At 38.5% G+C, this 72,089-nt stretch overlaps 1 protein-coding gene and 1 non-coding gene across 2 annotated transcripts; one reads left to right on the top strand and one right to left on the bottom strand.

Moving 5' to 3' along the window:
- The first annotated feature begins 32,201 nt into the window (after positions 1-32,201).
- LOC130942808 (small nucleolar RNA R71) lies at positions 32,202-32,309 on the top strand. The gene has a single exon (XR_009071358.1). It is a non-coding gene; the product is annotated as a small nucleolar RNA R71 (small nucleolar RNA).
- Positions 32,310-64,788: 32,479 nt separating this feature from the next.
- On the bottom strand, positions 64,789-67,925 carry LOC130940510 (uncharacterized). Its single transcript, XM_057868663.1, has 2 exons — positions 67,750-67,925; positions 64,789-66,025 (listed from the first exon to the last, which is right to left on the bottom strand). Exon 2 carries the CDS (start codon positions 66,008-66,010, stop codon positions 65,291-65,293), a length of 720 nt encoding a protein of 239 aa, XP_057724646.1. The 5' UTR covers positions 66,011-66,025; positions 67,750-67,925; the 3' UTR covers positions 64,789-65,290.
- Between the last annotated feature and the right edge of the window lie 4,164 nt (positions 67,926-72,089).

Raw genomic sequence — 72,089 nt, forward strand, 5'->3', positions numbered from 1 at the left:
GTGGTGGAAAGAACTTTGCCAAGAAGGCATTGACTAGCTTTTCCCAAGAGTCCAGGCTTTCTTTAGGTTGAGAATCCAACCATATTCTAGCTCTGTCTCTTACAGCAAAAGGGAATAGCATCAGTCTGTAGACCTCAGGGTCTACCCCATTAGTCTTGACTGTGTCACAGATTTGCAAGAATTCAGCTAAGAACTGATGAGGATCTTCCATTGGAAGTCCATGGAACTTGCAATTCTGTTGCATTAGAGAAACTAATTGAGGCTTAAGCTCAAAGTTGTTTGCTCCAATGGCAGGGATAGAGATGCTTCTCCCATAGAAATCAGGAGTAGGTGCAGTAAAGTCACCCAGCACCTTCCTTGCATTGTTGGTATTGTTGTTGTTTTCGGCTGCCATGGGTTCTTCTTCCTTGAAGAATTCGGTCAAGTCCTCAACAGAGAGTTGAGTCTTAGCTTCTCTTAGCTTTCGCTTCAAGGTCCTTTCAGGTTCAGGGTCAGCTTCAACAAGAATGCCTTTGTCTTTGTTCCTGCTCATATGAAAGAGAAGAGAACAAGAAAATATGGAATCCTCTATGTCACAGTATAGAGATTCCTTGAAGTGTCAGAGGAAAAGAAAAATAGAAGAAGAGAAGGTAGAAGAATTCGAACTTGATTAGATAGAGTTCGAATTGTGCATTAAGAAGGAGTAGTACTCCATAAATAGAAGGATGTGGGAAGGAGGGAAGAGAAATTTTGAAAATTCAATTAAAAAGATGTTAATAATTTTCGAAAATTGAAAGTGGAAAAGAATTAAAGTGATTTTTGAAAAGGATTTTGAAATTAGAATTTAAAAAGATTTGATTGAAAACTATTTTGAAAAAGATGTGGTTGAGAAGATATGATTGGGTAAAAAAAAATGTGATTGAGAAGATATGATTTGAAAACAATTTGAAAAGATATGATTTAAAAAAAAATTTTGATGACTTGCCTAACAAGAAAAGATATGATTCAAACATAAAACCTTTCTTAATAGAAAAGGCAAAAAATGTTCAATCAAATCATTAATTGTTAGTAAGTATCTTTGAAAAAGGAAAGAAATTGATTTTGAAAACATTTGATTGAAAAGATATGATTTGAAAAAGATTTGGTTTTGAAAAACTTTGAAAACTTGAAAAAAATTGATTTTGAAAACAAAATCTTCCTCCTAGCACCATCCTGGCGTTAAACGCCCAGAATGGTATACATTCTGGCGTTTAACGCCCAAAATGCTACCTCTTTGGGCGTTAAACGCCCAACCAGGTGCCCTGGCTGGCGTTTAAACGCCAGTCTGTCTTCTTCACTGGGCATTTTTGAATGCTCAGCTTTTTCTGTATAATTCCTCTGCAGTATGTTCTGAATCTTCAATTCTTTGTATCATTGACTTGAAAAGACACAAATTAAAAATATTTTTGGATTTTTAATAATCAAAATGCAACAAGAATCAAATAACAATGCATGCAAGACACCAAACTAAGCAGTTTGTGTACTACTGACACTATATGAGACACAGAAACACTCAAGCCAAAAGAATTCAAAGATCAAAACAAAGAAATACATGCATGGATTCGAAAAATATAACAAAAACATGCATTTGACACCAAACTTAAGATGAGACACTAGACTTAAGCAAGAAACATCAAATATTTTTGGTTTTTTTGTGATTTTGTAATTTTTTTGTGTTTTTCAAAAATTAAGTGGAAAAAGATATCAAAGTTCTTAATGAGAATTCCAGGAATCAGTGCAATGCTAGTCTAAGACTCCGGTCCAGGAATTAGACATGGCTTCTCAGCCAGCCAGATTTCAACAAATCATCATGAAACTCTAGAATTCATCTTCAAGAATTTCGAAAAAAATAAATACCTAATCTAAGCAACAAGATGAACCGTCAGTTGTCCAAACTAGAACAATCCCAGGCATTGTTACCAAAAGCTTGCTCAAAACTTGAACAATCCCCGGCAACGGCGCCAAAAACTTGGTGCGCGAAATTGTGAACAATACTTTTCACAACTCTCATAATCCCTGGTCATGAACTCCAAAAACTTGGTGGTTCAATTCCATGGCATTACACAACTTCGCACAACTAACCAGCAAGTGCACTGGGTCGTCCAAGTAATACCTTACGTGAGTAAGGGTCGATCCCACGGAGATTGTTAGCATTGAAGCAAGCTATGGTCATCTTGTAAATCTTAGTCAGGTAAACTCAAATGTATATGATGATGAATGAAAATAATATAAAGATAAAGATAGTGACACTTATGTATATCATTGGTGTAAGAGCTTCAGACAAGTGTATGAAGATGCCTTCCCTTCCGTCTTTCTGCTTTCCTACTGCCTTCATCCAATCCTTCTTACTCCTTTCCATGGCAAGCTCGTGTAGGGTTTCACTGTTGTCAGCAGCTACCTCCCATCCTCGCAGTGAAAGCTAATGCACGCACTCTGTCACAGTACTGCCAATCACCGGTTTGGTTCCCTCCCCTACCGGAATAGAATTCCTCTTTTGCGTCTGTCACTAACGCCCAGTAGGTTACAGGTTTGAAGCACGTCACAGTCATTCAGTCATTGAATCCTACTCAGAATACCACAGACAAGGTTAGACCTTCCGGATTCTCTTGAATGCTGCCATCAGTTCTTGCCTATACCACGAAGACTCTGATCTCACGGAATGGTTGGCTCGTTTGTCAGGCGAGCACTCGGTTGTCAGGCGATCAACCATGCATCGTGCAATCGGGAATCCAAGAGATATTCACTAAGCCTCAGATGCTTGTAAAACAAGAATGGTTGTCAGTCACCTTGTTCATGAGTGAGAATGGTGATGGGCGTCAATCATCACCTTCATCATGTTGAAGAACAAGTGATATCTTGGACAAAGAACAAGCGGAATTGAATGGAAGAACAATAGTAATTGCATTAATACTCGAGGTACAGCAGAGCTCCACACCTTAATCTATGGTGTGTAAAAACTCCACCGTTGAAAATACATAAGAACAAGGTCTAGGCATGGCCGAATGGCCAGCCTCCCAAAGAGGGTTCAATCATCAAAACATGATCAAAAGATCTCCCCCCTTTTACAATAGTAAAAGGTCCTACTTATAGATAACTAGTAGCCTAAGGTGTACAAAGATGAGTAAATGACATAAAAATCCACTTCGGGGCCCACTTGGTGTGTGCTTGGGCTGAGCAATGAAGAATTTTCGTGTAGAGACTCTCCTTGGAGTTAAACGCCAGCTTTAGTGCCAGTTTGGGCGTTTAACTCCCAATTAGGTGCCAGTTCCGGCGTTTAACGCTGGAATTTCTTGAGGTGACTTTGAACGCCGGTTTGGGCCATCAAATCTTGGGCAAAGTATGGACTATTATATATTGCTGGAAAGCCCAGGATGTCTACTTTCCAACGCCGTTGAGAGCGCGCCAATTGGGCTTCTGTAGCTCCAGAAAATACACTTCGAGTGCAGGGAGGTCAGAATCCAACAGCATCTGCAGTCCTTTTGAGTCTCTGGATCAGATTTTTGCTCAGATCCCTCAATTTCAGCCAGAAAATACCTGAAATCACAGAAAAACACACAAACTCATAGTAAAGTCCAGAAAAGTGAATTTTAACTAAAAACTAATAAAAATATACTAAAAACTAACTAAATCATACTAAAAACATACTAAAAACAATGCCAAAAAGCATACAAATTATCCGCTCATCAATTGTCAAGGTTGGGCCATTTGCCTTTCCCACTGACTTTGTAGTGCTGGAAATGGAGGAGCACAAGAGTGTCACTCTCATTGACGTCCAAAAAGGGGAGGTGACCCTGAGAGTCAATGAGGATGAGTTTAAGTTGAATGTTGTCAAACCTATGCAGCATCCAGACACATCTAAAGCCTGCATGAGCGTTGATATTTTTGACTCCCTGGTGGAAGAATTCAATATGACTAAGAGTCTCGAATCAGAGCTAGAGGACATTTTTAATGATGTTCAGCCTGATCTGGAGGAACCAGAGAAAATAGAAAAACCTCTGAAAACTCCTCCAGAAGAGGAGAAGCCTCCTAAACACGAGCTCAAACCACTACCACCATCCCTGAAATATGCATTTATGGGAGAAGATGACACTTTTCCAAAAATCATAAGCTCTGGCTTAGAGCCACAGGAAGAGAAAGCACTAATTCAGATGCTAAAGACACACAACAAAGCTCTTGGGTGGTCCCTAAGTGATCTTAAGGGCATTAGCCTAGTCAGATGCATGCATAACATCCTATTAGAGGATGATGCTAGGCTAATGGTTCAAGCACAAAGGCGGCTGAATCCAGCCATGAAAGAGGTGGTGCAGAAAGGGGTCACTAAGTTACTAGAGGCTGGGATTATTTATCCTATTTCCGATAGCCCGTGGGTGAGCCATGTCCAAGTTGTCCCCAAGAAGGGAGGGATGACAGTGGTTCATAATAAAAAAATGAACTGGTTCCTACAAGAACCGTTACAGGGTGGCGTATGTGTATTGACTACAGAAGGCTCAATACAGCCACCAGAAAGGATCATTTTCCTTTACCATTCATAGACCAGATGCTAGAGAGACTAGCAGGTCATGAATACTACTACTTTTTGGATGGCTATTCAGGTTACAACCAAATTGCAGTAGATCCTCAGGACCAAGAGAAAATAGCATTCACATGTCCATCTGGAATATTTGCTTACAGAAGGATGCCATTTGGTCTGTGCAATGCACCTGCAACCTTTCAGAGATGCATGCTCTCTATCTTCTCTGATATGATAGAGAAATTTCTGGAATTCTTCATGGATGATTTCTCAGTATTTGGAGACTCATTCAGCTCCTGTCTTGACCATCAAACACTTGTTTTGAAAAGGTGCCAAGAGACTAACCTGGTTTTAAATTGGGAGAAATGTCACTTTATGGTGACTGAAGGAATTGTCCTTGGGCACAGAATTTTGAACAAGGAAATAGGGGTGAATCAAGCTAAGGTATAAGTAATTAAAAAATTACCACCACCTGCCAATGTTAAGGCAATCAGAAGCTTTCTGGGGCATGCAGGATTCTATAGGAGATTTATAAAGGATTTTTCAAAAATTACAAAACCTCTGAGCAATCTGCTACCCGCTAATACACCATTTGTCTTTGACACAGAGTGTCTGCAGGCCTTTAAGGCTCTGAAAACTAAGCTGGTCACAGCACCAGTCATTTCTGCACCAAACTGGACATTACTATTCGAACTAATGTGTGATGCCAGTGACCATGCCATTGGTGCAGTATTGGGACATAGGCATGACAAACTTTTGCATGTTATTTATTATGCTAGCCGTGTTTTAAATAACGCCCAGAAGAATTACACAACCACAGAAAAAGAGTTGCTTGCAGTGCTTTATGCCATTAACAAGTTCAAATCTTATTTAGTAGGATCAAAAGTGATTGTGTACACTGACCATGCTGCCCTAAAATATCTCCTCACAAAGAAGGATTCAAAACCCAGACTCAAAAGATAGGTGTTGCTTCTGCAAGAGTTTGATATAGAAATAAGAGACAGAAAAGGGACAGAAAACCAAGTGGCTGATCACCTGTCCCGGATAGAACCAGTAGAAAGAGCGTCCCTCCCTCCTACTGAGATCTCTGAAACCTTTTCGGATGAGCAACACTTTGCCATTCAGGAAGTACCGTGGTTTACAGACATTGCAAACTATAAGGCTGTGAGATTCATACCCAAAGAGTACAGTAGGCAGCAAATGAAAAAATTAGTTTCTGATGCAAAGTACTACTTGTGGGATGAACCATATCTCTTTAAGAGATGTGCAGATGGAATAATCCGTAGATGTGTACCTGGAGAAGAAGCAAAGAAGATCCTATGGCATTGCCATGGATTACAATATGGAGGACATTTCGGAGGTGAGCGAACAGCCACAAAGGTTTTCCAATGTGGCTTCTACTGGCCTACTCTTTAAGTGGGTAATCTGTCTCACGGTTATGCCATGCCTCAGCAAGGGATATTAGAGATTAAGTTATTTGATGTACGGGGTATTGACTTCATGGGGTCGTTCCCACCATCATATTCAAACAGTTATATCCTAGTAGCAGTAGACTATGTATCTAAGTGGGTAGAGCCAATTGCAACACCCACTAATGATACTAAGTTAGTGATGAAGTTCCTCCAGAAGTATATCTTCAGCCGGTTCGGTGTCCCTAGGGTACTGATCAGTGATGGAAGCACTCATTTTTGTAATAAATAGCTTGACTCCGCTCTGATCTGATATGGAATTAACTACATAGTAGCAACTCCATATCATCCACAGACAAATGGGCAGGTTGAAGTCTCAAATAGAGAACTAAAACGAATCTTGGAGCGGACTGTAAGTACCCGTAGAAGGGATTGGGCAAGAAGTCTGGATGATGCTCTGTGGGCATACAGAACTGCATTCAAAACTACTATAAGAACCTCTCCATACCAGCTTGTGTATGGAAAAGCCTGTCATTTGCCAGTGGAACTGGAACACAAGGCCTACTGGGCAACCAGGTTCCTAAACCTTGATGCTAAGGTTGCTGGAGAAAAAAGATTACTCCAGTTGAATGAGCTAGAGGAGTTCAGACTCAATGCTTTCGAAAATGCTAAAATTTACAAGGAAAAAGCAAAAAGGTGGCATGACAGAAAGCTATCATCTAGAGTTTTTGAGCCAGGACAGAAGGTTTTGCTGTTTAACTCTAGGCTCAGATTGTTCCCTGGGAAATTGAAATCCCAGTGGATGGGACCATATGTGATTACAAGTGTGTCACCATATGGATATGTAGAGCTTCAGATATTGACTCTGACAAAAAGTTCATTGTTAATGGACAGAGAGTCAAGCATTATCTTGAAGGCAATGTTGAGAAAGAATGCTCAAGACTGAGACTAGATTAAAGCTCAGTAAAGTCCAGCCAAAGACAATAAAGAAGCGCTTGCTGGGAGGCAACCCAGCCATTAGCAAAAATTAGATGTTTATAACAATTATATGAGTTTATTTAATTTTGTTATTCATGTTTGTTTATACATTTCAGTAAATAATTCAGAGAAATGAAGGTTCAAAATATAAAGCGGAAGAATCACAGAGAAACAGACCTCACTGGCGTTAAAATGCCAGTAAAGAGGCATTTTGGACGTTAAACGCCAGTAAAAGTATCATTCTGGTTGTTAAACGCCAGAATGGGCAGCATTTTGGGCATTTAATGCCAGAAACAGCAGCATCCTGGGCATTCAGAAAAATGCCCAGTAACAAAGGATTTATGGCGTTTAATGCCAGAATGGCTATCATTTTGGGCATTTAACGCCAGAACAGCAAGGGGGAGGGAATTTCATTTCCAATTCAATTTTTTCGAATTTTCTTGTTTTAATTCATAATTTTCTACATAAAAATGTTACAAATCTTCATCTTTCAATCTCCATTTCCGAAAATTAATAATCTTATAAATTCTTTTTCAAAACGTTTTTAAAACTCATTTATCTTCCCAATTTCTTTCCAAATCTTTTTAATTCATCCATATTATCTTTTATTTCTTAGATGCATTAACAAATATTCAGATTTAACTCCCTCATATCTTTTTCATCTCTTTTAAATTTTAAAATCTTATCTTTTTCATATCATATTTATCTTTTATCAATCATAACTTTCTATCTTATCTTTTTCTAAAAATTTGAAACCCAATCACCTTTCCCTTTTAAATTTACATTCGGCCAACATCCTTGCCCCATTATTCAAATCCTTCTCTCCCTCTATTTCTCTTCTTTCTTTTCTTTTGCTTAAGGACAAGCAAACCTCTAAGTTTGGTGTGATTTTCCGCAATCACTGAGCTAAAACAGACTGAGATCATGATCCCTAAAGGAAAACAAACCACTTCAAGAGGCAAGAAAAAAGACAATCCAAAACTACCTCGGATACATGAGAGGTTCTGCACCAAAGAACATGCAGACCATTACTTCAAAATTGTCTGCAGAAGATCAGTGATCCCGGAAGTTAAGTTCAATCTGAAAGAAGACGAATACCCGGAGATCCAAGAACAGATTCAAAAGAGGGGCTGGGAAGTCCTGGCTAATCCTGAGATACAAGTTGGAAGAAACATGATCCAAGAATTCTATGCAAATCTGTGGATGACGGATAAGCAAAGAATGGAGGGAACTGCTTTCTACTCCTTTCAGACTATAGTTAGAGGGAAGGTTATTGACTTCCACCTTGACAAAGTAAGAGAAGTCCTCAAACTTCCTCAAATACAAGATGATCCAGAATCCTTTAATAGGAAAATGGCTAAGGATAAAAAGCTGGATCAAGTTCTAGGGAACATATGCCTCTCTGGAACCAAGTGGATAACCAATTCAAAAGGTGTTCCAAACCAACTGAAGAGAGGAGATCTCAAAATAGTTGCTAGGGGCTGGCTGGATTTCATTGGGCGTTCTATAGTTCCCACCAGTAACCGCTCTGAAGTCACTATCAAAAGGGCAGTAATGATTCACTGTATTATGCTGGGAAAAGAAGTGGAGGTTCATCAACTGATTCCTTGTGAAATTTATATATTTGCAAACAAGGAATCCACTGAGGCCAAACTGGCTTACCCAAGCTTGATTAGTCTGTTATGTAAAGATGTAGGGGTACAGATAGGTGTGGATGAGTACATCCCAGTTGAATGCCCAATCACAAAAAAAGTAATGGATGGACCTCAAGTTCAAGACAACCCCATCAAGAGGAGGGCGCATGAGCTCCTCCCAGAAATTCCTTAATTTGACTATTGGGCCCGCTTAGAAGCATCTGTCACCAAGCTGCAAGAAGCTATGGATCAACTCAAAGAAGAGCAGCAGAATCAAAACAGCATGCTCTGTAAACTGCTCAAAGAACAAGAGAAGCAAGGGCATGAGATACAGGAGCTAAAGCGCCAGAAGCTGTCTCTTGAAGAGCCAGACATCCCACAGATTGAAGGAGCACCTCTCTCTCAAAATAAAGGTTGTTGAGTCCTAACTCTGTGATAACTTTTGATATTAGAGACTTATTTTAAGAGTTACATGAGCATTAGTAGTAAATTCGTTTTTTTTATTATTCCATAAGTATTAGTAGCATTTAAATTTCCATTTTAGTTTTCTGTTATTTTAATAAAATTCGAATTGCATTAGTACTTTATTTTTATTTTTGGCTATAATTTACTCTTCGGATCATCATCAAACATGAATAAAATAGTAGAATTTTTTAGAAGAGTAAGGGTGCAAACATTTCGAGTATATAATAAGAAAAATTCAAATTAATTATATGTGGTGGCATCACTTTAGCTCGCTGAATGAATGCATAAACAGTGCATAAATTTTTATATACTAAAATTTAAGTAATGTTTGGCTCTTGAAAGAATGAGGTAAACAGAAAGATGTTATTGATAATCTGAAATATCATAAAATTGATTCTTGAAGCAAGAAAAAGCAGTATTCAAAAAAAAGAGAGAAAGAAAAAGAAAGAGCAAGTAGAAAAAGCCAGTAACCCTTTAAACTAAAAGGGAAGAGTGAAATGGATCCAAGGCTTTGAGTATCAATGGATAAGAGGGCCCAAGGGAATAAAATCATGGCCTAAGCGGCTAAATCAAGCTATCCCTAACCATGTGCTTGTGTCATGAAGGTCCAAGTGAAAAGCTTGGGACTGAGTGGTTAAAGTCGTGATCCAAAGCAAAAGAGTGTGCTTAAAAACTCTGGGCACCTCTAACTAGGGACTCTAGCAAAGCTGAGTCACAATTTGAAAAGGTTCACCTAGTCATGTGTCCGTGGCATTTATATATCTGGTGGTAATACTGAAAGAGAAAATGCTAAGGGTCACAGCCAAGACTCAAAGAAGCTGTGTTCAAGAAATCCAACAACATATAGGTTGCCATAGAAGGAACCATGCGTGTTTGGAGAAGAAGACAGTAGAAAAGCAGAAATTCAGAAGACAGAGCATCTCTGAACCTCAACATATTCTCCATTACTGAACAACAAGTATCATTCATTTCATGCTCTTTTACTTTTTACAAACGAAATCATTTTTACCACTAATCTCCTGAGTAAGAGTTACAGGATAACCATATCTTGCTTCAAGCCGGTAATCTGCGTGGGATCGACCCTTACTCACGTAAGGAATTATTACTTGGACGACCCAGTGCACTTGCTGGTTAGTTGTGCGGAGTTGCAGGCGGTGTGATTGTAATTTCGTGCACCAATAAGCATCCATGAAAGACAGATACCGATAGCCTGAGGTCGAGTCGACTAGAACATCGATGCTAGGGAGAGGATGTGGATCCTTGGGACAAGCTTTATTGAGGCCGGTGTAATCAATGCACATTCTTCATTTTCCATTTTGTTTTTTCACCAGGATGACATTAGCTAGCCACAATGGATACTTCACGTCCCTTATAAACCCTGCTTCCAGCAAGGCTTGCACTTGTTCTTCCACGACCTGTGTCCTTTCTAGCCCAAGCTTTCGACACTTTTGTTGGACAGGTCGGGAACTCGGATATACTGCAAGCTTATGGGACATCAGGTGGAGATCTATGCTAAGTATGTCGGAGGCTTTGCAAGCGAAGAGGTTAAGATTCTTTCTTAGTAGGTTAATGAGCTGTTCTTTCAGGTCTTCCTCCAAGGTTGCCCCTATGCTTGTTGTTTTCTCCAAACGATCTCTGATTTGTATTTTCTCTACTTTGCCTTCAAGTTGGGGGCGCAGTTCTTTTCGGGTTCGGAGACCGCCTAGTTCGATAGTGTTAACCTCTTTTCCCCCAGAACTGCCTTTTAAATTAAGGCTTTCATTATAGCACTTACGTGCTAGTTTCTAGTCTCCATTAATGGTGGCAATTCCTTCCATTGTGGGAAATTTCTTGCATAGATGGGTGTGGAGACAGCAGCTGCATGTTGGTTCAAAGTGGTCAGACCTATTAAAGCATTGTATGTCGAGGTTACATCGACCACAATGTAATCAACACTCAATGTCTTCGACTTTGCACCCTTTCCAAAGGTAGTGTATAGGGAGATGTACCTAAGAGGTCGGATTGGCGTATCCCCCAGTCCGAAGAGATTATTTGGGTATGTCTTCAGATCCTTTTTCTCCAAACCGAGTTTATTAAAAGTAGGTTTAAATAGGATGTCGACCAAGCTACCTTGATCTATTAAGGTTCTATGAAGGTATACGTTAGCGAGGATTATGGTTATCACCACAGGGTCATCGTGTCCAAGTGTTATCCCTTGAGCATCTTCTTTGGTGAACGAGATAGTGGGCAAGTCGAGGAGTCTGCTGTCTTCTCCAACTTGGTATACCTCTTTTATATGACTTTTTCGTGATGATTTTAATATTCCTCCTCCCGTGAATCCTCCATTAATCATATGTATATGTCGCTAGGGGGGGTTGAGGTGGACGTTCTTGTCGTCCTCTTTCCTCATCCTTCTTTCTCTTCCTTGGGTCATCCGACTTGTCCTTCAAGTATCTCTCTAGTTGGCCTTGTGTGGTAAACTTTTCTATGACACTTTTTAAATCATAAGAGTCGTTGGTAAAGTGCCTGTACAGTTTGTGATATTTGCAATATTTTGTTTGAATTCCTGCCTTCTTGTGCTTAATTGGAAGCGGAGGTGAAAGCTTTTCAGTATGGCGTATCTCTTTATACACATCCACTAGAGAGACCCGGAGGGGAGTATAATTGTGGTATCTTCGAGGCTTCTCCAGGTTATAATCTTTCTTTTTCTTGGGTTCTTTCTCTTTTTTCTTAGGTGGATAGGGCAAGTTGGTCCTCAAGAGTGGTTCTCTTAGTCGGGAGTTTTTCTCTATGTTGATGTATTTCTCTACCCGCTCTTGTACTTCGTTCAGGGAAGTCGAGTGTCGCTTGGATATGGATTGAGAGAATGGCTCTTCTTTGAGGCCATTAACTAACCCCATGATTACAACTTTTGTAGGTAGATTTTGTATCTCTAAGCATGCTTTATTGAATCGCTCCATATAGTCTCAAAGTGTTTCCCCTGTTTCCTATTAGCAACCATCTCAACTAAATCAAGAGCTTCCTCAGGAGTCTTTTTCATGTGGAGAGATGATGAGCAGATACTTTATACCCTTTTTTGCATTGTTTTTAGGTAGTTTTTAGTATGTTTTAGTTACTTTTTAGTATATTTTTATTAGTTTTTATGCAAAAATCAAATTTCTAGCCTTTACTATGAGTTTGTGTGTATATTTGTGATTTCAGGTATTCTCTAGCTGAAATTGAGGGACCTAAGCAAAAATCTGATTCAGACGCTGAGAAAGGACTGCAGATGTTGTTGGATTTTGACCCTCTTGCACTCGAAGTGGATTTTCTGGAGCTACAGAAGCCCAATTGGCGCGCTCTCATTTGGGTTGGAAAGTAAAAAATCTTGGGCTTTCCAGCAATGTATAATAGTCCATACTTTTACCAAGATATAATGGCCCAAACTGGCGTTAAACGCCAGCCAGAGACCCTTTTCTGGCGTAAAATGCCAGAACTGGCACCAAAATTGGAGTTAAACGCCCAAACTGGCACCAAGCTGGCGTTTAACTCCAAGAATGGTCTATGCACGTGAAAGCTTCAAAGCTCAGCCCAAACACTCACCAAGTGGACCCCAGAAGTGGATTTCTGCACTATCTGCACTTAGTTACTCATTTTCTATAAACCTATGTTACTAGTTTAGTATAAAAACTACTTTTAGAGATTCATTTTGGAACATATGACATTTTACATCTCATATTATATCTTCTACGACATGAGTCTCTAAACCCATAGGTGGGGTGAGGAGCTCTGCTGTGTCTCAATGGATTAATGCAATTACTATTGTTTTCTATTCAATCACGCTTGATTCTATTCTAAGATACTCACTCGTACTTCAAAATAGAGAATATGATGATCCGTGACACTCATCATTATCCTCAACTTTATGAACGCGTGCCTAGTAACCACTCCCATTCTATCTGAGCTCAACGTAGTCATTGGGCGACAACTTGAATGCGTATCTCTTGGGTCTCTGATCCACGGACCGAGTCCGTGAGATTAGAACCTTCGTGGTAGAGGCTAGAACCAATTGGCAGCATTCCTGAGATCCAAAAAGTCTAAACCTTATCTGTGGTATTCTGAGTAGGATCTGGAAGGGGATGATTGTAACGAGCTTCAAACTCACAAATGTTGGGCACAGTGACAGTGTACAAAAGGATAGAGAGATCCTATTCCGACACAAGTGAGAACCGACAGATGATTAGCCGTGTGGTAGCTGTGCCTGGTATTTTTCATCTGAGACGAGAAATCCGACAGTTGATTAGCCGTGCAGAAACTGTACTTGGACCATTTTCACTAAGAGGATCATACAGCCTGCCATGGAAGGAAGCCATGCATGTTTGGAGAAGAAGACAGTAGGAAAGTAGAGATTCAGATGACAGAGCATCTTCGGAACCTCAACCTGTTCCTCATTACTGAATCACAAGTATCATTTATTTCATGTTATTTACTTTTCATAAACAAAAACATTTACAAGATTTACAAGATAACCATAGCTTGCTTCAAGCCGACAATCTCCGTGGGATCGACCCTTACTCACGTAAGGTATTACTTGGACAACCCAGTGCACTTGCTGGTTAGTTGTGCGGAGTTGTGAAAAGTGTGATCACAATTTTGTGCACCAAGTTTTTGGCGCCGTTGCCGGGGATTGGTCGAGTTTAGACAACTGAAGGTTTATCTTGTTGCTTAGATTAGGTAATATTCTTCTTGTTTCAACCTTTATTTTCTTTTCAAAAAAAAAATTTGTGTTTCTTGCATTGTTTGAGTCTTGTGTCAAATTTTAAGTTTGGTGTCAATTTCATGTTTTAATTTTTCTTAAATTTTCAAAACTATATGCATTGTGTTCTTTCTTGATCTTCAAGTTGTTCTTGTTTATTTTCCTTGTTTGATCTTTAGTTTTTTTTTTTTTTGTTTGGTGTCTTTCCTTGTTTTTCTTGTGCATTTTCGAATTATTAGAGTCCAAAGTATAAAAATTTTTAAGTTTGGTGTTTTTTGTGTCCTTATTTCCTTAAAAATTTTCAAAACTTGTTCTTGGTGTTCATCTTGATCTTCGAAGTGTTCTTGGTGTTCACCTTGACATTCAAAGTTTTCTTGTTTGTTTTTCTTGTTTTGATCTAAAAATTTTAAGTTTTGTGTCATTTTAGTGTTTTTCTCTTTCTTCAATAAATTAAAAAATATCTTTTCCTTTATTTACTCATCATTTTCGAATTCCTTAGGTTGACTTAGTCAAAATTTTTGAAATTTGGTAGTTTCTTGTTAGCCAAGTCAAAAAATTTCAATTTTAAAAATTTGTCTTTTTAAATCTTTTTCAAAACAAATTCTTTTTCAATTTTCATTTTATTTTTTTCGAAAATCTTTTATAAAATTTTTCAAAATCTTTTTCTTTATATATATATATATATATATATATATATATATAATTTTCGAACTACTTGTCTTAGTTTTTTATTTTGATTGAAAAATTTTAAGTTTGGTCTTTTCTTGTTAAGAAAGTTTCAATCTTTAAAATTTTAAAATCATATCTTTTTCAAAAAAATTTTTCTTTTTATTTATTTTCTTACAAGTATCTTTAATTTTAAGACACATCTTTTTCAAAACTTTCTAACCACCCTCTCTCTTTCTTCATTTTTCGAAAATCAACACAAAAAAATTTTCAAATCTTTTTAATTAATTACTTAAATTAGTTTTCTAATTTTTTTAATTTATTTCTTTTTCTTTTCTTAATTTTCGAAACTTGCATCATTTTTTTATTTACTTTCTTTTAATTTCTTTAATTTCAAAAAAAAAGAGAGAAAAAAAATAAATTTTTTTATTTTACAATCCACATCATCTCCCTTTCTCCATCATGGACCTAAGTGGAAATGAACAGTCCAGAAGGACTCTAGGGTTATATGCTAACCCCACTACTGCTTTATATGGGAGTAGTATCTGTATACCCCCCATCAGAGCCAGCAATTTTGAGCTAAACCCTCAGCTCATTATCATGGTGCAGCAAAATTGTCAATATTCCGGTCTTCCACAGGAAGAACCTACTGAGTTTCTGGCACAGTTCTTACAAATTGTTGACACAGTACGTGATAAAGAAGTATATCAGGATGTCTACAGATTATTACTGTTTTCATTTGCTGTAAAAGATCAAGCTAAGATGTGGTTAAATAACCAACCCACAGCAAGCATAAGAATATGGAAATAGTTATCAGACAAATTTCTGAATCAATATTTTCCTCCAAAAAGGATGACACAGCTAAGGCTGGACATCCAAGGCTTTAAACAAGAGGACAATGAATCTCTTTATAATTCCTGGGAGAGGTACAGAGAGATGCTAAGGAAATGCCCCTCTGAAATATTTTCAAAATGGGTGCAGTTAGACATCTTCTACTACGGGCTTACAGAAAAGGCCCATATGTCTCTAGACCACTTAGCTGATGGATCTATACACATGAGAAAGACAATTAAAGAGGCTCAAGAGCTCATTGATACAGTTTCTAGAAATCAGCATCTGTACTTAAGTAGTGAGTCCTCCATGAAAGAAGACGCTAAAGCAGTATCCACTGAACTTAGTCCTCCAGAACAAGTTGCTGAACTCAATCAGCAATTGCTTTTTATAATAAAATAGTTAGCAGAATTCAAAGAAATGCTACAAGACATTAAAAATGCTAACAAGAATATGGAAGCACAATTGGATCAAACAAGACAGCAGTTATCTAAATAGATAACAGAAGAGTGCCAAGCTGTTCATTTAAGGAGTGTGAAGACATTGAATGTCTCAACTCAATGTAGCAGAAAGCCAAGAAAGGAACAACTGACAGAGGATGACCAAGCCACTGCCCAAAATCCCTCTGAGGACAGTAAGAGCCCAGAGAGGAATGATTATGGCGTTCAAACGCCAGAAAAGGGTGAAAAGTTAGCGTTAAACGCCCAGTGGATGGCCAATTCTGGCGTCCAAATGCCAGAAAAGGGTGACAATCTGGCGTTAAACGCCCATACAGCACCCAATTCTGGCGTTCAAATGCCAATGAGTGATCAGACACCTGCAAGTGCTGATAACAACCCCCTTAGGCGGGATTCTCCAACCACTTTTGTAGGAAGTAAACCTGCAGCAACTAAGGTTGAAGAATATAAAGCCAAGATGCCTTATCCTCAGAAACTCCAAGCAGAACATGATAAACAATTTTCCCGCTTTGCAGACAATCTCATGACTCTTGAAATAAAGATTCTGTTTGCAGAGGCACTTGAGCAAATACCCTCTTATGCTAAGTTCATGAAAGAGATCTTAAGTCATAAGAAGGATTAGAGAGAAACTAAAAAAGTTTTCCTCACTGAAGAATGCAGTGCAGTCATTCTGAAAAGCTTACCAGAGAAGTTTAAAGATCCCGGAAGCTTTATGATACCATGCACATTAGAGGATGAAGTACCAAGACAGCTCTATATGATCTTGGGGCAAGTATCAACCTAATACCTGCATCCACTATCAAAAAGCTTGGTTTGACTGATGAAGTTAAACCAACCCGGATATGCCTCCAACTTGCTGATGGCTCCATTAAGATTCCATCAGGCATAATTGAGGACATGATTGTCAAGGTTGGGCCATTTGCCTTTCCCATTGACTTTGTGGTACTGGAAATGGAGGAGCACAAGAATGCAACTCTCATTCTAGGAAGACCTTTCCTAGCGACTAGACGAACTCTCATTGATGTCCAAAAAGGGGAGGTGACCTTGAGAGTTAATGAGGATGAGTTTAAGTTGAATGCTGTCAAAGCTATGCAGCATCCAGACACCTCAAAAGACTGCATGGGCGTTGATATTATTGACTCTTTGGTGGAAGAGGTCAATATAACTGAGAGTCTCGAATCAGAGCTAGAGGACATTTTTAAAGATGTTCAGCCTAATTTGGAGAAACCAAAGAAAGCAAAAGAACCTCTGAAAACTTCTCAGGAAGAGGAGAAGCCTCCTAAACCCGAGCTCAAACCACTACCACCATCCCTAAAATATGCATTTCTGGGAGACAATGACACTTTTCCTGTGATCATAAGCTCTGCTTTAGAGCCACAAGAAGAGAAAGCACTAATTCAGGTGCTAAGGACACACAAGACAGCTCTTAGGTGGTCCATAAGTGATCTTAAGGGCATTAACCCAGCCAGATGCATGCACAAGATCCTATTGGAGGATGATGCTAAGCCAGTAGTTCAACCACAGAGGCGGCTAAATCCAGCCATGAAGGAGGTGGTACAGAAAGAGGTCACTAAGTTACTGGAGGCTGAGATTATTTATCCTATTTCTGATAGCCCCTGGGTGAGCCTTGTGCAAGTTGTCCCTAAGAAGGAAGGAATGACAGTGGTTTATAATGAAAAGAATGAACTGGTTCCTACAAGAATAGTTACAGGGTGGCGTATGTGTATTTACTACAGAAGGCTCAATACAGTAACTAGAAAGGATCATTTTCCTTTACCATTCATAGACCAGATGCTAGAGAGACTAGCAGGTCATGAATACTACTGCTTTTTGGATGGCTATTCAGGTTACAACCAAATTGTAGTAGATCTTCAGGATCAAGAGAAAACAGCATTAAACATGTCCATCTGGAGTATTCGCTTACAGAAGGATGCCATTTGGCATGTGCAATGCACCTGCAACCTTTTAGAGGTGCATGCTCTCCATCTTTTCTGATATGATAGAGAAATTTCTAGAAGTCTTCATGGATGACTTCTCAGTGTTTGGAGACTCATTCAGCTCCTGTCTTGACCATCTAGCACTTGTTCTGAAAAGGTGCCAAGAGACTAACCTGGTTTTAAACTAGGAGAAATCTCACTTCATGGTGACTGAAGGAATTGTCCTTGGGCACAAAATTTCGAACAAGGAAATAGAGATGGATCAAGCTAAGGTAGAAGTAATTGAAAAATTACCACCACCTGCCAATGTTAAGGCAATCAGAAGCTTTCTGGGGAACGCAGGATTCTATAGGAGGTTTATAAAGGATTTTTCAAAAATTGGAAAACCTCTGAGCAATCTGCTAGCTGCTGACACACCATTTGTCTTTGACACAGAATGTCTGCAGGCGTTTGAGACTCTGAAAGCTAAGCTGGTCACAACACCAGTCATTTCTGTACCAGACTGGACATTACCATTTGAACTAATGTGTGATGCCAGTGACCATGCCCTTGGTGCAGTATTGGGATAGAGGCATGACAAGCTTCTGCATGTCATTTATTATGCTAGCCGTGACGCACAAAAAAATTACACAACCACAGAAAAGGAGTTGCTTGCAGTGGTTTATGCCATTGACAAGTTCATATCCTATTCAGTAGGATCAAAAGTGATTGTGTACACTGACCATGTTGCTCTAAAATATCTCCTCACAAAGCAGGATTCAAAACCCAGACTCATAAGATGGGTGTTGCTTCTGCAAGAGTTTGATATAGAAATAAGAGATAGAAAAGGGACAGAGAACCAAGTAGCTGATCACCTGTCCCGAATAGAACCACTAGCAGGAGCGTCCCTCCCTCCTATTGAGATCTCTAAAACCTTTTCGAATGAGCAACTCTTTGCCATTCAGGAAGTACCGTGGTTTGCAGAAATTGCAAACTATAAAGCTGTTAGATTCATACCCAAAGAGTACAGCAAGCAACAAACAAAAAAATTGATTTCTGATGCAAAGTACTACTTGTGGGATGAACCATATCTCTTTAAGAGGTGTGCAGACGGAGTAATCCGTAAACATGTGCCTAGAGAAGAGGCACGGAAGATCCTATGTCATTGCCGTAGATCACAATATGGAGGACATTTCGGAGGTGAGCGAACAGCCACAAAAGTTCTCCAATGTGGCTTCTACTGGTCTACTCTCTATAGAGACTCCCGAGAGTTTGTACGCAACTATGACAGTTGCCAAAGAGCTGGTAATCTGCCTCACGGTTATGCCATGCCTCAGCAAGGGATCTTAGAGATTGAGTTGTTTGATGTATGGGGTATTGACTTCATGGGGCCTTTCGCACCATCATATTCAAACATTTATATTCTGGTGGCAGTAGACTATGTATCTAAATGGGTAGAGGCAATTGCAACACCCACTAATGATACTAAGACAGTGATGAAGTTCCTCCAGAAGCATATCTTTAGCAGGTTCGGTGTCCCTAGGATACTGATCAGTGATGGAGGCACTCATTTCTGTAATAAATAGCTTGACTATACTCTGGTCCGATATGGAATTAACCATAAAGTGGTAACTCCATATCATCCACAGACAAATGGACAGGCTGAAGTCTCAAATAGAGAACTAAAACGAATCCTAGAACGGACTGTAAGTACCCGTAGAAAGGACTGGACAAAAAGTATGGATGATGCTCTGTGGGCTTACAGAACTGCATTCAAGACTCCTATAGGGACCTCTCCATACCAGCTAGCATATGGAAAAGCCTATCATATGCCAGTGGAACTGGAACACAAGGCCTACTGGGCAACCAGATTCCTAAACATTGATGCTAAGGTGGCTGGAGAGAAGAGATTACTCCAGTTGAATGAGTGGTGCACGAAATTGTGATCATCAATGGTGCCATCAACATGGTACGCTCAATTGCAATCTTAACTATTTATCACAACTTCGCACAACTAACCAGCAAGTGTACTGGGTCGTCCAAGTAATAAACCTTACGCGAGTAAAGGTCGATCCCACGGAGATTGTTGGTATGAAGCAAGCTATGGTCATCTTGTAAATCTCAGTCAGGCAAACTCAAATGGTTATGGATGATTTATGAATAAAACATAAAGATAAAGATAGAGATACTTATGTAATTCATTGGTAAGAATTTCAGACAAGCGTATGGAGATGCTTTGTCACTTCCGTCTATCTGCTTTCCTACTGTCTTCATCCAATCCTTCTTACTCCTTTCCATGGCAAGCTGTATGTAGGGTTTCACTGTTGTCAGTGGCTACCTCCCATCCTCTCAGTGAAAATGTTCAACGCACCTTGTCACGGCACGGCTAATCATCTGTCGGTTCTCAATCAGGTTGGAATAAAATCCAATGATTCTTTTGCGTCTGTCACTAACGCCCAGCCTTCAGTAGTTTGAAGCTCGTCACAGTCATTCAATCATTGAATCCTACTCAGAATACCACAGACAAGGTTTAGACCTTCCGGATTCTCTTGAATGCCGCCATCAATTCTAGCTTATACCACGAAGATTCCGATCAAAGGATCCAAGAGATAAACATTCAAGCCTTGTTTGCTTGTAGAACAGAAGTGGTTGTCAGGCACTCGTTCATAAGTGAGAATGATGATGAGTGTCACATAATCATCACATTCATCATGTTCTTGGGTGCAAATGAATATCTTAGAACAAGAATAAGTTGAATTGAATAGAAGAACAATAGTAATTGCATTAATACTCGAGGTACAGCAGAGCTCCACACCGTAATCTATGGTGTGTAGAAACTCCACCGTTAAAAATACATAAGAACAAGGTCTAGGCATGGCCGAATGGCCAGCCTCCCATGATCTAAGAACTAGACGTCCAAAGATGATCAAAGGATCTAAAGTGATCCCAAAGATTAAAATACAATAGCAAAAGGTCCTATTTGTAGAGAACTAGTGGCCTAGGGTTTACAGAGATGAGTAAATGACATAAAAATCCACTTCCGGGTCCACTTGGTGTGTGCTTGGGCTGAGCATTGAAGCATTTTCGTGTAGAGACTTCTCTTGGATTTAAACGCCAGCTTTTGTGCCAGTTTGGGCATTTAACTCCCATTCTTGTGCCAGTTCCGGCGTTTAACGCCGGGCAGTTTTGAGCTAATTTGGGACGCCGGTTTGGGCCATCAAATCTCGGGAAAAGTATGGACTATTATACATTGCTAGAAAGCCCAGGATGTTTACTTTCCAACGCCGATGAGAGCACGCCAATTGGGCTTCTATAGCTCCAAAAAATCTACTTCGAGTGCAGGGAGGTCAGAATCCAACAGCAACTGCAGTCCTTTTCAGCCTCTGAATCAAATTTTTGCTCAAGTCCCTCAATTTCAGCCAGAAAATACCTGAAATCACAGAAAAACACACAAACTCATAGTAAAGTCCAGAAAAGTGAATTTTAACTAAAAACTAATAGAAATATACTAAAAACTAACTAAAACATACTAAAAACATACTAAAAACAATGCCAAAAAGCGTACAAATTATCCGCTCATCACAACACCAAACTTAAATTGTTGCTTGTCCCCAAGCTACTGGAAATCAAATAAGATAAAGAGAAGAGAATATGCAATGAATTCCAAAAACATCTATGAAGATCAGTATTAATAAGATGAGCGGGGCTTTTAGCTTTTTGCCTCTGAATAGTTTTGGCATCTCACTCTATCCTTTGAAATTCAGAATGATTGGCTTCTATAGGAACTCAGAATCCAGATAATGTTATTGATTCTCCTAGTTAAGTATGATGATTCTTGAACACAGCTACTTTATGAATCTTAGCCGTGGCCCAAAGCACTTTGTCTTCCAGTATTACCACCGGATACATACATGCCACAGACACATAATTGGGTGAACCTTTTCAGATTGTGACTCAGCTTTGTTAGAGTCCCCAATTAGAGGTGTCCAGGGTTCTTAAGCACACTCTTTTTGCATTGGATCACACTTTTATTTCTTTCTTTTTCTTTCTTTTTCTCTTTCTCCTTTTTTTTGTATTCACTGCTTTTTCTTGCTTCAAGAATCATTTTTATGATTTTTCAGATCCTCAGTAACATGTCTCCTTTTTCATCATTATTTCAAGAGCCAACCATTCATGAACAACAAATTCAAAATACATATGCACTGTTTAAGCATACATTCAGAAAACAAAAGTATTGCCACCACATCAAAATAATTAATCTGTTATAAAATTTAAAATTCATGCAATTCTTCTCTTTTTCAATTAAGAACATTTTTCATTCAAGAAAGGTGATGGATTCATAGGACATTCATAACTTTAAGACATAGACACTAAGACACTAATGATCATGAGACACAAACAGAGATAAACATAAGCATGAAAATTCGAAAAACAAGAAAATAGAGAACAAGGAAATTAAAGAACGGGTCCACCTTAGTGATGGTGGCTTGTTCTTCCTCTTGAAGATCTTATGGAGTGCTTGAGCTCCTCAATGTCTCTTCCTTGTCTTTGTTGCTCCTCTCTCATGATTCTTTGATCTTCTCTAATTTCATGGAAGAGGATGGAATGTTCTTGGTGCTCCACCCTTAGTTGTCCCATGTTGGAACTCAATTCTCCTAGGAAGGTATTGATTTGCTCCCAATAGTTTTGTGGAGGAAAGTGCATCCCTTGAGGCATCTCAGGGATTTCATGATGAGTGAGATCTCTTGTTTGCTCCATCCTTTTCTTAGTGATGGGCTTGTCCTCATCAATGAGGATGTCTCCCTCTATGTCAACTCCAACTGAATAACAGAGGTGACAAATGAGATGAGAAAAGGCTAACCTTGCCAAGGTAGAGGACTTGTCTGCCACCTTATAAATTTTTTGGGCTATAACCTCATGAACTTCTATTTCTTCTCCAATCATGATGCTATGAATCATGATGGCCCGGTCTAGAGTAACTTCAGACCGGTTGCTAGTGGGAATGATTGAGCGTTGGATAAACTCCAACCATCCCCTAGCTATGGGCTTGAGGTCATGCCTTCTCAATTGAACCGGCTTTCCTCTTGAATCTCTCTTCCATTGGGTGCCCTCTTCACAAATGACTGTGAGGACTTGGTCCAACCTTTGATCAAAGTTGACCCTTCTAGTGTAAGGGTGTTCATCTCCTTGCATCATGGGCAAGTTGAATGCCAACCTTACATTTTTCGGACTAAAATCTAAGTATTTCCCCCGAACCATTGTAAGCCAATTCTTTGGGTCCGGGTTCACACTTTGATCATGGTTCTTGGTGATCCATGCATTGGCATAGAACTCTTGAACCATTAAGATTCTGACTTGTTGAATGGGGTTGGTAAGAACTTCCCAACCTCTTCTTTGAATCTCATGTCGGATCTCCGGATATTCACTCTTTTTGAGTTTGAAAGGGACCTCGGGGATCACCTTCTTCAAGGCCACAACTTCATAGAAGTGGTCTTGATGCACCCTTGAGATGAATCTCTCCATCTTCCATGACTCGGAGGTGAAAGCTTTTGCCTTTCCTTTCCTCTTTCTAGAGGTTTCTCCGGCCTTGGATGCCATAAATGGATATGGAAAAACAAAAAGCAATGCTTTTACCACACCAAACTTAAAAGATTTGCTCGTCCTCGAGCAAAAGAAGAAAGAAGAGAGTAGAAGAAGAAGAAATAGAGGAGACGGAGATGGCTTTGTGGTTCGGCCAAAGGGGGAGAAGTAGTGTTTAGGTTGTGTGAAAATGAAGGAGTGCAGATGGGTTTATATAGGGATGGAGAGAGGGGCAGGGTTCGGTTATGGGAGGGTGGGTTTGGGAGGGAAAGTGGTTTGAATTTGAATGGTGAGGTAGGTGAGGTTTTATGAAGGATGGATGTGAGTGGTGAAGAGAAAGATGGGATTTGATAGGTGAGGGGTTTTTGGGGAAGAGGTGTTGAGGTGATTGGTGAATGGGTGAAGAAGAAGAGAGAGGGTGGTGGGGTAGGTGGAGATCCTGTGGAGTCCACAGATCCTGAGGTGTCAAGGAAAAGTCATCCCTACACCAAGTGGGGAGCAAAAATGCTCTCTGTGCCAATTCTGCCGTTAAACGCCGGGCTGGTGCCCATTTCTGGCGTTTAACGCCAACTTCTTGCCCTTTCCGGGCGTTTAACGCCAGTCTGGTGCCCCTTTCTGGCGTTAAACGCCCAGAATGGTGCCAGACTGGGCGTTAAACGCCCATTTGCTACCCTTACTGGCGTTTAAACGCCAGCAAGGTCTTCCTCCAGGGTGTGCTATTTTTCTTTCTGTTTTTCATTCTGTTTTTGCTTTTTCAACTGATTTTGTGACTTCCCATGATCATCAACTTACAGAAAACATAAAATAACAAAGAAAAATAGATAAAATATAACATTGGTTGCCTCCCAACAAGCGCTTCTTTATGTCAGTAGCTTGACAGTGGGCTCTCATGGAGCCTCAAAGATACTCAGAGCAATGTTGGAACCTCCCAACACCAAACTTAGAGTTTGAATGTGGGGGTTCAACACCAAACTTAGAATTTGGTTGTGGCCTCCCAACACCAAACTTAGAGTTTGACTGTGGGGGCTCTGTTTTGAAAGAAGCTCTTCATGCTTCCTCTCCATGGTGACAGAGGGATATCCTTGAGCCTTAAACACAAAGGATTTTTCATTCACTTGAATGATCAATTCTCCTCTGTCCACATCAATCACAGCCTTTGCTGTGGCTAGGAAGGGTCTGCCAAGGATGATGGATTCATCCATGCACTTCCCAGTCTCTAGGACTATGAAATTAGCAGGGATGTAATGGTCTTCAATCTTTACCAGAACATCCTCTACAAGCCCATAAGCTTGTTTTCTTGAATTGTCTGCCATCTCTAGTGAGATTCTTGCAGCTTGTACCTCAAAGATCCCTAGCTTCTCCATTACAGAGAGAGGCATGAGGTTTATGCTTGACCCTAGGTCACACAAGGCCTTCTTGAAGGTCATGGTGCCTATGACGCAAGGTATTGAGAACTTCCCAGGATCTTGTCTCTTTTGAGGTAATCTCTGCCTAGACAAGTCATCCAGTTCTTTGGTGAGCAAAGGGGGTTCATCCTCCCAAGTCTCGTTACTAAATAACTTGTCATTTAGCTTCATGATTGCTCCAAGGTATTTAGCAACTTGCTCTTCAGTGACATACTCATCCTCTTCAGAGGAAGAATACTCATCAGAGCTCATGAATGGCAGAAGTAAATCCATTGGAATCTCTATGGTCTTAGTGTGAGCCTCAGATTCCCATGGTTCCTCATTGGGAAACTCATTGGAGGCCAGTGAACGTCCATTGAGGCCTTCCTCAGTGGCGCTCAATGCCTCTTCCTCCTCTTCAAATTCGGACATGTAGGTCATGTCAATGGCCTTGCACTCTCCTTTTGGATTCTCTTCTGTATTGCTTGGAAGAGTGCTAGGAGGGAGTTCAGTAATTTTCTTACTCAGCTGACCCACTTGTGCCTCCAAGTTTCTAATGGAGGATCTTGTTTCAGTCATGAAACTTTGAGTGGTTTTTGATTAGATCAGAGACCATGGTTGCTAAGTCAGAGTGGCTCTGCTTAGAATTCTCTGTCTGTTGCTGAGAAGATGATGGAAAAGGCTTGCCATTGCTAAACCTGTTTCTTCCACCATTATTGTTGTTGAAACCATGTTGAGGTCTCTGTTGATCCTTCCATGAGAGATTTGGATGATTTCTCCATGAAGGATTATAGGTGTTTCCATAGGGTTCTCCTATGTAGTTCACCTCTTCCATTGAAGGGTTCTCAGGATCATAAGCTTCTTCTTCAGATGAAGCGTCCTTAGTACTGTCTGGTGCAGCTTGCATTCCAGACAAACTTTGAGAAATGATATTGACTTGCTGAGTCAATATTTTGTTCTGAGCCAATATGGCATTCAGAGTATCAATCTCAAGAACTCCTTTCTTCTGATTTGTCCCATTGTTCATAGGATTCCTTTCAGAAGTGTACATGAATTGGTTATTTGCAACCATTTCAATTAGTTCTTGAGCTTCTGCAGGCGTCTTCTTCAGATGAAAAGATCCTCCAGCAGAGCTATCCAATGACATCTTGGACGGTTCAGACAGACCATCATAGAAAATACCTATGATGCTCCATTCAGAAAGCATGTCAGAGGGACACTTTCTAATTAATTGTTTATATCTTTCCCAAGCTTCATAGAGGGATTCACCTTCCTTCTGTCTGAAGGTTTGGACTTCCACTCTAAGCTTACTCAATTTTTGAGGTGGAAAGAACTTTGCCAAGAAGGCATTGACTAGCTTTTCCCAAGAGTTCAGGCTTTCTTTAGGTTGTGAGTCCAACCATATCCTAGCTCTGTCTCTTACAGCAAAAGGGAATAGCATAAGTCTGTAGACCTCAGGATCAATGGTCGGGCGAAATTGTGAACAATACTTTTTCACAACTCAAATAATCCCCGGTAATGGCTCCAAGAACTTGGTGGCTCAATACCATGGCATTACACAACTTCGCACAACTAACCAGCAAGTGCACTGGGTCGTCCAAGTAATAAACCTTACGTGAGTAAGGGTCGATCCCACGGAGATTGTTAGTATTGAAGCAAGCTATGGTCATCTTGTAAATCTTAGTCAGGCAAACTCAAATGTATATGATGATGATGAACGAAAATAACATAAAAGATAAAGATAGTGATACTTATGTATATCATTGGTGTAAGAGCTTCAGACAAGTGTATGAAGATGCCTTCCCTTCCGTCTCTCTGCTTTCCTACAGCCTTCATCCAATCCTTCTTACTCCTTTCCATGGCAAACTCGTGTAGGGTCTCACTGTTGTCAGCAGCTACCTCCCATCCGCGCAGTGAAAGCTAATGCAAAGCACTCTGTCACAGTGCCGCCAATCACCGTTTGGTTCCCTCCCCTACCGGAATAGATAACTCTTTGCGTCTGTCACTAACGCCCAGTAGGTTACAGGTTTGAAGCACATCACAGTCATTCAATCATTGAATCCTACTCAGAATACCACAGACAAGGTTAGACCTTCCGGATTCTCTTGAATGCTGCCATCAGTTCTTGCCTATACCACGAAGACTCTGATCTCACGGAATGGCTGGCTCGTTTGTCAGGCGAGCACTCGGTTGTCAGGCGATCAACCATGCATCGTGCAATCAGGAATCCAAGAGATATTCACTAAAGCCTCGAATGCTTGTAGAACAAGAATGGTTGTCAGTCACCTTGTTCATAGGTTGAAGAACGAGTGATATCTTAGATAAAGAACAAGCGGAGTTGAATAGAAGAACAATAGTAATTGCATTAATACTCGAGGTACAGCAGAGCTTCACACCCTTAATCTATGGTGTGTAGAAACTCCACCGTTGAAAATACATAAGCATAAGGTCCAGGCATGGCCGAATGGCCAGCCTCCCAAAGATCTAAGATAGCATAAAAGTGAAGATAGCTACCAAAGTCTACTAATACAATAGTAAAAGGTCCTATTAGTAAACTAGTAACCTAAGGTGTACAGAAATGAGGTAAATGACATAAAAATCCACTTCCGGGCCCACTTGGTGTGTGCTTGGGCTGAGCAATCAAGGAAATTCGTGTAGAGACCTTTTCTGGAGTTAAACGCCAGCTCCCATGCAGTTTGGGCGTTGTATGGAAATATGGACTATGGACTATTGCTGGAAAGCCTGGATGTCTACTTTCCAACGCCGTTGAGAGCGCGCCAATTGGGCTTCTGTAGCTCCAGAAAATCCACTTCGAGTGCAGGGAGGTCAGAATCCAACAGCATCTGCAGTCCTTTTTGGTCTCTGAATCAGATTTTGCTCAGGTCCCTCAATTTCAGCCAGAAAATACCTGAAATCACAGAAAAACACACAAACTCATAGTAAAGTCCAGAAAAGTGAATTTTAAATAAAAACTAATAAAAATGTACTAAAATCTAACTAAAGATATCAAAAACATACTAAAAACATGCCAAAAAGTATACAAATTATCCGCTCATCACAACACCAAACTTAAATTGTTGCTTGTCCTCAAGCAATGAAAATCAAATAAGATCAAAAGAAGAGAATATGCAATGAATTCCAAAAACATCTGTGAAGATCAGTATTAATTAGATGAGCGGGGCTTTTAACCTTCTGTCTCTGAACAGTTTTGGCATCTCAATCTATCCCTTGAAATTCAGAATGGTGGCTTCTTTAGGAACTCAGAGTCCAGATAGTGTTAATGATCTCCTAGTAAAGTATGATGATTCTTGAACATAGCTATTTATTGAGTCTTGGCTGTGGCCCAAAGCACTCTGTCTTCCAGTATTACCACCGGATACATACATGCCACAGACACATAATTGGGTGAACCTTTTCAGATTGTGACTCAGCTTTGCTAAAGTCCCCAATTAGAGGTGTCCAGGGTTCTTAAGCACACTCTTATTTGCCTTGGATCACAACTTTATTTCTTTTTTTTCTTTCTTTTTCTTTCTTTTTTTCGATTTTTTTTTTTTTTTTTTTTTTTTTTTTTTTTTTTTTTTGAATAGCTTTTTCTTGCTTCAAGAATCATTTTATTGATTTTTCAGATCCTCAGTAACATGTCTCCTTTTTCATCATTCTTTCAAGAGCCAACATTCATGAACCACAAATCAAGATACATATGCACTGTTTACACATACATTCAGAGAACAAAAATATTGCCACCACATCAAAATAATTAAACTATTATAAAATTCAAAATTCATGCAATTCTTCCTTTTTCAATTAAGCACATTTTTATTCAAGAAAGGTGATGGATTCATAGGACATTCATAACTTTAAGGCATAGACACTAAGACACTAATGACATAAGACACAAACATGGATAACATAAAGCATAAAATTCGAAAAACAAAGGAATAAAGAACAAGGAAATCAAGGAATGGTCCACCTTAGTGATGGCGGCTCTTCCTTGCTTTGAAGGTCCTATGGAGTGCTTGAGCTCCTCAATGTCTCTTCCTTGTCTTTGTTGCTCTCCCTCATGATCTTTGATCTTCTCTAATTTCATGGAGGAGAATGGAGTGTTCTTGATGCTCCACCCTTAGTTGTCCCATGTTGGAACTTAATTCTCCTAGGGAGGTGTTTAGTTGCTCCCAATAGTTTTGTGGAGGAAAGTTCATCCTTGAGGAATCTCAGGGATTTCTTGATGAGAGGGGTCTCTTGTGTATTCCTCCTTTTCTTGGTGATGGCTTGTCCTCATCAATGGGGATATCTCCTTCTATGTCAACTCCAACTGAATAACAGAGGTGACAAATGAGGTGAGGAAAGGCTAACCTTGCCACAGTGGAGGTCTTGTCTGCCACTTTATAGAGTTCTTGAGCTATAACCTCATGAACCTCTATTTCCTCTCCAATCATGATACTAGGATCATGATGGCCCGGTCTATGGTAACTTCGGACCGGTTGCTAGTGGGAATGATTGAGCGTTGTATGAACTCTAACCATCCTCTAGCCACGGGCTTGAGGTCATGCCTTCTCAATTGGACCGGCTTTCCTCTTGAATCTTGCTTCCATTGTGCGCCCTCTTCACATATGACTGTGAGGACTTGGTCCAACCTTTGATCAAAGTTGACCCTTCTAGTGAAAGGATGCTCATCTCCTGCATCATAGGCAAGTTGAACGCCACCCTCACACTCTCCGGACTAAAATCCAAGTATTTCCCCCGAACCATAGTAAGATAATTCTTTGGATTCGGGTTCACACTTGGTCATGGTTCTTTGTGATCCATGCATTGGCATAGAACTCTTGAACCATCAAGATTCCAACTTGTTGAATGGGGTTGGTGAGAACTTCCCAACCTCTTCTTTGGATCTCATGGCGGATCTCCAGATATTCCCCTTTTGAGTAAAAAGGGGACTTCGGGGATCACCTTCTTCAAGGCCACAACTTCATAGAAGTGGTCTTGATGCACCTTTGAGAGGAATCTATCCATCTCCCATGACTCGGAGGTGGAAGCTTTTGCTTTCCCTTTCCTCTTTTTAGAGGTTTCTCCGGCCTTTGGTGCCATAATGGTTATGGAAAAAACGAAAAAGCAACGCTTTTACCACACCAAACTTAAAATGTTTGCTCGTCCTCGAGCAAAGAAGAAAGAAAGGAGTAGAAGAAGAAGAAATGAGGAAGAGGGGGAGGGTAGTGTGTTCGGCCAAAGGGGGAAGAAGTGGTCTTAGGTTGTGTGAAAATGAAGGGTTGAAGAAGGGTATTTATAGGAGAGAGGGGGGTAAAGGTTCGGCCATTTGAGGGTGGGTTTGGGAGGGAAAGTGGTTTGAATTTGAAGGGTGAGGTTGGTGGGGTTTTATGAAGGATGGATGTGAGTGGTGAAGAGAAAGATGGATTTGATAGGTGAGGGGTTTTTGGGGAAGAGGTGTTGAGGTGATTGGTGAATGGGGGAAGAAGAGAGAGAGTGATGGTAGGGTCCTGTGGGGTCCACAGATCCTGTAGTGTCAAGGAAAAGTCATCCTTGCACCAAATGGCATCAAAATCCACGTTTTGACCATTTCTGGCGTTAAACGCCGGGCTGGTGCCCATTCCTGGCGTTTAACGCCAGGTTGTTGCCCTTTACTGGCGTTTAACGCCAGTCTGGTGCCCTTTTCTGGCGTTAAACGCCCAGAAAGGTGCCAGACTGGGCGTTAAACGCCCAACTGCTAGGCTGACTGGCGTTTGAACGCCAGCAGCATCTTCCTCCAGGGTGTGCTGTTTTTCTTCCTGTTTTTCATTTTGTTTTTGCTTTTTTCATTGTTTTTGTGACTTCTTATGATCATCAACCTACAGAAAAGATAAAATAACAAAAGAAAATAATTAATATAAAACATTGGGTTGCCTCCCAACAAGCGCTTCTTTAGTGTCATTAGCTTGACAGAGGACTCCCATGGAGCCTCAGAAACACTCAGAACCTTGTTGAAACCTCCCAACACCAAACTTAGAGTTTGAATGTGGGGTTTCAACACCAAACTTAGATTTTGGTTGTGGCCTCCCAACACCAAACTTAGAGTTTGACTGTGGGGGCTCTGCTTGGCTCTGTTTTGAGAGAAGCTCTTCATGCTTCTTCTCCATGATGATAGAGGGATATCCTTGGGCCTTAAACACCATGGATTCTTCATTCACTTGAATGATCAACTCTCCTCTATCAACATCAATCACAGCCTTTGCTGTGGCTAGGAATGGTCTGCCAAGGATGATGGATTCATCCATGCACTTCCCAGTCTCTAGGACTATGAAATCAGTAGGAATGTAATGGTTTTCAACCTTAACCAGAACATCCTCTACAAGTCCATGGGCTTGTTTTCTTGAGTTGTCCGCCATTTCTAGTGAGATTTTTGCAGCTTGCACCTCAAAGATCCCTAATTTCTCCATTACAGAGAGGGGCATGAGGTTTACACTTGACCCTAAGTCACACAAGGCCTTCTTGAAGGTCATGGTGCCTATGGTACAAGGTATAGAAAACTTCCCAGGATCCTGCCTCTTTTGAGGCAGTTTCTGCCTAGACAGGTCATCCAGTTCTTTGGTGAGCAAGGGAGGTTCATCTTCCCAAGTCTCATTTCCAAATAACTTGTCATTTAGCTTCATGATTGCTCCAAGGTATTCAGCAACTTGCTCTTCAGTGACATACTCATCCTCTTCAGAGGAAGAATACTCATCAGAGCTCATGAAAGGCAGTAGCAAGTCCAAGGGAATCTCTATGGTCTCAGTCTGAGCCTCAGATTCCCAAGGTTCCTCATTGGGGAACTCATTAGAGGCCAGTGGACGTCCAGTGAGGCCCCTCCTCAGTGGCGTTCACTGCCTCTTCTTCCTCCCAGAAATCGGCCATGTTTATGGCTTTGCACTCTCCTTTTGGATTTTCTTCAGTGTTACTTGGGAGAGTGCTTGGAGGAAGTTCAGTAATTTTCTTGCTCAGCTGACCCACTTGTCCTTCCAAATTCCTAATGGAAGATCTAGTTTCAGTCATGAAACTTTGAGTGGTTTTGATCAGATCAGAGACCATGGTTGCTAAGTCAGAATTATTCTGCTTAGAGCTCTCTGTCTGTTGCTGAGAAGATGATGGAAAAGGCTTGCCATTGTTAAACCTGTTTCTTCCACCATTGTTATTGAAACCTTGTTGAGGTCTCTCGTGATTCTTCCATGAAAGATTTGGGTGATTTCTCCATGAAGAATTATAGGTGTTACCATAGGGTTCTCCTAGGTAATTTACCTCTTCCATGGAAGGGTTCTCAGGATCATAAGCTTCTTCCTCAGATGAAGCTTCCTTAGTACTGTTTGGTGCATTTTGCATTCCAGACAGACTTTGAGAAATCAAATTGACTTGTTGAGTCAATATTTTATTCTGGGCCAAATGGCATTCAGAGTGTCAATATCAAGAACTCCTTTCTTCTGACTAGTCCCATTGTTCACAGGATTTCTTTCAGAAGTGTACATGAATTGGTTATTTGCAACCATTTCAATCAGTTCTTGAGCTTCAGTAGGCGTCTTCTTCAGATGAAGAGATCCTCCTGCAGAGCTATCCAAGGACATCTTAGATAGTTCAGAGAGACCATCATAGAAAATACCTATGATGCTCCATTCAGAAAGCATGTCAGAAGGACATTTTCTGATTAATTGTTTGTATCTTTCCCAAGCTTCATAGAGGGATTCTCCATCCTTTTGTCTAAAGGTTTGGACTTCCACTCTAAGCTTACTCCATCTTTGTGGTGGAAAGAATTTTGCCAAGAAGGCATTGACTAGCTTTTCCCATGAGTCCAGGCTTTCTTTAGGTTGAGAGTCCAACCATATTCTGGCTCTGTCTCTTACAGCAAAAGGGAATAGCATCAGTCTATAGACTTCAGGGTCAACCCCATTAGTCTTGACTGTGTCACAGATTTGCAAGAATTCAGCTAAAAACTGATGAGGATCTTCCATTGGAAGTCCATGGAACTTGCAATTCTGTTGCATTAGAGAAACTAATTGAGGCTTAAGCTCAAAGTTGTTTGCTCCAATGGCAGGGATAGAGATGCTTCTCCCATAAAAATCAGGAGTAGGTGCAGTAAAGTCACCCAGCACCTTCCTTGCATTGTTTGCATTGTTGTTGTTTTCTGCTGCCATGTTTTCTTCCTTGAAGAATTCGGTCAGGTCCTCTAAAGAGAGTTGTGCTTTGGCTTCTCTTAGCTTTCTCTTCAAAGTCCTTTCAGGTTCAGGATCAGCTTCAACAAGAATGCCTTTGTCCTTGCTCCTGCTCATATGAAAGAGAAGGGAACAAGAAAATGTGGAATCCTCTATGTCACAGTATAGAGATTCCTTTAAGTGTCAGAGGAAAAGAGAAATAGAAAGAAGAAGGAGAAGATAAATTCGAACTTTAGTTAGATAAGGTTCGAATTGTGCATTGAGAAGGAGTGACACTCCATAAATAGAAGGATGTGGGAAGGAGGGAAGAAGATTTTCGAAAATTAATTAAAATACTTTGAAAACATTTTTGAAAAACATCAATTGATTTTCGAAAATCAAAGTGGAAAAGAAACCAAGTGATTTTTGAAAAAGATTTTGAAATTAGAAATTAAGAAGATTTGATTGAAAGTTATTTTGAAAAAGATGTGGTTAAGAAGATATGAAAAAAAAATGTGATTGAGAAGATATGATTTGAAAACTATTTGAAAAGATATGATTTTAAAAATGAATGACTTGCCTAACAAGAAAAGATATGATTTGAAACATTCAAACCTTCCTCAACAGAAAAGGTAACAATCTTGTGATGTTCAATCAAATCATTAATTGTTAGTAAGTATCTTTTAAAAAGGAAAGAAATTGATTTTGAAAACATTTGATTGAAAAGATTTGATTTGAAAAAGATTTGATTTTGAAAAACTAAAAAAATTTGATTTTGAAAACAAAATCTTCCCCCTGCACCATCCTGGCGTTAAACGCCCAGAATGGTATACATTCTGGCGTTTAACGCCCAAAATGCACCCTTTTTGGGCGTTAAACGCCCAACCAGGTACCCTGGCTGGCGTTTAAACGCCAGTCTGCCTTCTTCACTGGGCATTTTTGAATGCTCAGCTTTTTCTGTATAATTCCTCTGCAGCATGTTTTGAATCTTCAATTCTTTGTATCATTGACTTGAAAGGACACAAATTAAAAATATTTTTGGATTTTTGATAATCAAAATGCAAAAGGAATCAATTAACAATGCATGCAAGACACCAAACTTAGCAGTTTGTGTACTACTGACACTAACAACATGAAAATGCATATGAGACACACAAAATACTTCAAGTCAATAGAATTCAAAGATCAAAACAAAGAAATATATGCATGGATTCGAAAAATATAACAAAAACATGCATTTGACACCAAACTTAGGATGAGACACTGAACTTAAGCAAGAAACATCAAATATTTTTGGTCTTTTTGATTTTGTAATTTTTTTGTGTTTTTCGAAAATTAAGTGAAAAAAAGTATCAAAATTCTTAATGAGAATTCCAGGAATCAGTGCAATGCTAGTCTAAGGCTCCGGTCCAGGAATTAGACATGGCTTCACAGCCAGCCAAGCTTTCAAAGAAAGCTTCGGTCCAAAACACTAGACATGACCAAGGTCAGCCAAGCCTTAGCAAATCACTGCTCCAACAGCAAGATTGATACGAAATCAACAAGCTCTTGTGGTGATAAGTTGAAACCTCGGTCCAATCAGATTAGACATGGCTTCTCAGCCAGCCAGATTTCAACAAATCATCATGAAACTCTAGAATTCACCTTCAAGAATTTCGAAAAAAAAAATACCTAATCTAAGCAACAAGATGAACCGTCAGTTGTCCAGCCTAAACAATCCCGGGCAATAACACCAAAAATTTGATGTTGTTGCCAGATCTTGGCTCTGATGTTACCAAAAGCTTGCTCAAAACATGAACAATCCCCGGCAACGGCGCCAAAAACTTGGTGCGGGCGAAATTGTGAACAATACTTTTTCACAACTCAAATAATCCCCGGTAATGGCTCCAAGAACTTGGTGGCTCAATACCATGGCATTACACAACTTCGCACAACTAACCAGCAAGTGCACTGGGTCGTCCAAGTAATAAACCTTACGTGAGTAAGGGTCGATCCCACGGAGATTGTTAGTATTGAAGCAAGCTATGGTCATCTTGTAAATCTTAGTCAGGCAAACTCAAATGTATATGATGATGATGAACGAAAATAACATAAAAGATAAAGATAGTGATACTTATGTATATCATTGGTGTAAGAGCTTCAGACAAGTGTATGAAGATGCCTTCCCTTCCGTCTCTCTGCTTTCCTACAGCCTTCATCCAATCCTTCTTACTCCTTTCCATGGCAAACTCGTGTAGGGTCTCACTGTTGTCAGCAGCTACCTCCCATCCGCGCAGTGAAAGCTAATGCAAAGCACTCTGTCACAGTGCCGCCAATCACCGGTTTGGTTCCCTCCCCTACCGGAATAGAATAACTCTTTTGCGTCTGTCACTAACGCCCAGTAGGTTACAGGTTTGAAGCACATCACAGTCATTCAATCATTGAATCCTACTCAGAATACCACAGACAAGGTTAGACCTTCCGGATTCTCTTGAATGCTGCCATCAGTTCTTGCCTATACCACGAAGACTCTGATCTCACGGAATGGCTGGCTCGTTTGTCAGGCGAGCACTCGGTTGTCAGGCGATCAACCATGCATCGTGCAATCAGGAATCCAAGAGATATTCACTAAAGCCTCGAATGCTTGTAGAACAAGAATGGTTGTCAGTCACCTTGTTCATAGGTTGAAGAACGAGTGATATCTTAGATAAAGAACAAGCGGAGTTGAATAGAAGAACAATAGTAATTGCATTAATACTCGAGGTACAGCAGAGCTTCACACCCTTAATCTATGGTGTGTAGAAACTCCACCGTTGAAAATACATAAGCATAAGGTCCAGGCATGGCCGAATGGCCAGCCTCCCAAAGATCTAAGATAGCATAAAAGTGAAGATAGCTACCAAAGTCTACTAATACAATAGTAAAAGGTCCTATTAATAGTAAACTAGTAACCTAAGGTGTACAGAAATGAGTAAATGACATAAAAATCCACTTCCGGGCCCACTTGGTGTGTGCTTGGGCTGAGCAATCAAGGAAATTCGTGTAGAGACCTTTTCTGGAGTTAAACGCCAGCTCCCATGCCAGTTTGGGCGTTTAACTCCAACTTTTATTCCTGTTCCGGCGTTTAACGCTGGAATTCCTGAGGCCGGATTGCTTCGCGGGTTTGGGCCATCAAATCTTGGACAAAGTATGGACTATTATATATTGCTGGAAAGCCCTGAATGTCTACTTTCCAACGCCGTTGAGAGCGCGCCAATTGGGCTTCTGTAGCTCCAGAAAATCCACTTCGAGTGCAGGGAGGTCAGAATCCAACAGCATCTGCAGTCCTTTTTGGTCTCTGAATCAGATTTTTGCTCAGGTCCCTCAATTTCAGCCAGAAAATACCTGAAATCACAGAAAAACACACAAACTCATAGTAAAGTCCAGAAAAGTGAATTTTAAATAAAAACTAATAAAAATGTACTAAAATCTAACTAAAAGATATCAAAAACATACTAAAAACAATGCCAAAAAGTATACAAATTATCCGCTCATCAATCAACCCCATTGGTTTTGACAGTGTCACAGATTTGCAAGAACTCAGCTAGAAACTGATGAGGATCTTCCAATGGAAGTCCATGAAACTTGCAATTCTGTTTCATTAGAGAAACTAATTGAGGCTTAAGCTCAAAGTTGTTTGCTCCAATGGCAGGGATAGAGATGCTTCTCCCATAGAAGTCGGGAGTAGGTGCAGTAAAGTCACCCAGCACCTTCCTTGCATTGTTGGCATTGTTGTTGTTTTCGGCTGCCATGTCTTCTTCTTTGAAGATTTCTGTTAGGTCCTCTACAGAGAGTTGTGCCTTAGCTTCTCTTAGCTTTCGCTTCAAGGTCCTTTCAGGTTCAGGATCAGCCTTAACAAGAATGCTTTTGTCTTTGCTCCTGCTCATATGAAAGAGAAGAAAACAAGAAAATATGGAATCCTCTATGTCACAGTATAGAGATTTCTTGAGGTCTCAGAGGAAAAAAAAAATAGAAGGAGAGGTAGAAGAGTTCGAACTTATCAAAAGAGATGGAGTTCGAATTGTTCCTTGAGGAATAGTGTTATTCCATAAATAGAAGGATGTGAAAAGAGGGGAAGAAATTTTTAAAAATAAATTAAAAAGATTTTAAAAAACATTTTGAAAAACACTAATTGATTTTCGAAAACCAAGAGTGGAAAAGAAATCAAGTAATTTTTGAAAAAGATTTTGAAATAAGAAATTAAAAAGATATGATTGAAAACTATTTTGAAAAAGATGTGATTTAAGAATATATGATTGAAAAAGATATAGTTTTAAGAAGACATGATTGAGAAGATATGATTTGAAAAACAATTTAAAAAGATTTGATTTTGAAAATTAATGACTTGGCTAACAAGGAAAGATATGATTCAAACATTAAACCTTTCTCAACAGAAAAGGCAACATACTTGAAATGTTGAATCAAATCATTAATTAATAGCAAGTATTTTTGAAAATGGAAAGAAATTGATTTTGAAAAAGATTTGATTGAAAAAATATGATTTGAAAAAGATTTGATTTTGAAAAATTTTGAAAACTTGAAAAAAATTTGAATTGAAAACAGAATCTTCCCTCTTGTGCCATCCTGGCGTTAAACACCCAGAATGGTGCACATTCTGGCGTTTAACGCCCAAAACTCACCCCTTTTGGGCGATAAACGCCCAGCCAGGCACCCTGGCTGGCGTTTAAACGCCAGTTTTCCTTCTTCACTGGGTATTTTGAACGTCCAGCTTTTTCTGTGTAATTCCTCTGCAGTATGTTCTGAATCTTCAATTCTCTGTATTATTGACTTGAAAAAACACAAATTAAAATTTTTTGGATTTTTAATAATGAGGAATAATCAAAATGCAACTAAGATCAAATAGCAATGCATGCAAGACACCAAACTTAGCAGTTTGTATACTACTGATACTAACAAAATGAGAATGCACACAAAACACTCAAGTCAAGAGAATTTAAAGATCAGAGCAATGAAATCATCAAGAACATCTTGAAGATCACTTAAGACACATGAATGAATGCAAGAAGAACAGAAACATGCAATTGACACCAAACTTAAAATGAGACTAATGTCTCAATAAGAAACATAACATATTTTTGGTTTTTATGATTTTGTAATTTTTTTGTTTTTGTTTTTTTTTTCGAAAATTAAGTGGAAAAGAAAATAAAGATATCAAAATTCTTAATGAGAATTCCAGGAATCATGCAATGTTAGTCTAAAGCTTCAATCTAAAGGAATTAGACATGGCTAGCCAAGCTTCAGTAGGACATTGCATTCAAGAGCTAAATTGATGAAAATCAATCAGCTTTGGTGATGATAAGAACATCACTTGAAATACTAGAATTCACTCTTAAGAATTCTGAAAAAAAAATACCTAATCTAAGCAACAAGATGAACCGTCAGTTGTCCAAACTCAAACAATCCCCGGCAACGGCGCCAAAAACTTGGTGCACGAAAATGTGATCATCAATGGCGCCATCAACATGGTACGCTCAATTGCAATCTCAACTATTTATCACAACTTCACACAACTAACCAGCAAGTGTACTGGGTCGTCCAAGTAATAAACCTTACACGAGTAAGGGTCGATCCCACGGAGATTGTTGGTATGAAGCAAGCTATGGTCATCTTGTAAATCTCAGTCAGGCAGACTCAAATGGTTATGGATGATTTATGAATAAAACATAAAGATAAAGATAGAGATACTTATGTAATTCATTGATAAGAATTTCAGACAAGCGTATGGAGATGCTTTGTCCCTTCCGTCTCTCTGCTTTCCTACTGTCTTCATCCAATCCTTCTTACTCCTTTCCATGGCAAGCTGTATGTAGGGTTTCACCGTTGTCAGTGGCTACCTCCCATCCTCTCAGTGAAAATGTTCAACGCACCCTGTCACAGCACGGCTAATTATCTGTCGGTTCTCAATCAGGTTGGAGTAGAATCCAGTGATTCTTTTGCGTCTGTCACTAACGCCCAGCCTTCAGTAGTTTGAAGCTCGTCACAGTCATTCAATCATTGAATCCTACTCAGAATACCACAGACAAAGTTTAGACCTTCCGGATTCTCTTGAATGCCGCCATCAATTCTAGCTTATACCACGAAGATTCTGATCAAGGGATCCAAGAGATAAACATTCAAGCCTTGTTTGCTTGTAGAACAGAAGTGGTTGTCAGGCACTCGTTCATAAGTGAGAATGATGATGAGTGTCACATAATCATCACATTCATCATGTTCTTGGGTGCAAATGAATATCTTAGAACAAGAATAAGCTGAATTGAATAGAAGAACAATAGTAATTGCATTAATACTCGAGGTACAGCAGAGCTCCACACCTTAATCTATGGTGTGTAGAAACTCCACCGTTGAAAATACATAAGAACAAGGTCTAGGCATGGCCGAATGGCCAGCCTCCCATGATCTAAGAACTAGACGTCCAAAGATGATCAAAAGATCTAAAATGATCCAAAGATGAAAATACAATAGCAAAAGGTCCTATTTGTAGAGAACTAGTAGCCTAGGGTTTACAGAGATGAGTAAATGACATAAAAATCCACTTTCGGGCCCACTTGGTATGTGCTTGGGCTGAGCATTGAAGCATTTTCGTGTAGAGACTTCTCTTGGAGTTAAACGCCAGCTTTTGTGCCAGTTTGGGTGTTTAACTCCCATTCTTGTGCCAGTTCTGGCGTTTAACGCAGGGCAGTTTTGAGCTGATTTGGGACACCGGTTTGGGCCATCAAATCTCGGGCAAACTATGGACTATTATACATTGCTGGAAAGCCCAGGATGTCTACTTTTCAACGCCGTTGAGAGCGCCAATTGGGCTTCTATAGCTCCAAAAAATCCACTTTGAGTGCAGGGAGGTCAAAATCCAACAGCATCTGCAGTCCTTTTCAGCCTCTGAATCAGATTTTTGCTCAAGTCCCTCAATTTCAGCCAGAAAATACCTGAAATCACAGAAAAACACACAAACTCATAGTAAAGTCCAGAAAAGTAAATTTTAACTAAAAACTAATAGAAATATACTAAAAACTAACTAAAACATACTAAAAACATACTAAAAACAATGCCAAAAAGCATACAAATTATCCACTCATCAATGAGCTAGAGGAGTTCAGACTCAATACTTTCGAAAATGCTAAAATTTACAAGGAGAAAGCAAAAAAGTGGCTTGATAGAAAGCTGTCATCTAGTGTCTTTGAGTCAGGATAGAAGGTTCTGCTGTTTAACTCTAGGCTCAAATTGTTCCCTGGGAAATTGAAATCCAAGTGGAAGGGACCATATGTGATTACAAGTGTGTCACCATATGGATATGTAGAGCTTCATGAGACTCTGACAAAAAGTTCATTGTTAATGGACAGAGAGTCAAACATTATCTTGAAGGCAATGTTGAGCAAGAGTGCTCAAGACTGAGACTAAATTAAAAGCTCAGTAAAAGTCCAGCTAAAGATAGTAAAGAAGCGCTTATTGGGTGGCAACCCAATCTTATTTATCTATGTTAATCACTTTTTCATTTCATGTTCCATTGTTAGTTTATGTTTTCTTTAGGTTGATGATCATGTGGAGTCATAAAAATAGCTGCAGAATTAAAGCGGAATCAAAAATAGCATCAAAAATAGCACACCCTGGAGGACAGGCTTACTGGCGTTTAAGCGCCAGTAAGGATAGCTGAATGGGCATTTAACGCCCATGCAGGCAGCATTCTGGGCGTTAAACGCCAGAATGGGCAGCATTCTGGGCGTTCAGAAAAACACCTAATAAAGAAGAATTCCTGGCGTTTAACGCCATCCAGGGTATCTGGCTGGGCGCTAAACGCCTAAAGAGGCAGTCAAGTGGGCGTTAAACGCCAGAATGGATAGTATTCTGGGCGTTTAACGCCAGGATGACACAAGGGAGATAATTTTGTTTCCAATTCGAGTTTTTCAATTTTTCATGTTTTAATTCATAATTTTTTGCATCAAACATATTTTAAACATTCATCTTTCAATTTCTATTTTCAAAAATTAATAATCTTTCCAATTCTTTTTAATTCTTTTCCAATTCTTTTCAAATCCTTCCAAAACGTTTTCAAAACTTACATATCTTTTCAAATTCTTTTCAACTCTTTTTAATTTTTGTTGCATACAATAATAAGTTTTCAAAATTAATTGCATCATTCTTCTTCTACTCCCTTCTATCTTATTTTGCTCGAGGACGAGCAAAGCTTTTAAGTTTGGTGTGGAAAAGCTCAGCTTTTTACTTTCCATAACCATTAATGGCACCTAAGGGCGGAGAAACCTCTAGGAAGAGGAGCAACAAAGGCAAGGAAGAGACATAGAGGAGCTCAAGAACTCCATTGGTTCTTCTAGGAAGAGGAAGAAAAAGCCACCATCACTAAGGTGGACCCGTTCTTTAATCTCCTTGTTTATTTTCTTTTCTGTTTTCGGTTTTTATGCTATGTTTTGACTATGTTTGTGTCTTCATTACATGATCATTAGTGTTTAGTGTCTATGTCTTAAGGCTATGAATGTTCCATGAATATTTCATCTTTCTTAAATGAAAAATGTTTTTTGAAAAAGAAAAAGAAGTACATGGATTTCGAATTCTATCTTGAAAATAGTTTAATTATTTTGATGTGGTGGCAATACTTTTTGTTTTTTGAATGAATGCTTGAACAGTGCATATTTTTTATAGTGAAGTTTATGAATGTTAAAATTGTTGGCTCTTGAAAGAATAATGAAAAAAGAAAAATATTATTGATAATCTAAAAATCTATAAAATTGATTCTTGAAGCAAGAAAAAGCAGTGAAAAAACACAAAGCTTGCAAAAAAAGAGTGTAAAAAAAAGGGGGCAAAAAATAAAGAAAAAGAAAGAAAAAGAAAAAGCAAGCAAAAAAAGTCAATAGCTCTTTAAACCAACAGGAAAGAGCAAAAAGCCAATAACCCTTTAAACTAAAAGGCAAGGGTAAAAAAGATCCAAGGCTTTGAGCATTAATGGATATGAGGGCCCAAAGGAATAAAATCCTAGCCTAAGCGGCTAAATCAAGTTGTCCCTAATCATATGCTTGTGTCATGAAGGTCCAAGTGAAAAGCTTGAGACTGAGTGGTTAAAGTCGTGATCCAAAGCAAAAAGAGTGTGCTTAAGAACTCTGGGCAACTCTAACTGTGGACTCTAGCAAAGCTAAGTCACAATATGAAAAAGTTCACCCAGTTATGTGTCTGTGGCATTTATGTATCCAGTGGTAATACTGGAAAACAAGATGCTTAGGGTCACGGCCAAGATTCATAAAGTAGCTGTGTTCAAGAATCAACATACTAAACTAGGAGAATCAATAACACTATCTGAATTTTGAGTCCCTATGGATGCCAATCATTCTGAACTTCAAAGGATAAAGTGAGATGCCAAAACTGTTCAAAAGCAAAAAGCTACTAGCCCCGCTCATCTAATTAGAACTAAGCTTCATTGATATTTTGAGATTTATTGTATATTCTCTTCTTTTTATCCTATTTTGTTTTTAGTTTCTTGGGGACAAGCAATAATTTAAGTTTGGTGTTGTGATGAGCGGATAATTTATACGCTTTTTGGCATTATTTTTAGGTAGTTTTTAGTATGGTTTGGTTACTTTTTAGTATATTTTTATTAGTTTTTATGAAAAAATCACATTTCTGGACTTTACTATGAGTTTGTGTGTTTTTCTGTGATTTCAGGTATTTTCTGGCTGAAATTGAGGGACTTGAGCAAAAATCTGATTCAGAGGCTGAGAAAGGACTGTAGATGCTATTGGATTCTAACCCTCTTGCACTCGAAGTGGATTTTCTAGAGCTACAAATACCCAATTGGTGCGATCTTAATTGTGTTGGAAAGTAGACATCTTAGGCTTTCCAGAAATGTATAATAGTCCATACTTTTCTCGATATATGATGGCCCAAACTGGCGTTAAACGCCAGCCAGAGACCCTTTTCTAGCGTAAAACGCCAGAACTGGCACCAAAACTGAAGTTAAACACCCAAACTGGCACCCAAGCTGGCGTTTAACTCCAAGAATGTCCTATGCATGTGAAAGCTTCAAAGCTCAGCCCAAACACTCACCAAGTGGACCCTGGAAGTGGATTTCTGCACTATCTACACTTAGTTACTCATTTTCTGTAAACCTAGGTTACTAGTTTAGTATAAAAACTACTTTTAGAGATTCATTTTGGAACATATGACATTTTACATCTCATATTGTATCTTCTACGACATGAGTCTCTAAACCCCATAGGTGGGGGTGAGGAGCTCTGTTGTGTCTCAATGGATTAATGCAATTACTATTGTTTTCTTTTCAATCACGCTTGATTCTATGCTAAGATACTCACTCGTACTTCAAAATAGAGAATATGATGATCTGTGACACTCATCATTATCCTCAACTTTATGAACGCGTGCCTGACAACCACTCCCGTTCTATCTGAGCTCAACGTAGTCATTGGGCGACAGCTTGAGTGCGTATCTCTTGGGTCTCTGATCCACGGACCGAGTCCGTGAGATTAGAGCCTTTGTGGTAGAGGCTAGAACCAATTGGCAGCATTCCTGAGATCCAAAAAGCCTAAACCTTGTCTGTGGTGTTCTGAGTAGGATCTGGAAGGGGATGACTGTGACGAGCTTCAAACTCACGATTGTTGGGCGCAGTGACAATGTGCAAAAGGATAGAGAGATCATATTCCAACACAAGTGAGAACCGACAGATGATTAGCCGTGCGGTAGCTGTGCCTGGTATTTTTCATCCGATACGAGAAATCCGACAGTTGATTAGCCGTGCAGAAACCGTACTTGGACCATTTTCACTGGGATGATCATACAGCCTGCCATGGAAGAAAGCCATGCGTGTTTGGAGAAGAAGACAGTAGGAAAGCAGAGATTCAGATGACAGAGCATCTCCGGAACCTCAACCTGTTCCTCATTACTGAATCACAAGTATCATTTATTTCATGTTATTTACTTTTCATAAACAAAATCATTTTAATCATTAATCTCCTGACTAAGATTTACAAGATAACCATAGCTTGCTTCAAGCCGACAATCTCCGTGGGATCGACCTTTACTCACGTAAGGTATTACTTGGACGACCCAATACACTTGCTGGTTAGTTGTGCGGAGTTGTGAAAAGTGTGATCACAATTTCGTGCACCAAGAGATCCGCCTGCAGAATTATCCAAAGACATTTTGGTGGCCTTAGTAACTCCATCATAGAAAATCTGTAGCTGAATTCAGTCTGAAAATATATCAGGAGGACACTTTCTGAGCATTATATTGTACCTCTCCCATGCTTTATAAAGAGTTTCACCATCTCTCTGCCTAAAAGTCTGAACATCAGTCCTCAACTTAGTCAGCTTCTGAGGTGGAAAGAACTTGGTCAGGAATTTATTGACCAATTTATCCCAAGTATCCAAGCTCTCCTTGGACTGTGTATCAAGCCACTTCTTGGCTCTGTCTCGTACCGCAAACGGAAAGAAAAGTAACTTATAAACATCCAGATAAACTCCATTGGTCCTCACAATGTCATAGATCTGCAGAAAATTTGAGATAAAAAAGTTTGGATCTTTCTGTGGGAGTCCATGAAATAGAAAATTTTGTTACACCAGAGAGGTGAGTTAAGGCTTTAACTCAAAGTTGTTAGCAACCACAGGAGGTACAACAATGCTATTGCCATAAAAGTTTGGGCTAGGAGCAGTGTATGAGCTCAGTGTTCTTTTAGGTTGCTCAGGCATATTAGGAGCATTGAGAACATGAGGATTAACAACATTATTATTGTTGTTTGGATCCATGGTAGATCTTTCAACTTCTTTCTCAAAATTATCCTTGAGATTCTTACCAGCTTTCTAAGCTCTAGCCTACTGTAAACGCCTTCTCAAAGTCCTTTCAATCTCAGGATCAAATTCTAGAAGAGGTTCTTTGTTCATGTTCCTACTCATAAACAAACAGAAAACCAAAAAAGTGGGACTTTCTACATTAGAGTGAAGAGAATTCCCAATGAGATAACTTGAGTAAAACAAATAAAATAAAATAAACAAAATAAATTATGCTAAAAATTTCAAAAATAAACTAAATAAAATAGACTAAAAATTTTAAAATTAACAAAGAAAATAAATAAAAAATTTCGAAATAGATAAGAAAATTAAAATAAAAGGAACTAAGGTGGACACCAAACATAATTTCAGAAATTAAAGGAAAATTTTTAAACAAATTAAAACTAATTTTTCAAAAATTTAGAGAACAAAAATAATTAAAATTAAAGCAAAGAACATCTATTCTAAGCAATCAAACAACGGGTAGTTGTCAATCACAGTCAATCCCTGGCAACGGCACCAAAAACTTGGTGCGGATTTAGAATACCACAACTGAACCAACAAGTGCACCGGGTCGTATCAAGTAATACCTCAGGTGAGTGAGGGTCGATCCCACAAGGATTGATGGACAAAGCAACAATGGTTGAGTGATTTACTTAGTGAGACAAGCAGAAAAGAATGTTTTGAGTTCAAAAGCATTAAATAGTAATTTAGGAATTAAGAAAGCAAACAATAAACGGGTTGTGAAGATTATATGGGAAAACAGTTAAGGTTTCAGAGATATTTATTTTTTCGGATTAACAATTCGTACCAACTAGTTTAATCATGTAAGATTCAATTCATGACAAACCTTAATTGATTAAACCCTAATTCCTTAGTGATTTAATCTCTTCTAACCTAATCAACCGTCAATTCTTTGGTCACTTAATTTAGATTAAAGGTTTAAGTCTACTTCTAGTTTATTAGCCATAAAAATCCTAATTACCGAAAGATAAGATGATTATATGTCACGTATCATGTTAAATCCAAGTAATTAGAGAGTTATGAGGAATTATTTTTGAGCTGTTATTCAAGTGAGTTAACTTTCCCAAGAATCAACAAGAATTCATATAGAAAAAGAATATCTTCTAATATATTCAAATTCATAAGATGAAGAACGAAAGTAATCCTTGAATTTGAATCAGTTCATTAATTAAGAGTAGAATGACAATAGTATTAATCCATAGAATAAACAGAGCTCCTAATCTTAACAAAGGAGGTTTAGTTGCTGATGGCCCAGAGAAAACAAGGGTTTCAAGAGTGTGTAGAGTGCGGAATGAGGAAGAGAGAGGAGAAGAGGTAGTCCGAAGTGCTAAATCTTTTCTCTTTTTATATCTAACCTAATTTGATTTAAAAATAAAATAATAAATACTAAAAGCCCAAAAGATTGTGTTTTGTTTTACTAATAATGAAAATAAAATAAATCAAAATAAATTATTAAACTAAAGCTAACTAACGAAGCCCTTTCTTTGGAATCCAAAAATGCGCTATTGGCGCTAAATGCCAGGCTCGGTGTTCAGCACCGAAGGGGCAGAGAGGAATTATGAACTTGCTGTCTTCCTTGCGCTAAACGCCAGCTCGACGTTTAGCGCCACTAGCATGTGGTCCTGGGTACGAATTACGAAGTCCCTGGTGCTAAACACCAGGTCGTGGCGTTTAGCGCCATCCCAACAGAATGGTCGCATGCGTTTCGAGACGCCTGGTGCCAAACGCCCAGTAGCAGTGTTTAGCACCAGCTTGGCAGCATCAAATTTTTTCCTTTTCTTATGCTCGAACTTTGCCGACTTGCTCAGATTTTTCCTAAAATTAATAGAACCACAATGCGACTCAAAGTAGCATCCAAATAGGCTTTAAACACTAAATCTAAACAAAACTCAATAAATTCAAATCTAAAATAATAAGAAAATATAAGAAAGATGCTCACGCATCAAGTATCCATCAAATAAAGAAACTAATGTTGTATCCATGAAAGATATGTTTCGTGTGACAAAAATACCTAAATCCTAATTTTTTTTACTTTTTAATAAAGTTCTCAAATTAACCCCCTCAATCTTTTTCCCTAAATCCTAAACTTTCACCACCATCACCACCATCAACACCTTCCCTGGTTACCACTTCCTTCCCTCCCCCTCTCGACAGAATTTGCATCTCCACCTCTGCCTTCCGCGTGTAAGCATTGCAAGATGAATATCTTTTGAACCCGTCGATCTTCTCCGTAAAGATCTTGTGGTTATCGCCACCTCCATAGGCAACACTTCTCACATCACTAGCAAACTGGTTCCGTCGCAAATCCTTCATCGATTTCCTAATCCTCCCAATCATCGTCATTCCGCTTGTTTCCTCCTCCATCGCTGTTCATCAGAGACTTTGCTTTTCAAGCAGAGAATCCTCCGACAAGATCCTCCCTCCAAATAGGCGGATCGCGCCACAGCTACCCTTTGGCAATTGTAGTGATGCAATCACGGTGGATGACTTTGGTGTTGTACTTCTTAACTATATTAGATGATGGCGCCATAGTAAGACCAGGAGGATATGTAGCTTGTGGTGGCAGCAAAAGGGAAGCGCATGAACCAAATGCTTCTTCGTGCACCTATGTGGTGCTGGAGGTGGTGGCAGTGGAGAAGGAAAGGTGTAACACCCTACCATACAGAGTTTTATGCTTAAGTCATAATTCAGATATGGCAAGGTATTACGACCTCTAAAATAAAAATTTAGTACGTATAATAGTATGAATGATTGATTATAACTAGGAGCCTTTATAGAAAAAGGGGTAAACAAAAATCGCAACTCGAAAAGCGCAACACTCCGATCGATAACGTAACGAACAAAGGATAAACCAACGCGAGATTATATATATACATAGGAGTGTCAAAAACAGGAATATCAAGACTCAACATCCGGCTGCGAAGATAACCGGTTCGAGCATAGCAATATATACATATGATAAAATAAGGAAAACCCCAAAGAAAACCCAAAGGGACACAAATACAGAAACCTATTCTCCAAAATCTCCCATAAGAGGAGTCATCACAATTTGTATTATTTAATGGAGATAAAAGTAGCTAAGCAAAACATATAAACTAAAACATAGTCCCAAGAACAAAGGATCTTCGCAAATCTAGAAGTCTCCAGCATGCCTCAGTGGGAAACCTCACGTCCTGCATCTGAAAACCACAAAATCCGCATGGGTGAGAATCAGAGGTCCCCAACATGGTAACAGCTTCCACATATATAATACATAATAATAGAGGAAAGCCAAAGGCAATCCTAGAACTTCCTTCAGATAATTCAAAGCTTATAAACAAGCTAAACCATATAAGGGCATCTGACTAAAGATTCGTTAGTCTAGCTAATACTTTCCTTTCCAATTCCTTCAAACCTCCCAACCACCAGCAAGAGTATAACGTAGCAAACACAGTTATATCAAACAAGAAATATACACATAGGAACAAAAAAGGCATTTAGACAATTAGCAAGTAATATGCAGTCAAATAGGCAATCTCAAACAATTCATATAGTATGCATATGATGAATGCCTGTCCCTAGTGGCTGATGATATCATTTGTCGGTTATAGAGCCAACCCGACAAGTCCTGGCAGCTAACCATTGGACTGTCCCTCTGTCGTGTCTCCCCAACTCGAGTTATACTCAATATAAACTTGATCATAATCATGATCCATATCCATCACCCTCACTGGTGAATATTTATGGGGGTGAGCTCATCCGGGGCTTTCACAGTGCCCGGCCACCTTGACGACATAGGGTCAAAAGAGCTTCAAGTCTCAACCTGGAGCACGTGGTGGCTAGCCACTGCTTTCTCCCAGGGAAACTCTCATCTCCGATAATGGAAGTACAACATTCACAATTCATTCAACAGCATATATGCATTTATACTAGCCATAATTATGGCTCCGCCGTAACACGGCAATAATCTAGCCATCAAGCTCACGGTTAAATCCATAACCAGCCATTTTATTAACAATTACGGCCCTTCGGCCCATGGCATAACAAGCACTTCCACCACCATCCTCCGCCTCCCACATAATCATCTTTGATCCTCATTGATCATTCATTTTTCCCTTGCTTCACTCGCAAGTTACCACATCTGCTAGCTCCTTTTCCCATTGCTAGGCATATCATAATTATTTAAGACATAAGTGGTGAGATCGGAGGCTTAGAAGTATGAGATTTGGCTTTTAAAACTCAAAAATCAACTTTGGGATGAAAACAGGGTCACGCGTACGCGCACTCCACGCGCACGCGTGGATGGCCACAAAACTCATCAATGTGTATGCGTCATGCACGCTAACGCGTGGATTGAAAATTAGCCAATCGACGCGCACGCGTCAGCCACGCGTACGCGTGGGTACTCTCGAGCCCCAGGCACAAATCTGGCACAGTTCTGGCACAACTTTTTGGAAAATGGCTGGGCATTGGGTGCAGCACATCGGTGCACCCGTGCACACCACGCGCACGCGTGGATGGTGTTTTTGAGAAGAACGGCGTGTACGCGCCAAGTGCGCCTACGCGCGGGGGTCATTCTGCTAAAAATTTTCTAAGTTAAAAACTACAGAATTCACAGATTCAAACCCCAATCTTCCGACGGACATAACTTCCTCGATTTAAATCGTTTTTCACCCGTTCTTTGAACGGCATGGACATCCCGGATTCAATTTCATATCTAAACAGATTTGGCACAAAACAGAGATCCGTAGTCCAAGTTATGTCCCGTCAAAGTATGCCCAAAAACCATATTTTTATACAAAATCACAAAGTGCCATTTTCAAAACAAGTCATTTTCAACTCTTTTCAAAATCAATCAAAACATGCCAATTTCATCCCTTTTCTTTGAAATCAATCAAAATATATCAAATTTAACATCAAGTCTCCTCAACTCACACATTGACACTTTACCACAATTCACCAAAATCACTATCCCATCATTTTAACCCACTTCACCCAAGTGGCTCAAACTCAAACACATTAACATATCATATACTCTTCCTCATGCCAATTTTCAACAACACCAATTCCAATAAATCATCATTATACACAATCAATGTCATACTCACCATCAACATGGTTCAATCCACAATTCAACCATAACCAATCATCAAGCATATATCACAACATGCATATGTCTCATACATCATACCATCAAGGCATCAATAATCATCATCACATATATGACCACATCATATATTTCAACCATTCAACAACATCAACATTTCAATGGCTATTTTAGGGCCTCTAGCCTAAGTATTTCCTACCACATTACATATTAGATACGGGAAACCGAGACCATACCTTAGCCGATTTCCCAAGCTCAACCGGAGCACTTTCAAACCACTTTTTTCTCAAGTTCTCAAGGCCTCAACACCTCCAAGAACAGATTTTTCACCACCAAACCCTTTTCAAGCTTTTCAATATCACCAATCAAGCTCCAATATTCACATATACAGGACCTAGGCCACAACCATCATACCCATACACAACATCTCAAAACATAAACATCATAGAACCATAAATTACACTAGGGTTGAGAATCTTACCACACCCAAGGTCCAAGGAGACAAGTTTAACCTCCTCCTTCAAGAGAGTTGGATCCTATAACATCAAAGAGCCCAAAATCTCAACATTTTTGCTCATGAAATTCGAAAACAAGGCTGGAAATTCGAAGAGCAAAACGTGGCTTACCTCAAGATTAATTGTATGGGTTTTGTAGAGCTCTCCATGGTGAACGCGTGGCCGCAAATGGAGCGAAAATCGGAGCTCTAGATCAAAAGTTATGGTGGTTTGAAGATCAAGTGAGAGAAAGAACTTGAGAGAGTGTTCTTCCCCCATTCTTCCCCCTTTTCAGCGTGTTTGAGTGTTGTGTGAGGAGAGAGAGTGCTGAAAACTAGGGTTTTGGTTTAGTTATGTTGGGCCAAGGACCCACTTTGGGTCCGGTTGGCCCGGTTTGGCTCGTTCGGTCCAATCTTGGTCCGAATTCTATAAAATTGGTACCGAAATTCTCGTCTCAATCTCCTCTATCACATTAAGCCATAAAAATCACATTTTGGGCTTTCTAGAATAAATTCTCATTTATGGGTTAATTAGCCGTTAATTAACCGGGTTTTACAAAAGGAAAAACAATGGTAATCAAAGAAGGTGCTGGTGGTGACAGTGAGGGTTGTGAAAGTTTAATATTTGAGAAAGAAGATAAAGAGGTTAATTTGAGAATTTTATTAAAAAGTCAATAACAAATTAGGATTTGAGAATTTTTGTCACACAAAATACATCTTTCATAGATATAACGTTAGTTTTTTTTTATTTGATGTGTACTTTTATTAGCATTCATAAAATTCATATGAACAAATGATAGTTTATTCTACTATCTTTCTATCTCTCACTTTTCTCTGTTTTTCTTACCCAAAAACAAAAATAAAGTGATATAAAAATGATGGTGTTCAAGTAATCTAGATTGTTGACTAAACCAACATACGGCATTAATAATTCATTATTAATTTGTACTTTATATTTATAAAGAAAATAATTATTTATATAAAAATATTTTATATCTAAATAATATTTAAAATATAAATATATATTAACTCAAGAAATAAGTCAACTAAATCTAATAAATTATATAATAATTATTGAATAAATTTACCATTTGTACTATGAAAGATATACACGCTGACAAATGTACTCATATAAAAAAAATGATAATTGTAAGTACGGAAGATGGCTTCTGTGTGCCAAGAGTACCCTAACGGACCAATTGCGTAACCAACGTCCGGGTACACTTGACACACGGAGTCCGTTGATAAACCACGATTTTGTGGTTTATTTTGTGCTTATTTTAGGGGGATTTTATCACCTTTTCCCACATTTATTCAATGAAATAACATGGTTTTGTAATTCTCCCTTGAATTGTGCTTAAGTGTAAAAACATGCTTTTTGGCACTTAAATTGGTTATTTTAATTCACCTTAATTCCATTCGATGCTTTGATGTGTTTGTTGAGTGATTTCAGGTTCATAAGGCAAGTATTGGATGGAAGAAATGAGGAAAGAAGCATACAAAGTGGAGAATGCATGAGGAAACAAGAAGTGGGAATGCACCGATAGGCGCGCAAGCGTACAAGGCACGCACGCGCAACAGTGACTTCGCGTAGAGACGCACACGCGTACATGACGCTTCCGCGCAGATGAAGAAATAGCCAATCGACGCGCACGCGCACATGGTGCGTACGCGCCGATACTCGCACATGACTCACTTAAAGGCAAAACGCTGGGGGCGATTTCTAAGCTACCCAGGCCCAATACCAACTTGTTTCTGAGTGTATTTCATGAAGAATTGAAGTCCAAGCAAAGGAGGAGCGATTGTTTTGTAACTTAGCATCATGTAGGTTAGTTTCTAGAGAGCAAAGCTCCTTCTTCTCTCAAGAATTAGGGTTCTTAGGATATTTCCATCTTAGATCTAGGTTCAATTTCATGATTTCATCTTGTTTCCTTTGTGAATTCTTGCTTCTACTCTTTGATTCTCATGGTTTGTAGTGTTAATTTTCCTTTTATGCTCTTTTTTTTTATGTTCATGGATGCTCATGTTGGATTTAGATCTCTTTTAATGCAATTTGATGTTGATGTTTCTTTTATTGATGATTTGAGTTGTTGATTTACTTTTCTTGTAATTGGTAGTTGGTAGATTTATTATTCTTGCACACTTATTATGCTTTCCTTTATTACCCACCAAGTGTTTGGCAAAATGCTTGGTTGGGATTTAGAGTAGATCTTGAGCATTCTTGTCTTGGAAGGAGTAAGTGGGCAATCTTGAGTCATTATTACCCAATTAGATTGGTGATCTAGAGTTGTTAGTTAATATCATTCTCGATGACTCTAATCTCTTGCTAATCCAATTAGTGAGTTGATTAGGATTTTTGACTTGAGATTAACTAGTCTTGTTTGACTTTCTCTAATGGAAGATAATTTACATCTTCTTCCAACATTGGGGATGACAAAATAAGATAAATTCTTGTTAAGTATTGTTATGATTGATGACTAGGATAGAAAGCCTATGATCTCAAACCTTGCCATGATAGTCTCTCTATATTACTTGCTTTCTTTATTAGTTCTTATCATTTACTTTCTTGTTATTTACTTTTCTTGTCAAAATATAAAATCAAACCCCCTTGCATTTTCATAGCCAATAATTGATCACTTCATTGCAATTTCTTGTGAGACGACCCAGAGTTTAAATACTTCGGTTAATTCTTATTTGGGGTTTGTACTTGTGACAAAACTAAATTTTTTATTGGGAGGATTGTTTGTTGGTGTAGAACTATACTTGCAATGAGAATTCATTCATTTGGAAAAATTCTATACCATCACAACAAATCACTCATCAAAATGGCGCCGTTGCCGGGAAATGCAATGGTGCTACGTTATTGGCTATTGTACATATTGTGAATAGCTTGATTTTTGGTTTGCTTGTTGGTTTTTGCTAGTTGTAGGACTTAGTTTTCTTTACTTATTGTTAGCTTTTGTTTATTATTTTCTCTTTTACCATGAATTCTCATCATTTTAGCTATGAGTGTAGTTTAAACTATGTTGTAGGAAATGGAAGTTTCAATGAAGATGTGCATCAAGGATTTGGAAATCAAAGGTGGGAGGAGCCTCAAGCGTTTGCTCAACCTCCATGGCATCAACCTCCACCAATGTACTATGAGCAAGAACCACTCAAAAATGCATACCAATCCAACGTGTGTGATGACCTCTATTGTGGTTGTCAACAACAACCATCATATACATATGAACCCTTTCCTCAACAAAGCCCTCAACCACACTCACAAGCCCTCTACCACCATCCACCTCTATATGATCCCAACCCGTACCCACCATTCCAACACCAATACGCCCAAGAACCAAAAAGTCCACACACACCACCTCAAGAATTTTACCAATATGAACCACCTTCCAATTACAATAACCTTTCTCAAACAATGAACCCTCTCTTCCACCACCACCTCCCGATAAAACCCTCATGTTAGAACTGAGAGCCTTGAATCTCATATCTCAAGGCGACAAGAGGAGGGTGAAAATAAGTTTACGGAGTTAAGAGTAAGGATGGCTAGCATGGTGGAAGCCATGAGTCACCTAACATCCCACCTAAGCTCATGCATCCTAAGTACTCCTATTGTTCAATGTGGAGAAATAATCAAGAGGCCTAGTGAGGGAGTGAACTTGAAGCTCCATGGTGAGGAAGAGGAGTTAAAGCAAGAAGTGCGATAAGAGGAGGAGGTAGAGATAGTGAACAAAAGGAAGTAGTGGGAGGATGTTTAGGATATGTTAACCACATAAGGGAATCTCAAGTTGAAGCACCCTCTTCCACGGAGTTTGGAAGGAATGTTAAAGAGGAGAGTGATGTTGCAAAAGTGGACAGAGAGTTGAAGGAAATTAATCAAGAAGTGGATTCCATCATTAGTGATTTTTTTTCACATTGGTCAATCCCCTTGATGACCTTATTGAGCCTTCTTCTGGTGGACTAGAAAGCAATGTTGAGGAGGATGCGCAACCTCCAAGGCATATTGTGAGTGAAGAATTGGAAGAAGTGGCCCAAGCAACAAGCCCCCTTATATACGATGATTCCACATCAACATATGACCCTTTCGAGTTTGAAGAATCCTTCCCCAATATGCTTGGAATTGATGATGAAGTAGACTTCACTAGACCTCCTATCTATGATGAGAGTGATGGGGAAGAGATAGAAGAAATTGGTGAAGAAGAATGTGAACTTGAGGAAGCTTGGCAAGAGGAGGAACTTGAAAAATCTTGCCAAGTGGTGGAAGCCTCTAGAAGAGGATGGACAGGAGTGGAGCGTGCTTTATCAAGATCATTGGGAACTCCTCCACCTAGGTTGCCATCCAATCCTTCATTTAAGTGGATAAAACTTCTAACTCTCAGCTTTATTATCCCACGTGAATTTGGTTTGCTTGAGACGGATGGCCAACTTAAGGCACTTTGTGGAATTAAGCGAAAGAGGAGGATACTTAGTGGTTGGCATTGTAAATCTAGACTCATTATGGTTGGAAGCTCAAAATTGAAGAGCATGGATTGGTGTCATGCTCAATTAAATGGGTCTAGGAGGGCAGTTTGGTGCTTTCATGAGAATTCAGCTTTCTCGTCACCCGGACAGAATCAAGGCGATCAACTAGAAGATGGGTGCGAAGATAAGATATGGGATCCTGGATCACACCATGAAAACCAATTTTGGGAGCTCATATCTTGGAGAGAACCTCACCAAGCTCGGTGAAGATGGTTGGAACTTCCGACAACCGATTAAAGGACGAGCACTCTTGGAGGTTCAAGGATGAATACAAGCGTAAGCCACCTTGACAAGGAGCCTCCCAAATGTCCAACTTAAGGACTTGAACTAAAAGTGCTCGGTGGGAGAAACCCACCATGGTAAACTCTTTCCATTCTCTTGTAAATATAATGAATGAATGAATTGAGTTCCATTGTAGGTAGCTTCCTTACTCCCTTGGTATATTTTGCCTTGCTTGCTAAGTTGTTTATACACTCTATGCCTTAGACAAGGATGATTCTTTGAATTTGAGTTTTTGCTTGGGTCGCAAGTTTCCTCAAATTGTTTGAAAAATCCCCAAAATTCAAAAATATGTTTGATTTTTCATTTTAGCTAGTTTTAGAGTCCTAGAGGAGGTTGGGAGGATTATGATCTCTTCTTGGTGTTTTTCAAAAAAAAAAAAAGAGAAGCCAGTGCGCTTGCGCGTGTCGGCTGTGCATTTCGCACTTTCCGGGCCAAGGACTAGAAAGTTGTGCCACTTTTGGGCCAACTCTAGGCCTTAATCCACGCGGATGCGTACATGGCACGTCCGCGCTCCATCATCAATCAACTCATCCACGCGCAAGCGCATAGCGCACGCGTGTCGATGCGTTTTTGTATCACCCAGGCCAAAGACCCGAGAGTTATGCCAACTCTGGGCCACTTTTGTGCCTCTGGCCCAGCTCTCCCCTGCAGACGCGCACGGTGCGCGCTCGCGTGGATTCAAAATTTACTAACCCCCAAGGACGCGATAGCCCTAGCATTCGCATACCCTCACTCCACCGCATTCCAACGTCTCTTCTCCTTCTTCCTCGTTCACCATCATCGTTAAAGCCACCAGCCACCTAGCCACCTTCGGCGACCACACACCACCGCCGTCGCCACACTCCCCCTTTTTCTTCTTCCCTTGCTCCTCCTCTCTTTCTCACCTTCTCCTTCTCACTTCGCCCCTGCTCTGTTTTCTCTCTGTTCCCTGTGATCACCACCACCCACCGCTGTGAGTTTGCTGCCGCCACCACCCCTGAGCAGCGCTCCTCCACCTTTTTCCTTTCTCTAGTGCCGTTGTACTCTGCTCTGCTTCCAGGTTTCATAGCCTGAACTACTGTTCTGTTTTCTTTACTGCCTTTTGTTAGTTTTGTTAATTAGTTTTAGTTAGTTAGTTGGATAATGCTGCATGTTAGGATAGATAGAAATAATTGCAGTTAGGTAGTTAGGTTGTGGTTAGAGGATTCTAGACCTGATAAGTGTGCCGTTTGTGCTTACTTGTTCAAATGTTACATGCTGCATGATGAGTGACATGCTCTATTTTGTATGTTCTGTTTCACTATTGTGTTGATTTTGACTGCTGCTTGATGAAATTCATTGTCTTCCTATGTTTGGTATTGCCCTACTATATGTAATCCATGCTTATGTCATGCTTGTGCATTTTTGGATTCATATACCTGCTTTTGCTACTTTATGCTATCTGGGAACATCCAATTTACTGTCGGAATGCTGCCCGAATTTCTGAAAATTGCTATATGCTTTAACTTGCAACCTAAGAATTGAACTTAGCACTTTTCAGATTGAGTTTTATTCAACTTCAACAAGTTCAATTCCTAGGTTACTATGGTTGGCATATCCGTGCTTACTTGTATTTCTCGCAATATGCAATGGATTGGTTAGTTCAAGGAGTTACTTGTCGGATTTCTGTGACAAACAATCCCTTGCCTAACTCATCAACTTGAACCTTTTTGTGTCCTCACCCTTCAAGTTAAGTCAACTACCTTTTGACTTATACTAAACTTACAAATTGACATTAACTTGTGATTTTCCTCAATAAGGTTCATTTAATTGCAATAGTTGGTGGATCTCACTAGTATAACCCCTTTTTGATTCAAAACTATTTTTGAGTGCTTTTGGTTACATTAGTGCATACTCCATTCTTTCAATACCAACTATTATAGAACTTTGTGACCATGACATTGATTGATGATTTATTTCCCATTTATATGCTTCTGTTCAAAATTTTCATATTTTATCATCAATGATGCATCTTTTTCATGGATGTGAGTACACTTACCTTCCATACTCTGTGCACTTCTTTTAATTGAGCTAGTGACCGCCATATCACTCACTCTTGAACCAGTTTCTAACTCTAACTTGATTAACCAACTGATTTCTTCCTTTTGCTTTCAACATAACTTCTTTAACCATTCTTTTGTATAGGGCATTTCTTGGGCTTAATGAACAAGCGTTGTGCAATTATGGGTTGAATTCTTGGTTTGTAACTTGGTTTGAATTCTGAATTTTGTTACTTGAATTCTAAGAATTCTTTTTTCTTCACTCACTTCATGAGTATGCCTTACCTTGGGTGCTATACATCTACTTGGCTAGTTGCTTATATCATATCACATCTGTTTTTCAAGATGTCGGATAAAGAAAAAGCCATAGCTACTACCTCAAAGAAGAGGAAGCGCTCTAAAACTTCCACCCCTTCCCCTTATGCCAACTATGCTAAAAATCTGTTGAATGACGTGGACAAAGAGAATCAGCTGCTACCATCCACCGACCCAACCAAATTTTCCAACATCTACTGTGAGCTTCGCTTCCCTAAATATCGGAAGACAAATCTGAACACTGAGAAGAAACTGGTCCTTCCCAACGATGTGAGACGTGCCATCAATACCTGTATTCTAGAATTGGGCTTGGACTTTGTTGATAGGGATTTGGAGAGGATAAACACTTCATAGGTGAGGGAATTCTACTGCAACTTCTTTAGCGCCACTTTTGATTCAGTCCACCTGCGGGATAGGAAGATCTTGATCACTGAGGCAGCTATTGGGGAGGCATTGCTTTGCCGATCTTGTACTGATGACACATGCACCTATAAGCAGGCAGAGATAGCTATCCACTGCATGACCTTTGATTATGAGGCACTGAAGCGCGTGATTGCCACACCGGACGCCCCTTGGGTGATGGATTCTGGCAACAAGAAGCCCAAGGGGATGCTATTCACTTATCTGTCGAGAGAAACTAGGACTTGGCAGCATATATTCGCCCATTATGTCCTGCCCACCACTCATTTTTCCAAGATCCCGATGGATATGTTGGTTCTGATTGGTTGTGTCATGGAGGGGAAGGATGTAGACTTCCCCCGGTTGATCAGGCAGAGCATGTGGCGAGCGCACATCCGTGGCCTACTACCATTTCCTACATTGGTCACCATCATGATTGAGCTAGTTGATGTCCCATGGGAAGACGATGACGTGACACCACCACCCCCAGATGACGACGACAAAGAGGTTACTATTCTGTGGGGTGGGTGGGTGCACGAGAAGCCTCTACCCAAACGCCATTCTCGAGCTAGAGTAGTGGTGGAGGCAGCTCAGCCTTCATCTTCTGCAGCAGCAGCAGGACCCTCCTCTGCTTCAGCAGCCGCAGCACCTCTGCCATCACCGCCAGCACCCGAGCCGACGTACCTGCTAGTGCAACGCCTGTTTCGCTTCATGGAGCACAGCGAGCGTTGCATCATGCGACGTCTCGATCGTATAGACCAGGTGTTTGTATCGGAGGGCATTGAGCTACCTCCGCTCCCAGACTCTCCCACCTCCGATGAACAGGATCAGGAGGAGGAGCATGTTGAGGAGCCGACTCAACAGGATGCACCCCTAGAGACACAGGCCACCACAGAGGTCCAGCAGCCCCCTGAAGACTCGCAGCCTGAGCCACAGCCAGAGTCACACCCACAGCCCGGCGTGACTGTTGAACCCCATCCCGAGCTTTAGCAGTAGCATCAAGGATGATGCTTCATTCTAAAGTGTGGGGAGGTCACCGTTCGTGACCGGTGGATAGCATGTGTGGTGAACTTTCGGACATTTATCTTCTAGTTTCTGCCATTTTATTTTATTTTTCACTTTATCTTTGCACTTTATCTTTGAGATTATTTTGGGATTATTGTACATATTTGCTATTGTGAATACCCTTATTTTGGTTGTTACGCACTTTTATTTTATATATATATATATATATTGCATTTTGGCTTTTGATTGTGATTAGAAAAGTATTTTGGATTGTTAAAACCTAGTTGACCCTTTTTGTATAGGAAATGTGTTTTAATTGAAAAGGGGGTAAACTAGAGGAAAATTTTTTAAATTTTCTAAATCACAACATTGCATTAGAATAAGCTTAGTCAATATGATGAAAAATTTTCAAGAAATCCATTTCTAGGGCACCACCCCAATTGGTTGAAAAAAAATTTTGAGAACTTGATTGGATGATACACTTTGTGGATCATGTTTTGAGCAAAGAACACAAGCATGCGAGTTTTGAGCCTTAATTGTGTGGTTACATCATATGACTACTTATTTTCATTCCTGTGTGCATTATTCTCTTCCCATGAGTGTAATCTTTGATTTGCTTGATTCTTTATGTCCATTATTTTGTGTATACATGCATTTATATGATTGAGGCCATTGTTCAAATAGCTCATTTAACCAAAATAGCCTACCTTTATCTTCCATTGTTAGCCAATTTGAGCCTATGCTTAACACGTTTGTTCATAAGTGTAGCACATTACAAGTCTAAGTGAAAAACAATAAATGTTCCTTGTTTTGATCTTTGATTAGCTTAGCCTAGTGAGAGTGTTCATCATTTGATTTGGGGAAGTTGGGAACATTGGATAGAGATAAAAGTGTGTTTACATTCTTGTTGAAAAATCATGAGAATTGGGTACACACTCATATATTAATCATGTGTACACCATATGCATTGATTCTCTTGTACACATTTTAGTCTAAAAAAATGATAAAAGAAAGGAAAAGAATTGCAATAAAAAGGGAACAAAAAATGCCCCAAGGTAAAATTTAATAATGATCAATGCATATGTGTGGTGATCAAAAGAGAATGCATGAGTGTGTAGAAAAGTGAAGAATGGATAGCTAGGCTGTTTAGAATTGTATAAGTTGTCATAGGTTAGGTGGGAAGTTTAAGTTAATCAAAGATCCAAATCTCAAGCTCACTTGACCAATTACATCCTACCTTGACCCTAGCCCCATTACAACCTTTGGAAAAGTCCTCATGATATTTGTATACATGCATAAAGTAATTGTTGATTGTTAGATGAAAAACAAACCTTGGAAAGCATGATTACGGGAGAATCGAGTGAATCAACCCCATACACTTGAGTGCCTAGAGCGGATACACATCTGGCAAGGGTTCGATCGCTCAATTATATGTTTCCACCCATGATCATCTTTTCTTGCAAGTTCGTAAATTCTTTCAAGGATTCAATCCAATTGTGGGTTTACTTTGATTGCTATTGCCTTAGCCCTTGTGCTTGCATGTGTATTCTTGGAGATTGATTTATTTTGACTAAGCCATTGCATTCATGTAGATAGGTTTCATATAGATAAATTGCATTTAGTTAGCTTGTATTGAATAAATGTTGATACCCCTTTGCTTCTTTCTTGATTTTAGCATGAGGACATGCTTAGTTTAAGTGTGGAGAGATTTGATAAACCCTGATTTCGTGGTTTATTTTGTGCTTATTTTAGGGGATTTTATCACCTTTTTCTCACATTTATTCAATTAAATAGCATGGCTTTGTAATTCTCCCTTGAATTGTGCTTAAGTGTAAAAATATGCTTTTTAGGCACTTAAATTGGTTATTTTAATTCACCTTAATTTCATTTGATGCCTTGATGTGTTTGTTGAGTGATTTCAAGTTCATAAGGCAAGTATTGGATGGAAGAAATGAGGAAAGAAGCATACAAAGTGAAGAATGCATGAGGAAATAAGAAGTGGGAATGCACCGATGGGCGCGCAAGCGTACAAGGCGCACGCGCAAAAGTGACTTCGTGTAGAGACGCGCACGCGTACGTGACGCGTCCGCGTGGATGAAGAAATAGCCAATCGACTCGCACGCGCACATGGCGCGTACGCGCCGATACTCGCACGTGACTCACTTAAAGGCAAAATGCTAGGGGCAATTTCTGAGCTGCCCAGGCCCAATTCCAATTTGTTTCTGAGTGTATTTCATGCAGAATTGAAGTCCAAGCAAAGGAGAAGCAATTGTTTTGTAACTTAGCATCATGTAGGTTAGTTTCTAGAGAGAGAAGCTCCATCTTCTCTCTAGAATTAGGGTTCTTAGGATATTTCCATCTTAGATCTAGGTTCAATTTCGTAATTTCATCTTGTTTCCTTTGTGAATTCTTGCTTCTACTATTTGATTCTCATGGTTTGTAGTGTTAATTTTCCTTTTATGCTCTTTTTTTATGTTCATGGATGCTCATGTTGGATTTAGATCTCTTTTAATGCAATTTGATATTGATGTTTCTTTTATTGATGATTTGAGTTGTTGATTTACTTTTCTTACAATTGGTAGTTGGTAGATTTATTATTCTTGCACATTTATTATGCTTTCCTTTATTACCCACCAAGTGTTTGACAAAATGCTTGGTTGGGCTTTAGAGTAGATCTTGAGCATTCTTGCCTTGGAAGGAGTAAGTGGGCAATCTTGAGTCATTATTACCCAATTAGATTGGTGATCTAGAGTTGTTAGTTAATATCATTCTCGATGACTCTAATCTCTTGCTAATCCAATTAGTGAGTTGATTAGGATTTTTGACTTGAGATTAACTAGTCTTGTTTGACTTTCTCTAATAGAAGATAATTTACATCTTCTTCCAACATTTGGGATGACGAAATAAGATAAATTCTTGTTAAGTATTGTTATGATTGATGACTAGGATAGAAAGTCTATGATCTCAAACCTTGCCATGAATGTCTCTCTTTATTACTTGCTTTCTTTATTAGTTCTTATCATTTACTTTCTTGTTATTTACTTTTCTTGTCAAAATATAAAATCAAACCCCCCTTGCATTTTCATAGCCAATAATTGATCACTTCATTACAATTCCTTGTGAGACGATCCAGAGTTTAAATACTTTGGTTAATTTTTATTTGGGGTTTGTTCTTGTGACAAAACCAAATTTTTTATTGGGAGGATTGTTTGTTGATGTAGAACTATACTTGCAACGAGAATTCATTCATTTGGAAAAATTCTATACCATCACAACAAATCACTCATCAGCCGTCTTCTGTGGTTACAATTGTCGTTTTATTCTTATATAAGTACATTTGTCAGCACTTGTATCTTTCATTGGTACAAATGGTAATTTCACTACAACAATATAGACTATTTTTTTAGGATTATTATGTGTCAAAAAAATTAAAATTCGTCAAAAAAAATAAATTTTGACACTATTTTAACTATAAAAATATGTTAATAAAAGTTTTGTCAAAAATAGTATTTTTGACATATAAGTAATTGTAAAAAAAGTTTAAATCTTATTTTGATAAATATTGGCCGTCAAAAATAATTTGTTAGAAAAATTTGAGAATATACTTTTTGTGATACTTATTAATTGTCAAAAATACTATTTATTTTGGCACTTATTGACCATAAAAAATTCTCAACAAAAATTTTTAACAAAGAATGAAATGAGATCTTGAAACTGAAGAATAAACTGAGATTTTGAAGATAAAGAATGAGTAATATGATCCTAAATTGAGAGTAGTGTGATGCCAAAATTGACGGAACTCAACGAAGAAAAAGAATAATGAAGTAAGTTGAAAATAAATAAGTGTCAAAATTAAGGAGTAATTTTCTACAATCAAATTATTCATCAAAAAAACATAGAAAATTTGACATTTATGATATTTGTCAAAAATATATATTAATTTTTACACTTAACTATGGCCGTTAAAAAAAATCATGTTAAAATAACTCTCTTTTCTTGTAGTGTTTATTCAATAATTATCAGGTATTATTATCATGTAAATAATTTGTTTTTTTTATTTTTTTTTGGTCAAGAATAATTTGTTTTTTATGAAGGCATTTACTAATGAAAATTATTTGGGCTTATATATGTGAAAAATTATTTTAAAAAAATCTAATAAAAAAGGATCATTTTAGCAGAGGCACTAATGTAGTTTGTTGATTGCAGTATTAACAATGATTTTACTGTATTTGTATGTCAGGGTGTGTTAAATATATATACACTTGTAAACTCTCATTTCTATAATATTATTTTATTTTTATTAGCATAAAATATTTAGTAAATACTAAAATATGAGAGTATATTGTGCAATATTAAATTTTTTTATATTCGATTAACTATGAGATATATAGAATTTTGGATTAATATATTTCAAGTCTCTACTAGGCTATTAGCTCTTTTCTACGGAAAAATTCGACATTAGATAATACAAAAAGACTGTTAGGACACTCATCTCAGATATACTACGTAATTATAACATAATTAAGTGTCATAGTAGCTGATTATAATCTATAAAACATAAAATTCACATCAAAATATACATTTTGTTGATATAATAAAATCTAAGAGAATATAAAACAACGAAATTTCAGAATATTCAAATACAATCCAGTAATTAGTTTTTCAATGGTTGCGATGCACGGGTTCGCATACTAGTGCTCTTCGTAACTGAAGAGTTGGCAAAACAACCTTTCCTACAAATTATTTGAAAAAAGATAAAACTGCTGATGCAAAAGAAAATTGCATATCTAATGCATAAAGCCCCAAAAGTCCAAAACTAAAACACCGAAAGATGTAAAGATCAACTTAAAGATATTCTGCACTTGATTCATTTGTGAGTCCCAACTGTGTTCTTGCAAGCATCAGCATATTCTTGTGGCTTTCCCTTATCCTCATAAGCCTACAAAATTAAAATATATTTATGAGTTACCAAAATTGCTTAACGAAGATTTTGGTATTCTAAAATAAATTGACAACATGACTTATTTTGCTTGTTCTCATTGTTTATTTATCACTTTGTTACCATAGAATATAGTGTGGCTCCCACTCAAGAGTACACACCACACCGTGATAAATGAGAATATTTTTTTAACAGTAAATTACTAAACTTATAAAAAAACATGTACATGGTATGGTACATAATAATTTTTTCCCTGGTGGATTTTTTTATTCTAAAGAAATAATTTTTACTCTTTATTATAGTATTATCCGTGATAATAATAATAATAATAATAATAATAATAATAATAATAATAATAATAATAATAAATCACACAAACATTACTCTTCTGAAAACAATAATAAAAGCTTTATTATTAATAATAATAATATACATGGGCTTGTTTCCTAGAATCTAATTCAAAAAAACTAATCTGTTCAAATAAATGGCATAACCTCTTTGCAGGGTTGAACAGCATTGCAAGTCTGACCAGCATTGCAACAAGCCTTGTCCATCATATTCCCCTAAGTCATCAATAACATTAGATATCAACTATCATGACACTTTTGATTATAGCATGTTTGATAAAATCAAATACATAACATAGAATGAAATACTTAAACTGAAAAATCATAATTATATTCATTTGAGCTTGTCCAGTGGCTTGACCAGGGTTCTTGTTTTGGTTCTGATCTATTGTTAATTTCTTTGTTTTGGACTTATTAAAAAGATTAATTCAACAATATGAACTTATTAATGTTAAATTTGACTCGGGAAACATAGACATTTATATAATAGCTTAAATTGATCAATTAACACATGTAATGATTTTACACCATTTATCTTGGTTGCTCTAGTTTAGCCTTAAGACCAAGAACTTGTCTTCTGAAGTTGACTGTTAAATCAAATTAGAGCAAATGGAACGAATTTATGGCACTTAAAAAAGAAAGTATCAAATATATCAGTTCTCTTTATTTTTCCCTTTTGGGTTTCTCTTCTTCCAAATATGTTTTGGAATTCAAGTATAAGCAAGGTAGAATCCCTTTCGATCTCGGGCTAAAATACAATGTAATCAAGAAAGTGGAAAATATGTAACCAGAAAAGAGAATATGCTAGTATATTAAAGATCAAAATACATATCGTAAAATCTAGTAGATTCTAATCAAATTAAATATATGCTGGTATCATCTTTAATTGATTTGTCCTCGCTCAATTCTACTTGAGTTTTTTGCTTCAAATACAAAGTTGCAATTCAATCATTTTCATGCTTCAGGAGATGCTCAAAGTCATGGCAACCGCAGCAAGTTCCGCAGAGTAGTAAATCTTCCAAAAGCAATAAAATCTTCGGAGACAAAACACACATATTGGATCCACTTGACAAACATGTTGAAATTTGAAAGTGCAAATGTAAAGCAAATAGTTTTCTTTTCTTTTTTCACTTCCTCCTCTCATTGTAGATTCACAAATGGTAATCAATATTGCTGAATGACTATCAAGTAGGATGAAATCCTGTGCAATCTGCTAAGTGGACCTTTGAACCAGTTGAGCTAACCAACATCGCAATCTTAATACCAAAGTAAGATAACATTTGTTAAGCCTTGGAGGTTCATATCATACTAATGACTTGTCTTTGATTCATTCAGAAGTCCAACCACTTCTGATAGTAGACGCAAGTTCTTGGGGAAACAATGCCATCTGGGCTACAGAAGTTTATCCGTGGACAAACACCACATGGAATTGAAGACATGGCACCATCTTTTGGTTCTCCTCTGACACCACCCTTGCTTTTGCATTTGTAACAAACTCTGCCAACAGGAACATTTTCAAAATCCCCGTATCCAGTGCTTTTCACCTCTATGATCTCATCATCCAAAACCAGAGTTCGCAAAATCTCTTCTATCTGCTGGTTTGAGACTTCGGCAGTGAAGACCCCACTCTTTCTGCTCCATTCCAGAACTCCATCACACGTAACAACTTTCTGCCTGGAAATGTACTTCAAGCACACGCTCTTCACGGCATTTATTAACTCTTTATCAAGATTCCCTTCACTATACCAATCCCCACCTGTGATTTCCTTGGATGGTTCAAACTGTGCTGCCATGTAGTGCTTTCTTGCTTTGTTTTGGATGTTAACAACCTCCTTGATCAAGCCCTTCGACTGAAGCAACTTAAGGGATTTCTTCACCACATTATCTGGGAGGTTTGTTTCTCTTTTCATGTCTCCCGACCAGATCCCCATGTCTCTCTTGCTAAGAATGAGATTATAGAGTACACGCTCTCCATCTGTCAAAGTATCAGAAACTAAAGCCAACTCTCGCTTCCGTTTAAGGCTGGAAGAAGATCCTTGCAAACGACTCATTCCTTACAAAAAAAACTGGAAAAAACGTGTATAACTAATATAATTCAAATGGTTTGTAGCATATTGAACTATCAAATGTATATCACTTTTCTGAAAATCAAATAAATGAACAATATTGATTCAATCAAGCATATGATTTCCAACCCCTATCTCATCTTGTTTATGAAGATGACAAAGGAAATAATCACACTAAAAAAACTGAATATTTGCAAAGTAGCTGAACAATTATCACTGTGACATGACATTTACAACTACTTACGACTCCAAGAACAGAACAAGCAGCAAAATTCAAAATTCAGGACAATTTAACTGCCATGTAGTCTCTAATTTTCAAGGCAAAACTAAAAGAAGGGGGAAAAGAAGTCTTGCCAATGTTAATCATAAGCTAAACAGGTTATCCTGACTAATCAGCAATATTCATTAGTTACATCAACAATATTCAGAAAGAGAGAGACTGCACCAAGTGCATAGCTTGAACACCAGAATAGCAATTTCAGCTTCCTATCCTTAGATGCAGGTACTAAGTCGTGTGTTTTTCAAATTCTAGCTGAACTAATAAAAAGAACTTTTAATTACTAGAAACAACCCTAGTAATGAGAATCTGAAGTGTAAAAAGGAAATTTTCAATTAGTAGAAACAATTTTGATACTAAGCAGATGAACCAATTGAAAAAACAACTCTAATGAGTAGTTAACAACTCAAACAATAAGCATAAATCAACCTAATCCAAATACATAATCTTTTCTTCAGATGAAAAAATAGTAAACTCCATAAACCTACTATGGTACCAAGAACCATATAAGCAGAGATGCAACAATTTTCGCCACACCCCCCAGCTCCCCAATCTTTTAGCCACCATAGACATTCCAACTTCCCATTGTAACATGAATCATAACACCATTAAATTAATATAAAATATTATATATTTTCACTAATTACCAACTAATTATGAACTCAATTAGTTACGCGCACATTCTCAACAAATTCAATTGAATTCAAAGGTACATTTTTCATCTCGGTAGAAACGAGACGAGCAGAAAGAGAAAAGGTCATCATCACATCACAATACCTAACACACACAATTCACATCATCAAATTTGTATTTTTATTACTCTCTTTTCCTTATTCTCCTCTCATTTTTAAAGTTTCATGTAGCATTATTCTGCCATAGACCTATAACCTTTCACCCACAGAGAAAACCCTCTCTTCTGGCCAAAATGGAGCCCCACGACAAAGTTTATAAAAGGAATCACACAGCAAAAAAAAAAAATTTCATTTCCTTTGTTCTGCAGTAATGGCTCCTTCATTCTTATACCCAAAATATATCTAACAGTTTAAAGTTTGGGAAACATAGTTCATAAGAATATAAGATAATGTCAGTGTTACCATTACCAAGTAGTCTGAATTTTAGTTTTTTTTTTTTTTTTCCTCATTCTTTTACATAAAAGTTAAAATTTCAGCACAAAAAGGTAGGATGAGTCTGTCGTATCCATGTTATGGAGATAGTGGCCATTCTTTTGTTATCTCTTGTGAGGAAAACTAATTGAAAATCTAAACCCTAAATCAATCAACAAATTACATAATTAAAATCCTAATTTAAAAACTAATTGATAAATCAGCGAATCCTGTTTGTCTAAAATTTAAAAACCTGAATCAACTAATTATTATTACATCAAATTAGTTAATCGATGTAAAGAAGAAGCTGACTGAAAATTGAAAAGAGAGAAGAAGGAACTCACCAATCACGGCGAGCAGCTACCAGAGGCGAGACGAAGGAGCGACCGGCGAGGCCAAGAAGACAACGGCACGAACCAGAAGCCACAAGACCAGGACGAGACGCCGGTGACGTAATGTATGAGCAGAGCTGCTGATGCTGCTGTTTGTGTGCGAGTGTGAGACGGCTCAGACGAGCAACGTTCTGAAAACCGGACTGGTCATCAAACCACTCTAGTCATTTGTTCACTGATTTACTTATTCAACTGGTCTAACTGTGGTTCAATCGAAAAAACTGTTCCATAATAAAATAAAATAACAATAAGAATAAAATAAACAAATAATAATAAGAATCTGTTTAAAATTCTATTTCTTTTGAAAAAAAATAAAAAATTAATATTCTAAAATTGAAATTTAGACTCATGTACTTACAGGCAAGGTTGCGAGAACCGGACCGGTCAATAAACCGGTGAGGTTACTGGTTTAATGGTTCATTGGTTCGACCAGGGTTCGACCGGGGTTCAACCGGGGTTCAACCGGTTTAATTAAATATTAAATAAAATTATTAAAAAACCTAAAAATAATTTTAAATATATAAATTCAATAATTTCTAACTTATTAAAAATTAAAATTTCACATAATAAATTATCCATTACTTAATATTAGAAATTCACAAACAACTTCAAACATAAAAGTTTATAACTAAACAAAAAAAATACACATAATGACAAACCCATAAACAATAATGACAAACCCATAAACAATGCAAACATAACAGCAACACTTCTTCCATGACCTTCAAGTGGGGCGGAAAATAAAGATTATTAGTTACATCAGCTTATGATGGAAGCATAATGCCAATTCAACATCTTGTATTTTAGATAAGTTGTATATAGTTTCTCCAGGATATTATAGGTATTATAAAATGTTGGCAAAATTGATGTTATCAAATAAGAGAAAGTATTGTGAAGATAACTCCTTTTGCTACTCAAAACACAAATGTTAGTGCAGGGGAATATAAAGAAACCTAGTGATGTGATAGGGTCACTTTTCAGCTTGCTTTACTCATCTGCATATTGAACATATTTTCAATGAATTATAGTACCATGATCTGACAAAAGTGTGGATGTCATAAGCCTTAATCACCTCTAGTTCTTTCCACTGGCAATTTAAACCAAATTTTGTTGTGGATGACAATAGTATCATATGCTTTTGCTTCATGTCTAAATTGTTAATAACTACAACACCACCAGCAATTTAAATACAACACCAAGAACAACACAGCAAGATTATTAACAAAAAAATACAGATTATTGTGTAATATAAATTATTAACAATTAATCAATAACACAGCAAAAAGAACAATTATTAACACCATAACAAGAACACAGTAACAGTCAAAAACACAGCAAAGAGGATTGCAACAGCACACCATTCCATACAATAACACAGCAAGAACGACTTTCCAATACACAACACAGCAAGAACACAGCAAAGAGGAGAGGACTCACCTACCAGAATCTTCAGCGAGCACGGAAGAGCAGAGGGAGGCGACCGCGGCAGAGCAAAGGGGCTGGAGAAATTGCGGCGACCACGGCAGAGTAGAGGGAGGCGACCACGGCAGAGCAGAGGGGGCTGGAGAAATTGCGGCGACCACGGCAGAGTAGAGGGAGGCGACCACGGCAGAGTAGGGCTGGAGAAATTGCGGCCAGCACGGCAGAGAAGAGGGATACCTGCGACGAAGGAGAAGGAGGAGCGACCGACCACTAATGGACGACGTACACGAACGGCGGCTGTGGGACGCGGAAGCTGCTGGACGCGGAGGCTGCGGGACGCGGTGGCTGCGGGACGCGGTGGCGGTGGGCTGGTGGCTGCAATGGTTCTCAGCTTCTCACTTCTCAGAGAAGAGAGGAGAGATGAGTGGGATTTAGGGTTTTCACTTCAGCTGTTCAGCACTTACCCTTTTTATTTTTTTTTTTTTTTTTAATTTTTACACAAAACGGCGACGTTTAGAGGATGCTTTTCGAACCGAAAACCCTTTAAAAAACCGGATGGTTCTACCGGTTTACTGATTAACCGCCGGTTCGACCGGTTTTTTTATCGGTTTTTTGTCAAACAGTTTTTAAACTTATCCGGACCGGCTAGCTGACCGGTTCCCGGTTTTTCCGGTTGAACCGGCCGGTCCGGTCCAGTTTTCAGACCCATGCTTACAGGCTAACAAGGTACATTCTGGCTCCGCCTAACAAGTGCTCCACCAGCAGGTTTTATGCACCACGCACTAAGCCACTTCTCTTTAATTGATATAATTTCAATTAATAAATTAAGAATTACAATGCAGAAAAACAGGGCTAATGTCACATATGATGTACACTTAAAAGAATGATTCAATATAGCTCCTCTATCATCTTAAACCAGAGTTAGTTGGTGGTATATAGTTACCAAAGTTTTTAAACACACCAATGCAAGATGTACTCCCAAATTAAGCAATTTCAAGTGGGAAAAAAATTTTTTTGAAGAGATAATTCAAGCTTACATTAATTATTCAGCATCCAATTCATTATAAATCAATCCATTATTTCTGAAAAAAAAAATACAGTAATAATTTTCAATATAAGTAGTAAATTATAATTCCTCTTACATGGTAGACAGAGAGACGGTCCAGTTGGGTCATAATTAATCATCAAAGCAGCTTTTAAAGAATAGCCTAGAAGATGCAAGAACCATATAAATTATTTAGTGCATAATCTGTGTTATGAATCAATTATTTGATTTATTTCAATAAAATAAAATAGAATAACAGCTTTAAACAATTTAAGCTCACTCACCAGAATAACCAAGGTTGGAAGAAGGCCACTTATCCATTGTTTGATGCACAAAAGCTCCATCCGTTTTCCTTGGCAAGGAATACACACTAACATATCAACACATTTATGTTTAAATTTCATTGCAATTTATACGTGATAAAAACACATATCAAAATCATTATATTAAAACAGAATGGAAAATCGTTTATGGTTTCTATTGCTTATCAGAAATTTCGCTATTAATCGTTGATTATTTCAACAAAAACACAACGCAGCCGCAGAACAGCAGAGCCTCAAAACATACAATAGCACACCAAAACCCAAAAATACAAAATCCTATAATCATTCAATGATTTGTTGACTTCAGAATAGAGAGTTAGAGAATAAAACGAAAAACGAAGGACAAGTGCACACCAAAGCCACTGACCTTCGACAGGGCGACGAGACGACGGCGACGGCGACGGGACGACCGCGAGCAGGACGAATCTGATGGAGGATGGGCGCCGAGCGATGAAGAAGACAGCTAACAGGGGGTTTGACTTGGATAACGCCAACAGTACGAAGAAAGACTTCTCGGACAGCCACGAATGGCGGCAGTGGATCACTCCGTTCGGTGCCGAAGGCTAGTTAGGGTTTTTCTTTTTTGTTTTATTTGAGTGAAGGAATGAATGAAAGTAACGAAAGGAACGAAAGAGAGGGGAGAGACCAGCAACGCGCTCTTCTTCTTTTCCCCCTCGAAACGACGTCGCATTAGGCAAACTGGCCAGTTACCAATTCGGTCCGACATCGCCGGTTCAACAATTTTTCTCCGATTTTGTCATGAGCGGTTTTTGGCAATGAACGTGCCGGTCTCGGTCGGACTGATTCAACCGGCCAGTCAGGTCCCATTTTTAGAACCATAGAAACGAGACACTCGAGTGTGTGAGTCTGTGAGAGGAAGTGGAAAAAATCGCCGGTTGATTGGTTTGGCCATTTCATATTCATTTTAAAAATGAAATATAAAAATAATTTCAGTGAAAATATTTTTAGATTAAAAATGATAGTTTTTTGTTTTCTGTTTTCTTTATTTATTTATTTTATTGGTTCTTCCAGTAATATTTTTAATACTTGTAGTTATCTTTTCTTATTTTTTATCTTCATTCTTTTTCATTTAAAGATAAAAAAAATCTTTTTCATTTTTTTTGCTGTTTAGTTAAAAATTTATGTTATATTTTTTTAGAGTTAAATTTTAATATGGTATCAAATTTAATTTCTAAAAGCAACACTTTTATCTTTTTTCTTAGTATCTTTTATTTTTTCTATTCATTCCCATTTTTACAAAGATGTTTTTGTAAATTAAGTTTGAATATTTAATGGTGTGAAATTTGAGTTCTAATTTTTGTTATATTCAACAATTTTTTTTATTTTTAGTCTTCAATAATTTAATTTCTTTCAAAATTTTTTTGATATTTTTCTAAAACTTTTGTGCTCTTATATTTTTCAATTTGATAGAAATGTAATAATTTTTTTATGTGTATTTTTTACCTTTTTTTTTCTTCTAGTACATTTTTTAGTGTTTCTTC

The sequence above is a fragment of the Arachis stenosperma genome, chromosome 7 (genome assembly GCF_014773155.1).
Source record: "Arachis stenosperma cultivar V10309 chromosome 7, arast.V10309.gnm1.PFL2, whole genome shotgun sequence".
Classification (NCBI taxonomy): Eukaryota; Viridiplantae; Streptophyta; class Magnoliopsida; order Fabales; family Fabaceae; genus Arachis; species Arachis stenosperma.

What these genes read in the sequence shown, in the direction of transcription:
- LOC130940510 (XM_057868663.1), bottom strand. Translation starts at nt 66,010, where the DNA reads ATGAGTCGTTTGCAAGGATCTTCTTCCAGCCTTAAACGGAAGCGAGAG.